The following is a 72,089-nucleotide window of genomic DNA, read 5'->3' as shown; positions in this document are numbered from 1 at the left end:
CGCTTAGAGAGATCCCCCCGTAATATCCGCATTTTGTCTTCCGTCTCAAGGCAGGTCGTTCTAACAACACATGAAATCCTCAAACTATAACGACTGTAAATTCTTTAGATTTTCATCGGACTAACGACAATCTCTTAGAACATTTAAAATGTAAAACTAAGGCGGTTTTGTTCTTAGAATCCAAAAGCATTAGGAGATTACCTGCAGCTAATCAAACAAAGCATTCATAGTTTAAACTTGATTAAAGATTACGAAAGGAAAATCGGAAACATCAAGTACAGCATTCTAAACACACAAGTAGCACTTGGTCTTTTGACATTGACTAAAGACATGGAAGATATCAGATCCGTAAGTATATCTTTACATATAGTTGGATTTTAAAAATGTGTATAACCGTCATTTTTCATTTGTATAATTCACTTTAGAACCTGTTAAGAAGGTGTTTTCAAACTAAAAACACCATTTTGCCAAAATTTCCAAAGATATTTCGCGATTATGATGATAAGGAGTTGGTAAAAGTCAGAGGAAAAGAGCCACGTCAACATGCAAAACGTGCATTCGTTGTATACAATCAAATCGTAATTATTATGGGTACAATGAGATATGACTTTTGGGAGAGACGCCAATGCATGTCCTAGCATATTATTAAAAAGATGACTTTCCTGTCAGTTTTATTTATATTTAGATGTCCAGTATGACAGTTTAAATGATTTAAGTTGTTGTTTTTGTCTTCAGTAATCATAAACTCTACACTGCTATTAGTTCAACTTTCCTCTAAGTCACAAAAGTCGGAAATCAGCAGCCGTTTCGTAGCCCCTTTAAATTATATATCTCAAAAAATACATATCTAAAAAAAATCGGTTGTTTTTATTTTCAGACTAATGTGTGTCCGGAAGTTTATTTATTAACTTATATTGTCAAACCTGTATTCTTTTGGTCACGATTCTTAACACACAGGTGATTTTTAAGATGCTTTTTTAATTTGTGACAGTTACGATTTCTTTATTCTCACCCCTCATCGCCATTTAAAAATTAATCAGACTAAACACGCACTTTATGAGAGATTTTATTCTAAAGATATGAGACACAGGTAGCTTCTTGATAAATGTTTATGTTTTGATTGTATTTTTTTAGAAATATATGTCGTTGTTAAATGTAAGACTTTGGGCAAAAAATAGAGCTTTTCTTCAGGTGACTAATTCGTGATCTTGATTTCCCTCATATCACATGAAAATAATTTCGGTCTGATATGAACATGTGTATGCTTAAAAGTTTTTGAAGCATGAAGTTTATAAACTTCATACGACATTCACGCACTGTACACAACATAATTATAGTTATGGCAACGCTAGCCCTAAATTACACAACAAAATGTTGTTGGAGATAATAAAAATCAATTTCGCGACAAAACAAGAAAAAAACATTGGCTTCCGGCTAGACAAGAAAATTTTAAAATCTTCTGTGTGGAGAAATATTTTTAGCCAACTAGGAGAACCAATGAACCAACTTATTTATTATCTAACGTTCTTAATTCTTAAACGATGTGTTAAAGCATTTTTTTCAACCAACAGACAATTTTAAGTGATGTTAAACAAGTAACTCCAAGGAATCAGTAACACTTAGTTAGCTACCGTTAACTACGCTAAATAAAGCAATTCACACCTTGATGGATTTGACAATTTCTTTCTTCCGTAATTCTAGTGACATAAGATAGACATGTTCGCACAAGATACTAATTCTGTGCTTGTCACGCTCTACGCTGCAGAAACTTTGAAAAGCACAATAATGTAGTTACAAGAGACTAAAAAAATAAAATGAAATACAAAAAATGTAACACGTTGCTGTTACTATCCGAAATTCTGTTGTTTATTTTATATAGGCGGGAAGAAAAAATATGAATTTGGTAATATCTTTAAAAAAGCGTTAATAAATAGACCAGAGTAACAATTTCTTCTTTGCATGTACTTTTCCTAGTAGAAATTATTCAAGCAGAAATTAATCAACCAATATTTTAGTCGACGAATTAGCCTTTTATTTTGTTTGCGCAATTTAAGACTTACCAAAAAATATCCTTGTTTATTTTGCCTTCCCTTGAGGGATATTAGGAGTAGAATGTTTACTATTTAACCTCTCATGGCAAGTATTTAAATGTAATCTGACGCTAATAATAATCCAATGACGTAATTTATTTCTAACTACTGAGAGAATAAATTTAACGTGAAATTTTTGGTCAGAAAACGTATTTTTATAATTTGAATATGTCAATAGTATACCCTAAGATTTATTTGCAATCGGCGATGCAGAACCTTTAAATAGATAAGGAGCAAAAAAGCCATTGTTTTTTTTTAAGTTGCAACAAATGTGTTATTCTCATTCGCTTTCTCGATGAATTGCAATTATCGAAACTCGGGTGTAACGTTAATTTTTTGTTCCTTCTGCTCTTACAACTGTTAAAAGTGAACATCGTTACGTCCTCCAATGTTCTAATTTTTATTCACAAACCTGGAATTATGGAACGTCCTCGTTTATGTTGAGTGTACAATTGAACAGTCAATAAGTGGACTGTTGCGTTTGTTTTTTGTTAAAAATTTAACTTCGTTATTTGTGTTCGGTTTATACAAGTTAAAAATCTGACTTGGCTATTAGATATTTGTTGTATAAGTTATTGTATAAGTTAGGTAAGTTTGGAATTGCGTAATACTGCTCACTAGATTGTCAGTCAATTACAGCAGTTTAGTGCTTAAACAACAGTCATTTAAAGATGCTTGGCTGATAAACAGACTACTAACGTTAGTTAATATTGTAGGAAAGTTGGAATAAAAGACTTGGATGACGTAAGTCTGTGCAAAATTACGTCATCAAATATTGTTGAATCTGATAAAAGAGAGCGTGTTACTCGATAAAATCATGAAAAGGGAAAAAGCACTTTTTTCACACCACTGACTAACTGATGAGTCAGGATGGCAAAAGCCGTCACGTCATATCGAAAAATTTTGAATGTTCATAAGCGAACTAAAAATGAAGAAATGGCGCTAAATTTCAACCCAAAAAACGGTACCCTTACCCAAAAAAACATGTTACGCTCAGTAGCATAGTGAAAGGAACACTCAAAAAGTTATTTTTATTATTAAAGAAATGTAAGCTGTGTTTAGCGAAATAAAAATTTTAGTTTACGTGTTATACAGTCAGAAGTGAAAGCACTTCAGCACTTCACGAAACACACTTCTAAAAGATAATCATTTTTGTCTGGATACAGTAACTGCACTCTAATGGGAAAAATTGAGGGCTCGTCAATGTGGTATCTTATACAGTAATTTCTTCGGAAAATATTCCTATATAGAGTGGTCTGGACATTCTTGAGATTAAATCAAAGCAATAATACTACTTGATGGCAACAGCAACAAGAATCAAAACAAAACAAAGTTTTCTGATGCGTTTCGGGTGTCAACGCCCATTTCTAAGTTACAACAGAATTCCAAAAAAATTACAGCGCTAGACTATAAACATAAGTTAATAAAACATAACGAGTAATTAATAACGCCAGTTATTATTAGGGGTATCACGCTTAATCAGTAAGCTCTCATTTAATTTGAGGTCGAAGGTACTGTCATAAGACAAAACAGTAAAGTCTTTAACCGTATTCACCACATGTGGGCGCTCAATAAGTGCCCACCACATTTTAACCGGCTGGTATTTTTGAAACACACGCTGTCCCTAAATCTTTTTTGGGAAAATCTCAACCGGTCGGACTTAGTGAGAGGTCTGTCACGACTGGTCAAAAATCTGAAAATTTCTGATGTCCAATCCATGTTCTTATAAATGTATATTTACGATATAAATGCAGTTTAAGATAAAAAAATGTATAAATAAATAAATAAAAAAAATAAAAAAGTTCAAAATGGTAGACATTATGATTTTTTTTAAAATAATTTTTCTTTTACTGATTATATATCATATGAAAAATGATTCAATGTCAATTTTTTTGGATATGTTGAATCAATTTACATTTATTTAGATGGAGATGACACAAATGTAGAAGCAATTGAAGGTGTAGACGAAGCGGAAGATGAAGATCATGAGTAAGATGAAGATCACGAGAAAGAAGACGAGGAAGAAGTGGTAGGTGATGTTAGGCGAGATCCACTACAGGGGCGTCAACTGACACCACAGCGATTGGTCCGCAGTATTGATACAGCCTTGGACATAAATAATTATGATAAATTTAGCATACCAGAAGAACAAAAGTCCACTGAAGGCGTGTTCAAAGTCACATAAAAGAAAACAACATCACGTTCCGATACACCAATAAACCAAGTGTAAACCTTGGCTGTCGTAATAGAGCCAATGTTATGATCGCCCCACATGGCGTGAGAGAAGAAGCGATAAATACCGAATCTCCTCGAAGAGCATTTGAACTATTTTTTAACCTTGATATGATTCAAAATATTGTAATGAATACTAATTACAACACAAATCAGACAGTACACACCATTACACTTGAGGTTATTGCGCAAAAGAAGTTAGGGACAATCATGAAGGAGTGTACGGTCGTTGAAATGAGTGCGTTCATTGGTTTGTTTTTGCACAGGGGACTGTGGAAACAAAACACAATCAATATAAAGAAACTATTTTCTTAAAAGTATGGGCCACCCATTTATGCTGCAACAATGTCACGGAATAGATTTACGTTTTTATTGAAACATTTACATTTTGACGATGAGAGAACACGCGATGAAAGGTGGAACGAGGATAGATTTGCAGCGATGCGTGAATTGTTTAAAAGTTTCAACAATGAATGCATGAGTTGTCTAGCCCCTGGTGATTATTTGTCGCTAGATGAAACATTGTACCCACCGCGAACACAAATCAGCTTCAAACAGTACAATCCGAGCAAGCCCGCAAAATATGGGTTATTATATAAGTCAGTGAATGCTACTCGGTACCCGTACACTTTCATTGCGGCTCCCTACTGTGGGAAACCTGTTTCTGGTGAAGGTCCATATTATGTGCAGGGCACAGAAAATATTGTAAAGTACCTGGTTGAGCGATTGAGTCAAACGTGTTCTTTGAGTGGACGTAATATATCATTCGATCGGCTTTACACATCTATTTCATGTATCCTACCACAAATAAAGGATATTCAAGGAAGAGAAGCCTTTTCGACTGAAATATATTGGCAGGACAACGGACCGCTGACCTTATCTTCCTATGTTGTATCAACATAAACCGGGAAAAAAAATGTTCTGACGCTGGCAACCGTAATACCTCTTTTGGGGAAAACCAAGGACGACACACGACAGAAGACAGCATTATATAAGCTGTACGAGTTTACAAAAGGTGGGACCGACATAGTTGACCAGCGAATGGGGTTTCACACCGTAAAAACCAAGTCAAGAAAATGGACTATAGTTGCATTTGCGTACATCCTGCATATGGCCCGTGTGAATTCCTCTACAATTTACGCACTGAATAAAGATACGAACCCATGTAAACTGAGTTCATTCGAGTTTGAATTTGATTTGGTAATGGCACTAGTGAAACCAGAGATAGATATGCGAAGAAAAACATTCCTCATGTGATGACGCAATACAAAATCCAAATGATAATTGGCAAAGCAGCTCCGCCACCCCCGGACAATGACCTCGGTCCACTGATTAGCGAAAAAAGAATGCGGTGCCATGCATGCATGTTCGAGATAGCTGGTAAAGGCAAAAGAGCAATTAAAGACCATGTGAACAGTATAAAATCCCTATGTCAACAGTTCGGTAAACGTACATGTCGAAACCATCAGGTTCAAATATGCAACAAATGTCAGTAATCGATCGGACATTGTCGTAGCTATGGAAAAATGGAAAAAGTGAACATTTTAGGTGCTTGTTTGTATTTCATTTGCTTGTAAAGAATTAAAAAATGGAATATAGGTAAAAAAATGGACTCAGGAGTACATTTTCGATCAAATTTATAAAGGAAAAAAAAAATCCGGACCGCCTCTACTAAATCTCTACATATAAGTTGAAATTTAATGATGGAATTGGGTAAAAGTAAGGTTGAATTTCAAATGTAGAAAGTTTCAACAAGATTGGATGTACCAGTCAGAAATTATTAGATGGGCGCCCTTTCAGCGCCCACGCGTGGCAACCGGGCGACCAAAAAGCATGTGTTGAATAGGGTTAAACTATAATTTACGGCTTTCACACACTTGTACGTGATAAGACAAAGCACAGTTAGTGAACAACACAGATGTACTTGTAAGTGGACAGCATCCGGTATGCTCTGCTGCTTTAATTTTCAGGTTGGGTAAAGCTTTAACGTAGTATGTGGCAATGTAGTTACTACACGTAAATATACATAGCACACCCGAAACGAGACGGAGGTATTGGCGGGCGTTGTAAGCCCTTAAGAAAGGTCAGATATTATCGCTATTTTGCTATTAGGAATAACTAAAAATTGTCTTTCAATTCTTTAAATTATCATGCAAATTAACGAGAAATTATTTAAAATAAGAATTTATAGCTCGTGTACTTTTATAAGAACAGAATTAATTATAAGGCAAGTGTTTAATACGACTTTTATTGTGATTGACTTGCTAAAAAAACACAAGCCACTGGTTTAGCAGAATAAAAAGAGAAGAATTATGTAGGGCCGGTAGACCGTAAAAAATAGCGTCAACTTTTGATACATACAGAAGTGAAATCTATTCTTTTTGTGACCCTTTAATTCCGCTAAAAGCTACCTGCTAAATAAAATACATTTCATTATCAAACGTGTAGAAAAACTTTTCGTAGTCTTATTGTTTTAACTGAAAAGTCGACTGTTTTATAAGTTGACTTTTCAGTACCTTATGACTAATTTTACCAGTGGCGTCATCTTTAACGCCAGTCTCTTTGTCGTTATCCGCAGTGAGGACAATCACGATTGGTGTTGTGGGCCTTAGCTAGCTTTCTTGTAAGCAATTCTACACATTTTCAAAATAAAACCTTTGACTTTGCCTAAATCATATCTATAAGGCCCATTAAAAGTTACAGAGGAGTAATCCCGTTGATATCATTCAGAATAGCTCTTTTGAAAAGATGTTTTGGAAACTGGTACATTTTACTTGAAAATTCAGGATGATGGTCTTTTGCATTGACTGCATCAGAAAAACTCTTTTAATTTATTAGTTTTTCTACGTGTGTGTTATTGCCATCCAATTCCAACTGTTTTCCGCTCAAGGAAACTGTTGTATCCTGTAAAAAAAATTCTTAGAATAGAACAGTAATAAATTTTACACAGATTTGCTAGTCACAGAAGAATCTGACAAAGACACAGTTTGTTATATGACCAAGTATTAACTTCTTAAGCGCATTCCCAGTTCCGTCGTTAAACTAAATATTCTGGAAAGCCACTTACGATTTTAATTTCTCCAATCTTACGCTCTCTGACAAGGTCATGGTAAAAGAGAAGCGAGCAAAGAATTATTTTGTGGCAAATAGAAAAATTAATTTTAAGTGAGAGAAAAAATTGAATAGATTTCTAAATCCTAAAATCCACTAAGATTACTATATTAACAAAAAAGGAGCTGTATTTCACAACTTAGTATTTATATATCTTCGTGGAAACCTGTTAGACATAATTTATGACTTAATGAGGAGAATTAAGTTGATTAAGATGTACTTACCAGTAAAAATCAGAAACAAGTTTTCTTAGTCCAATAAACGAAGAATATTTTACGTACTATAGCATTTTATAACCTTTGCTTCAACTTATTTAAACTTACTAAAATCTTTCATGACAAAACTTTCTAGTTTAATTATTTTCTGTATATTGGACCGTGACCATCACAATAAAGAGAAATATATTCCATTGTTTTTTAATTCAGTCATCGATTAGGCAAATTTTTAAAAATACTCAGTTATATATAATTCAGTGCTCACAGAAATGTAAACAAAACTGATTTATAGTGGGAATTTCTAATGGAGCAGACAACCAAGCCAGTTGCAGCGCAGTTCGCCTCTCCTTTTAACGCCTGTTAAGAACAAAATTAAGTAGCGCGTATTAATTGAATTGTGCGTATATTTAACTTTCATATCTATCTACAACAATTTATTATCAATATCGATGTATAGCATAACCGTTAATCACATACGGTTTATACTGTAAGTTTCTTGTTCGATTTTGCGCAATTTCGCTACAGACCTTGTGTAAATACTATCCTCAGTCTTTCATTCTAGTACAGGACTTATCGACTGGAAAAAGTTATCTGACGATAGCCAGCAGTGATCACGCTAGTGGGCGATCGTTACAATACGTTTCGATGTGACTCTCTTGGTCATTGGAATATCCCTGATTCGACAAGAGAGAGTGAGTTTGTTTTCTTTACATCCCAGTTGGTTCCATAGCATGGCTTTGGGCGATCTTTCAGTTTCAGTTATAAATTACAGAACCATCCAGTGTTGCTAAAGAATTAAGATTTCGATAGTTGAAGGTGTGAGCCATCATTGCCTGAGCATATTTGCGTAGGTCGACAGGCAGCCAGTCAGGCGAAAAGAGCGGAAGGATAGAGCAGGAGGAAGAGGTGGTAGGAAAGGAGAGTAAGAAAGAATGGTTAGTAAAATTTAACAATCACACATTTTACATCAATGATAAGATACAAGTTCATGCATTGTTTTTTGCTTATTCCATTTACGATGCTAGAAATATTTCAAGATGAGCATACTTTTAAGATATTCTTAAGTTTTTGTCTAAATTCAGAGTATAAGTATGTAACTTATTTGGTAAAAACATTGTGCAATTTTTGTCAACATAGTATGCAAGACAACAATGTAATATATTTATTTTAGCAATATATTATATTTATATCGAAATATATTGCTAAAATAAGTATATTACATTGTTGTCTTGCATATAAGTATGTAGTTTTAAAGATATGAAAAAACTTTTTATAACAGAAATGAGATAGCTTAATGAAGATCGTGCGACTTCAGAACACTACACATAGCTACTAGATCTTATATAATGCTGAAAATACATTTTCATACTTTATCAAAGTTTCGAAACATTATTGATACACCTGAAAGAATGCAATTTTTGTGCATTTGACGAATCTAGTAAATCCGCTCACATAAAGAATCATCGAAATGCCCAAGGATTGACTTCTCCCTATCATTTCACGAGACTAATTACAAATGTAACGCTTAAATGTACAATCAATATAATCTGTGATCCTTAATACAAAGAAACTCTTTCAAGAAAAAACATCTCTGGAAATTGATACATGATACAAGCTATAAAACAGTGTCCTTCCTCAACAATCTTCTTTATTTTATGGTGTAGGTTTAGTACTTCCTCACAAAATAATGACAAAGTTCCAAGATAACATCTTGGAAATTGTGGTTTCAGTAAGTCAATGCTATTATCCCTCTTATAATTGACACGTTTGAACACAAGGTTCCTTTGAAAAGAGAGAAATAATGCACTGAAGACTATATGTCCCTGATAAGATAAACAAATAAATTAAAAGCACAAGTAGTGCAAGAGCTAATCAACTTCTATAGGAATAAATCAACATTATGACATTACTAAAAGATTTAGAAGGAAACGCTGTTTTCAGAACTGACCTTCGGCTACTTCGCCAACATGAAGGATAAAACATCAACAGATATTTGCTTGAGTAAAGTCAATCAGTTCATCCTCCAGCTTGTCATGCCAGCTCTGTCGGTACAATATAACGAAAAGTCTTTCAATGTTGTTTTGGTAAAGCCAACTCGTTCATGCTCATATTAACAATTGTCAACCCATACCACAGGGCTGCCAGTCTCTGCCAGAGTCGAAGTTGTTAGCGCTGCCTAAGGCACACAACTGGCGATGAATCTATTCACAATATAACTACATAAGATTAATTCCCAAAAAATTGTTGTACACTTTGTTAATAAGAACATCAAAATAATTGACACGCATAGTGAGTGGTCAATTATAGTAATAGGAGAAGCTTTTTATATCAAAAACTTGAAACTCTTTCTAAATAAGGATCTTAAAAACCCCCGAAGAATTTAAATCACTTCTACATCAATATTCAGGTTGAAAATATAAGTTGGAAATAGATATATAAGTTGGAAATTCGTTTCTTTTTAAGTTTAAGAAACATTATATTATTTTGGTAGAAAATAATATCCATATTGTTATAGATATACTTTATATATATTCTATAAGATGTTCTTCATCTGTTAGCTTTTACAGTAGCTGCTTAAACAAAGCATGGCGATCCTATTCTGACCGGGCTTTCCAAAATTTCTTACGACAGGACATGGAAAAACACTTGCTTGGGATATAAAAAGGATGCTTGACGTCATACATTTCACTATGACACCATTATGCATCTGAAAAAGTAAAAGTGTAAAACAGTGAAATATAATTGCTAAAAATATTAAAAATAAAGCGATTCTCTCCTAAAAAATAATAAAAAAATTTCCTTATGAAGTTATTAGTGATGTTTTTATTCTTAGAGGTAAAAATCTTGTTTGAATATTTCTCAACCTTTTGTTTAAAAACAGTTCAACATGGCGAACAAAAAATATTTGCTGGTCTTAAAATGAACAAGATTAATTTCCTGCTGGTTACCTTCCCCCCGGTTACTTTTCTTCATGTCTTGAGTTAAATAGGGTTTTTGATACTGTTTGTGTAACATTGCAATGCAGTGACATTGAAAATATAATTAACGTTAATAATAAAAATAGACTAATTTGTTTAGGGAAAGTTTTTTCTATTTTTTGTGGTACAAACTATTTTTTTTCACATTAATCAGGTAATTTTTAAAACAGTTACACTGAAACCTTGAAATATTTTATCGTCGCGATTAAGCAGTTAAAACCAAACCGCTACGTAAACTTCTAAATTTTTTAAAAAATCTAGAACTTTGTCCTTAAATCGCGAATAATTAGATAATAATTGTAATTAAAAGACTTCCTTATTCGCGACAACTTTTACATTCTGAGTCAATAGTAGCTCCTTATGTTTGTATATGAAAGAGCACATCATTTCAAGAACAGAAACACCGCAATATTTGCGTACAGTGTGATTACTTTAGAGCAAAATTTGATCAGATTTGTTGCTTACGTATGGACTAAAACTCAGTTTTTACTACAAGCGAAACTTTTTGAAAACAATAGTTCTTTTAGCACAATAAAGTCATTCTGTTGCATGCACGCAAAGAATTCCTGAACGTCATATATTTGGAAAATGAAAGAGATCTAAGAACTTTTATTTTCATCCAAATGACGCATTTCTTGAAAATAATGTAAAGAACTTAATATATGTTTTATCACAAAACGATTTTTTGATGTAATGTAACTGAGTGTTATGAAGTTTTGATTCTTTTTTCTTAATACACTTTGCGTAATACATTGTAGCGGCACATCTAACTTAAAATTACAAGACTTATCTATAACTTCGCAAATCCAATACAGTCTAGCATGCTATTCTATTACATTCTGCCCATTGAACTGAAGAATGAATCATTTACTTACTCAGTTTAAAACAGAGTATGGTTATACCTTTATTCTAAGAAGTAGGGCATGTGACAAATCTATCAATCCTGACACACGCCTTATGTTACCAACCTGACTTTGCTACTCAAACCAAGATGTCAGGGATTTACCTGCTACGTTCCAGTTGCCTACAGCGCAAAGTAACTCGTACGCTATGAAAACTCTACATAGACGTCTATCAAACCACATTTTGCCACCTTTAATTTAACACTTTCACAAAACGCAACTTTCTGCAAAAGTTACTATCTGCATTTACTACCTCTCTTACTAGCCCTGGTAGAGGAACATTAAAAAAATTAAGGTTTCAATTTAATCGGTTAATTTTCAAAAAAAAATCGCAAAAAATTTGGGGAAATAAATAAATAATTTACTCATTCGGAAAAATAAGAAAGGAAAATGAAAAAAAAAATTGGAGCAGGCAAAAAGTTAAATACTTTCCAAGAATTATCAAAATGGCTTGTTGTGTATGTGATACAAAAACAAATATAAAAGGATACTCTAAGTAAGGACATAAGAACTGGTCATAACAAAAGATGCATAAACTGATTTCGCTACAAAAAGAAACAATAGGGAAGTTGAATAACTCTTCCTCCGTGTAGAAATTTTCATGCATGTATGATTATGTCATTACTACATGGTCTTCGAATAACTATTTGCAGGTGCACGTCAACATTCAGATTGTAATGCAAATAAACACTAGTTTCGTTTCTGCAAAACAAAACATTTCAATAAATTTCGCAAATTTATAGGAATTACCTCAAAAATTAAACCGCCTTGGGATTTTTACTCTATTTTTTTTTACATTCTTCCTAGTTTGCTTATGTCCTTACAATTTAGAAGAATGAGTTGCCATGTGACATAAGTTTGAACAATAATATTGTTTTTGCGTTATGCTATACGACTTATAATGGTAAGGTCAAAACAACAAAGTTCGACACAAGAAGAGCGGTTGCTTTCAGCAAAACAATGTCTTCTAATGCTGATACGGTAAGACAATATAGTGCAAGAAGCACTATGTCTTTCCTTACAAACTTTCCCCATATTTTTGAAGACAAATTAGTGAAGATAAAAGTTGATATTGCTTAATACTGTTAGTTAAAATAACAAAATGAATGTAAAATGTAATTTCAATACCGAGCATGAAGAACTTATTTCACAACGAAAGTTTATTACTTTACTTTAGAATTTTAGGTTTTTTTTCTCCAGGTTATATATTGGCATTGTTTTTCGCAATCTCAGTGGTAGTGATTACCAGTGTAACAACATTTCTCGTCACAAAACATGCTGATGAACCTTCAATCCATCAGAACGTGAAGACCACAGGAAATGATGGAAATCATCCTATCAGAAAAATGAGAACCGTATCTGCTCCATGTGCTGAAGCTCAAGTCCAACTCTATAATTTAACCAACAGATTAATTGGCCACGATGTCGTAACTAAATATATTGAAGACATGGAATGCCATTATGTAAGTTCATCATAATTAACTTCAAGTGGTAACTAAATAATAGAACTGATGTCTTTGTCAAAATTGAATGTTAAATGAACGTGCGCATTTCATGACTTTTATTCAATAATTTAGGGGATAAAAGCATCAGCAAATAACACACATTTAAAACTCTGTGAAGGAACATACCAAGAAGATACGTTTTCGTTTCTTAATGTAAACGGTTACGGTACGGTTTGTATATTTTTATAACTATATTGAAGGTGGCGTCAAGAAAATCGGTTTCTTTCAAGTTGGTTTCAATTGTTATTGATAGTCCTTTATCTTTAAATACTTTAATGATACTTTTTCTTAACATCCATTTTTGGGCCATTAGCATCTAAAACTACAGCTAAGCCATCATTTCGATATAAGCCAATATGTTCTTTTGGTATGAGTGTTGTTAATTTATTTAATAGCTAAAGTCCAACTAGTTCACAAGTCTCTGCTCCATCGTAGGAGCCCATTGTTAGATCGAATAGAACATTACCAGTTTTTACATGGTATAAACGTTCGCTTAAATTGCAACTGTGAATGTTTTTAGGCCTGTCATTTTCATCATGTTCAGGTCAAATCACTTTTCTTGTAGCCTGGATGTGTCGTGTTACTGATTTGCGTGAAGTTGAAAAAGTGGTTAATTGAGTGGGTGGATCATACAGAACAAGCCGTGGAGGAAGATTACCTAAAGGTGAAGCACAATTACCAAATCTCGACCTATCACTGAAGTTGTAATCATTTACGTGCAGCTTAATTTGTAGTTTTTGGACGGGTTAATGAGAAAACCTATTTTCTAGGACTTGAAGTTATGGTTTTAAGGATTTAGAATTTCACAGAAATTACGATTAAATTAGTTGGTATAATGCGCCAAAAGCAAATATAAGAAACATTCAATCCGACTAAGTCAATTATATTGCTTGCACGTACATAACAGTACGAAACATAACAAAACATAACAGAATCATAAGAAATTGATGAAATTGATGAAAAGTCATTAAGTTATAATACCAAATGTGTACTATTATGTGTTTCTGTTACCAATAATTGTATTCTTAATTTTTATAACCACGTTAAACATTTAAGCGCCAAAATAATCAAAATTATAGATGTTTTGAACATTTATTGTACGGAGTTCGCCTAAATAGCCCTGTTTGTCAAGTGAATTTTGCAACAGAAGTTTATACCACAAATATAGTGTCAAGGTTATACATTATCCAATTATTAAATTATTAACAGCTGACATTTTTAACCGTTTTTTGTGCCACAATGTAAATCATAGTGAATAAAAAAAATTTTTTAGGGGTTTGACTTAATACTGTGATGTTTTCAGGCATTTTCAGAAAGTCTGTGGCGTCTTAAACTGTCTAAATGGACTTACAAATGTTTTGTGAAGTAATCCATAAACCAAAACTAGCGATTTAAAACGAAATGATAAAGACATTAAAACAGCAAAGCGCCTTATTGATAGACAGTGTCTACATTACACTTTTTAACCAGTTTTACTATTGTATACGTACTAACAAGACCTTTGACAAAGATCTTGTGAGTTAACAACACGAAAGATGTAATTTTAAGTGAATATTTGAAAATAATAATTTGTGATATTATCTTGCAACTGGAAGAAGTTTAATTATTTAGTTTCAAGTTTTTCTTCTTTTAGTTCGTGGTTTAATAGTACAATTAAAAAAAACAGAAACCTGCTTACGGTTTAAAGCATTTTTTTGACGTTGACGTTGTGAATTTAAAGATGAAGATTTATGTGTTATTTTTGACAGCGCTGTTTCTCTGTCTTTGTAAGTAGATATTTATTATTTCCTTTAAAGCGTTTCTCGCATTAACGCACAGCGTTTAGCATCAGGGCATGCTCATAAAAATCCTTTCGCTACTACGACCCTCTATTCTGGCATTATTGAAGTCAGGACGAGTGAACTCCCCAGGGATAGAGAGCGTTTTAAAACACCCACAAAAAATTCAGATAACGCCGCCATCTTTAATAAATTGGATAATGAACAGATTGAACACCGACGTTTAAACACGTGACGCAGCGACCATTAAAGCCGCAATCATATGATCGTAATTTTTTACGTAAGCTCTTACGAAATATTTTACGTAACAAATGTCAGCTTACGGGTGGTTTTGTTCACATGTACGAATACTTTTGTTCACATGAACGGAAAATGTTACGTAAAATGTTGCGTAAAGTCAAAAGAAATGTTTCATTTATTTTGACTGGCAAAGTAATTTTCAAATATGGCGGCATTCAACAAGCACCACATGTTGGCAACTGTTCTTATTATTTTATGAAGAAGGCGTTGCCGTCGTCAAAAGAGGGCTGATGAAGCTGGTCGCTTCCCATGCATTTTTCTTTATGTCTTTTCGATGAAAATCTGCATGACTCTTGTCATACAATCCTCCATACTTGTACACAATCGTGGACAGTTCTTCGTCGTTGCACGCCATTTTGATGTTTGTGATTTTGTCAAACCAAACATGTTGAACAACTAATTTCGAATGTTTTCTAGTTCGAAATGCTGTTCGAACGCGATTGCATAATTTTTTTCCTTCTTTTTTCCTTCTTTTTGCTTAAGTACGGTTTCTTACGTGCAAAAAGTTTTGCACGCAAGGAAATCTACGTAAGCGCTTACGGAATTCCGGAAGGGTTTACGTAATTTTCGTAAGATATGTCACATGTACGTAAATTTTTTACGTAACGTAAGAGAATGAATGAACACAATCTTCTTACGTAAAAAATTATGTTCATGTGAATGCGGCTTAACCCTTTAATAAAAAAACGACTTTACGTATATCTTTTTTATTATTATCGTGTTTCCATTAAAAACTTAAATATCATTAGAAACATTCTCTTTCTTAAATGAAATAAAAATATACCCTTATTAAGCCAAGTGCTATGACAAGTATTGAAAGTTGCACCTGATGGGATCTTTAGTTTTTTACTTCCTTAAAAATTTTTATCTTGGTTAGTAAACCAATTGTAAGGTGACATCTACTGTCAGAGTTGGTATAATGAAACGATGCTTCACGTTTTATTGTAAAATTTTAGGCTGAAGAAAGTAAGTTCATTTTGGAATAAAAAATGTTTAATAAATTTTTTTGTCGAAAATGGGGTTGCGTGGGACAAACATTTTGATGGGACATAATTAGCAGCCGGAAACGGTTTTCGTTAACTAGAGAAAGCAATTGTCACGTTTTTAAAAATAGTTTAAAGCGGCAAAAAATGCTACCCTAGACAAAAGCATAATTCTTCAGAAACATTTTTGTCATTGTCGTTTTTGCCGACAACGTTTTTGCCCAATAAAGTACCTTAGACTTATATATTGTGGGTTTTTTAAGCTTAAAAATTTGGAGATGTTTTGGAATCCTCCCACAAAATTATTGGCCTCAACTACACAAATTCTGATAGGCGTTTCCTAAGGCTATTTTTGAGTGAAGGAAATTTTCCGCAGAACATGACATATAATTTACTACATACGTATTACCCTCGATGATTGAAAAAAGGTTAAGAACATTCTGAATTTTTTTTATATAGTCCAATATAATAACACACTGGTGGAAGAACTAATATTTTGCATTTTTTATCAGTGCCCGAAGATGTAGTCGGATCACTTCCCAGATGTCTGGCACAATGCGCACGAGGTATTTAGTATTAATTTGTCCGAGTTACGTTTTTGACAATATTAGGCGTATTGTGCAGCCATAATTTCAAAAATGCACGAGGTTAAAAAACTTTGTTGCCTTTTAAGTACTTTATTACCATTTTGTCGTGTTTTTGATGTGTTCACATTTGTCTTTACAATGTAAAGAGAATATGTGCAATTCCTAGCATTTTTATCTAGGTACTAGAGCCATTCGTGTTCAATAAGCGGGTGGTGCGTGTAGGGCTGATAATTCGCTGGACCAGTTGCGTTTACAGGTTTCTGCTACCTTTACTTTTAGTGAAACATTGTTATTGTTTTGTTTTGTTATTTTTTAAATTTTTAAATTTTTAAATTTTTTTTGCACCATCGTAATAACATTGCTGTACAGGGTCAAAACAGAAGAATAATACAATCACTGATACAACAAAATAGTAATTTAAAAAGTTTCATAAAATTAGAAAAACCATGTGATAGAATCATGTGATAGAATAAGGCTTCTGTGCACCCTGCATGTTATGACCTTGTTTAAAAAAGTCTTACGGGACACTTGTCTGCTTAAATTATGAAATTATGACTTTGTTATGATTATGAAAAACGTTGTATTTCAAACATTGTTGTACATTTCCTACCCTCCCATTTTTCTGATAAACTCGTCTTCCTTTACTTTACTGTGATTTGTTTTGATCAATATCAAACAAATAAAGTTTCTTTATATATAATTTTTCTTGGAATCAATAGAATACAAAATAGACCTAAAATAGCCATATTAAGCTTAATGCAGAGATTGACAGTTCTAAAATGTGAAAAGACGAGAAATTTTTATCACAATTTAGTTGTTCACTATTGAATCAAAATCATGTAGTTTATATATGATATTTTTTCATGTATATCTCATTACTTCCTAGTCAAGTCTAAGTAAAGGTTTATTAAATAGTCTCTTTATTATTAGCGCCCTGTTAGTTTCAAAAGTTTTTCGTCGCAGCTTTATTTTGGAAAATCTTTGCGGAAGCTGATTTTTATAGACTTTGTTTTTGTTGTACGCAACTTAGTTTTAAAATCACAGTAGAACACGAGAAATCTCAGAAACATTCTACGAAGGCTGGTGTGGGCTTTGTAGGTCTCCATTTGACTATTTTTTATTCTAAATATTTGCTAGATAGGAATATTTATTTTCCATAAGTTCATAACACTCTGACTATGTGTTATTCAATAGAAATAGACAAATAGGATTACACTGTGTATACTCAAACGTATCTCTCGTGACTTTATAAAATTCTCTTTAAATAAGAAAATTGATTCCCGACTGCCAGGATATCATTGATACACAACTGGGACAGAAAAACATTATTGTTTTGTTTTGTTATTTTTTAAATTTTTAAATTTTTAAATTTTTTTTGCACCATCGTAATAACATTGCTGTACAGGGTCAAAACAGAAGAATAATACAATCACTGATACAACAAAATAGTAATTTAAAAAGTTTCATAAAATTAGAAAAACCATGTGATAGAATCATGTGATAGAATAAGGCTTCTGTGCACCCTGCATGTTATGACCTTGTTTAAAAAAGTCTTACGGGACACTTGTCTGCTTAAATTATGAAATTATGACTTTGTTATGATTATGAAAAACGTTGTATTTCAAACATTGTTGTACATTTCCTACCCTCCCATTTTTCTGATAAACTCGTCTTCCTTTACTTTACTGTGATTTGTTTTGATCAATATCAAACAAATAAAGTTTCTTTATATATAATTTTTCTTGGAATCAATAGAATACAAAATAGACCTAAAATAGCCATATTAAGCTTAATGCAGAGATTGACAGTTCTAAAATGTGAAAAGACGAGAAATTTTTATCACAATTTAGTTGTTCACTATTGAATCAAAATCATGTAGTTTATATATGATATTTTTTCATGTATATCTCATTACTTCCTAGTCAAGTCTAAGTAAAGGTTTATTAAATAGTCTCTTTATTATTAGCGCCCTGTTAGTTTCAAAAGTTTTTCGTCGCAGCTTTATTTTGGAAAATCTTTGCGGAAGCTGATTTTTATAGACTTTGTTTTTGTTGTACGCAACTTAGTTTTAAAATCACAGTAGAACACGAGAAATCTCAGAAACATTCTACGAAGGCTGGTGTGGGCTTTGTAGGTCTCCATTTGACTATTTTTTATTCTAAATATTTGCTAGATAGGAATATTTATTTTCCATAAGTTCATAACACTCTGACTATGTGTTATTCAATAGAAATAGACAAATAGGATTACACTGTGTATACTCAAACGTATCTCTCGTGACTTTATAAAATTCTCTTTAAATAAGAAAATTGATTCCCGACTGCCAGGATATCATTGATACACAACTGGGACAGAAAAACAAATAACGTCAAGCATTCGTATTTTTCAATTTCCTCGATAAGCCATTGCGCATTGTTATAACTATTTTCCAGGTTTTGCTCCTGAAAACTTCAAAAACTGTAAGATAATGAAATTTACAGAAACGAAATCTTTGAAGACAAGTTTCAGATGATTAGAGGAATGCAGAGATAGTGATCAAGAATAATTGAGCTATCAGTAGGATATAACAGGTTAATTGCAACTAGAAGAAAACGGTGATAAAAACAACATCCTATACTTCGTGGTAGCATCGATGCTTTCTATATTTTAACCCTCCGCTTTTGAATCGGCCCCCAAACCTCCGATTGATTAAATTTCAATATATATATTTTGTCATCTCAATTATTAAAATGTCATACACTAAAAATCAATTTTATACCTTTTGATTTTTTTAAGCAAGTTACCAATCGTATTTGTTTTCAACAGTATTGATTATTTCTATGCAAACATATAAAATTTTATAAATAAGTTTTTCTCACGCCACAACTTAAAACCAGCTGAAAATGTAAATAGAGTCAATGCTCTTAACGACGAAAAGCACATTTTACATGCTTATAATTTATCAATATAATATAATATTGTTTTTGTTTTCCAAAAATATGCTTCTTTTGAACTTTTAGTTTAGATACGTCGCAAAGCAAAAGTGTTGTACATCACATTAAATAACATAGAAAGTAACGTACCGTAATTAATTGTAGTACATGAAAACACACGAGTTACGATAAAAAAATACTTTGATACTCTTTCTTCTGTTGTAGAAAAACGAGTATCAAATCGAAAACGATCAAATAATTACATCGATGGATCAGCGCAGAAGAGGTATTAGTATTACTTTAATTCAATATAAACTGATTTGTGTACCTATCTCTTATAATAATACGCTAAGTGTGTCCGTCTGTCTGTGACAGGCAAAGTGGATGTGTTCATTTTCCTTTGATGTAGCCAAAATTTCTTTTCAAGTCTCCGAAAAAGTTATATCCATTTTGCTAGCAGGTTTAAAATGGATCAACTTGATTTGCTGAAATAAATTTAACGGCTTTCTGTACAAAAATGGTGTCCCTCGACACCGAAAACAACAACAAAAAAAGAACGGTCCCTTCGTCTTGAAAAAAGTGCAAAAAGTAATTCAGAGAAAGAAAAGTCCAAGAAGTGAATTAAGAAGTGGTAGCTAGAGCTAGATGTAAAGTAGTAAAGTTAGAATTAGAAAATAAAGGCTAGAGTTTGAAGTGGATTTAAAATCAATAATAGTAAGAACTTTGATGTTTTTAGACGTTTAGTTTTTATGTCACTGGAGCAAGCAGACTCGCATTTTCCAAGAAAAGCCTCAAATTCTTGAAGTTTTATATTTTAGCGCTTTTTTAAAAACAAACCTAGCCACCATATTTGTTTATGTTTTTGTTGCATAATTAATGTAACCCCTGGTGCGTAACTAATGTGTTTGTCCTAAAATTCAAAATGCTATATAAAGCTGTTAGCTGACTAACAAACGGAAAACTTTGGTTTGTTGAACTTACTGCTCACTGTTATGTTATTATTTTTACATTACTATTGTTTCTCTTTATATGTGTTTTACTAAGAATAAATAGCTAGCTTTAGTTTTAGCTAAGTGTTCCCAGGTTAAGTATATTTAACTGGGGGTCTTAGCTACTGTTAGCTAGCTAATGTTGGCCTCCAATGCCTGCTCCTCTCATCCCATGGCTAGCTCTAACCTATGACTTATATTATTATTCCTTTTTTTTAATTATCTATAGCTAGCTACCTTGGTCTCCTTAACTTCTTTTCTTTTATGAGCACGATACGAAATCTTTAATGTATTTTATATTTCTTTTCGAATTTCCTGTAAACTTTACAAAGGGACCACGTGCAATATGACAAGTGGAATTTTTTTTTCCAGAATTTAAAGCGTGCGTGTTTATTTTTTTTTATTGTTTTTTTTCTGACATCCTGTTTAACTTTCGTCAGCCTACATGTAAAATGCCAGGTTATTTTTACAGGGGGGTGTAGACATTTGATTGGAAATTTACATGGGTTTTTGACTTTACTTTAATTTATGAGAGGATGGTCGTTCGGTTCGGGAAGGTTGTTCGTGTTTTTGTTTGTGTTGCAAACTGCTGTTTTTTAAAATTTTCTTTTTTTGGGGGGAAAAAGACCACATGCAAATATACTGAAAGCACAAATTTTGTAGAATTGGCCTCCACTGAAGGCTGTTGTGTAAGCTAATGGCTTTTTCATAGTTCGTATTATAAACTTTTGTTGGGGAGAATTAAACTGTATGTGATGTCATTTTTGCTGAAAGAAAATTCCATGGTTTCACGTTTTTGTTAAGATTTTTATAACTGTGGTAATATATAACTGTGTTTGGTGATGATGAAAAAACTTTTTTGTTTTTTATATTTTATGAAATGCCTGATTTTTCTATAATTTGATGTGTTTCATAACCTTTTTGTAGAAGATTTATGGACAATAGCAATATAGAACATGCTAAATGAACTGATTTTTGTTGATTTGGATGTGCTCCTCAAAAACCGATCTGTTTTACATTTTGTGTTAACCTTTGTGAGGACGGACCGTACTTTGTTTTCCAAAAATAATATCTTTGTTGATTCAAATTTACTCCTTATTTATTTTTGACATTCACGTTTAAAATGGTTGGTAAAGGTAACTACAGATCATCATACTAAGGAAAATTTTTTTGTGTTCTGAACCTGTTAATTTTTACAATTTGTGTATATATTTTTTTGGGAAACATGATAGTATGTAATCGAATAAATGATTTTCCAGATATAAATTTGATGTTTTTTGACACTTCTGATTGAAATATTAAAGGTTTTCAACGAAGTAAATATTTGAGAGTCTTATTTCTGACTTTATTACTGTATTATTGTAAGTGTTGTACTTGATTCTATACATTATTTTGATTAGTGTTTCAAGCTCTACACATAATCTTTGTTGATTCAAGTTTATTCTTTGCTCATTGATTTTTTGACATTTATGTTTAAAATTGTTGGTAAAGGGCAGTACGGAACTAAAAGAGAAAATTTTTGTGTTCTTAACTGGTTGATTTTTACATTTTGTGTAAATTTTTGTGGGAGAGGATGGTATGCAACTGAAATGACTGACTTTTCTAGATTTAAATTTGATGTTTTCCAAACTATGGCTTTTTCATATTTTTGTATAAGTGTAAGGGAAAAACAATATTTAAACTGTGTAAAAAACTTATTTTTGTTGATTTGTGCTAACTCTTGGAGGCCTCCTTTTTGACACTTCAGAATAAAATACTGAGGGTTTTCAACATAATCACTTATAAGATGTATATACATATTTGAGATGCGTTATTTCTGACATTGTTATTATCCGTGTTGTGACTGTTGGTGTTGTAACTGTCGGTCTTCTTACTGTCGGTTTTGTGAGTTTAGTGTTGTGAGTGTCGATGTTTGAGTGTCGTTGTTGTAACTTTTTATCAACTAGATTTTACACCTTGCAAGCTGTTCTTTTTTATTTTGTGTAAGATTTGTGTGGAGGATTTAATGCGATTTGATATTTGACATTTTGTGTAAGATTTAAGAACATTTTTTTGTATATGCACTGCTGACGTCAGAAAAACATCTAAAAGAACCTATTTTCCCATTGTCCTTCTGCCTAAGTGGATTTCTCCTCGGGCCTTATTGACTAGTCTCTTATAATAATACAGAGCTTCTGTCTGTCGGTCTGTCTGTGTGTGACTTTTACAAAGACAATATTTTTTACAACCCAAATGTGCGAGTTTTTCGAGTTTTTTTGTCAATATATTTTAACGTCAATATCTTATATTAAATTAATGAAGCCATTACAGTGCACTTAAAACTTTGAGGCCAAATAACTTGGAAACGAGGTGGTGACGTCAATGATTTTTCACCGCGTGGGTAACTAGGGACCACCTACGACCAATTTGGGTAATCTTCCCAAGCCTGGGTCCCCGAATCCGTTTCGGAATGGACGGGTTGATGACGTCATCAAAAAACCTTTAAACCCTAATATCTCTGCAATCGTTTGTCAAAAGTACATGATCCTATACATTTTCTTGATCAGCGTTTCAAGATCTATACGATGAAGGCAAAGTGTATACAAATTTCTAAAAAAATTTTTTTGAGTTTTGACGGGCCATTGTTGACGTGAGCAAAATTTTTAAACCCTTATATTTCATTAATCGCTCATCAAAACCACACGATTATATACATTTTCTTGATCAGCAGTGTAAGCTCTACACAATGGAGGAAACATGAAAGCAAGTTTCTCAATTAATTTATTGTGTATTTGCACTGCTGACGTCAGCAAAAAATCTAAAACAACCTATTTTTCCATTGTCCTTCTGCCTAAGTGGATTACTCCACGGGCTTTATCGACTAGTACAATATAAGTATAGGCCGAGATTGCGAGGTCGATATGCTGAAGGAAACGCTGACCAGGATTATTTTCTCAATATTTCCTTGTAACAAGGTTGTAAAAACCAGGTCTTATTAAAAGAAAAGCGATCAATTTATTTTGATTTGTTTTGTTTTTTAAATACATGTGGAAAGAGAAAACAAAACATTCGACTAACAATATACAGGAATTTAAAAAAAATTTTGACCAAAAGTTTATTGTTCGTCTATCACACAATTTCGCAGCCGTTTCGCTTGTTGCTCTTTGTGCGGAAGAATGCTTATATGAAAAACGCAGAAATTTATGTTGGTTTTTGATATTTTGCAAATAAATTTTTTCACCACATTTGTTAAAACTGTAAACGTTTGACATCTGCTGTTACTGCTTACTGGTGATCACTCTCACTGTTACCCTTGTCGTTGCTGTGAGGCTAAATGTTATACCGTGCAGGTATAGCCTGACATTAATGCGTTTTGACCAATCAACAAGGTATTATGACTTGCGATGGTTGCGAAAACTGCCTATAATATTTTTATTTTTTTCGTTCTGCTTTACTCCACATTGCATTTAAATTTGAAAATAAGAAGTCCTCAATATTTGTTGTAATTCTAACGACGTATTTATTCCGTTCTTTACATAGTTTGGCGAATAAAATTCTAAAAATTGGCCAAAAAACCTTTTTACGCGACTTTCTGGGGAAATCCGGAAAAATCGGGAAATCGAAATAATCACGTGTCAGAATTGTCGCCCATTAACGTACGTCTATTATAAAGTCCTTGTACCACTCTTCTTTCAAACGGTTGAGGAAATACCTGTTAAAAACTGCTTGCAGCTCTTGAAAGTTTGAAATGTTAGCAAATTTTTTAACACAACAGAAATGCATTTTTTCACGGGTCTTATTATCTGGTATAATTATACGCTGTGTCTGTGACTATCATTAGTGGATGTGTTCATTTTTCTTTAAAGTTGCAAAAAATCGTGTCTCAATTGTAAATCGAGAAGAAGAAATCATTACGAAGTCAATAACATTTATTTAACATCAATGGCTTAATTTAAATTAAAAAACGCACTTTCAAGTTCCACGCCACTAACCTTGCAAGCTGGTAAAATTACTGCGCTAGTAATAGTTACTAACACTTTGGACCAAAATGGGACTAATTATTTAACGCTGAGTAAACTCCATCTTATGCATCATTTTCTTCAGAGTTTCATGCTATACATAACGCTGGTAATGGTTATAAAAATATGAAAAACTTTGTGCACCGACGTCATTGACTGTTAACGTTATCAAAGTTTAAATGACGTATCTTTTCTATTTTTCTTTTGCTTAAGTGGACTTTCCTTAAGTGTAGTGCAGAATCCAACCGTCTATCCGTCCCTCTGTGCCTGTGTCACCTCGTCACTTCGTCCCTTTTCCCCAGCCAGCAAGCCAGGGTGCACGGGAATTTTATTACACTCAAGTTCAAATTATAAATCCATTGTGTTCGAAACCATTTTTTTTCTGGTTAAAATTTCATACCCTTTTTTCAAACAGAGAAAAAGTAAATAGTTCTAGCAAATTGTATATTTGCAAATTTATCAACTCTGATAGGAGGGTTTATCTATGTTTTCATTCACTTTACGCATACATATCATAGATTTTGGTTCAAGAAATAAATATTGTATTAATTACAAATGTCCTTTTAACGCAATATTGACTACCAAATGGTTAGGGATTCTGTCATCGTAAACCAAGCTAAGAAAATATGAAAGACGGGAGAAATTTGCGTAGGCTTATTTGGCATTATCGTCTAATAGGCGTAGAATACATTAAATTATCTAATTCAATACGCTTATATGGAAATAATAATAATTCTTTACACACAGTTATTGGATGAAGTGTCTATGTCTGCAGTTTTGTTACTTTCAGGTCGTGATATTGGCGTATATGTTTGTTTGCATTGTATTTAACTCAATTTCATAATACTGCTTGGAAAGGTCAGCTGTCGTTGTCAAATCTGCATATGTACTTTGTTTCACAGCTTTGCTGTTGACATCTGCGTAATGAGATATCTTTGCCCCTGTTCCCTGATAATCATTAGTAGTTTGATTTTTAATACTGTGTGCTGATTTCGTCCGGCTCATGCTTACAATGATGAAACCTGAATAACAATAATATTAAAAAATATCAGATTTTAATGCCCATATTTTTTTCTTTTTCTATTTCAAGATTATTTCTTGAAATGTTTGGACTGACCAGGAGAAGAAGGAAAAATATAATTAATTGAAATAACTGTAAAAACGAAAATAATAACAATATTACTATAGTATACTCTCCTCTGATAAATCACAAAAACTTAGCGCCTCTTTTGTATTTACACTAGTCGATAATGGAAAATCTACTCAGGAAGGATAATAATAGAAAAAAATATAGGTTGTTTTAGGAGTTTTGCTGACGTCAGCAGTGCATATACAAAATATATTTTAAAGAAATTTTTTAACTCGTTGCCTGTAATATGTAGAGCTTAAAACGGCGATGAAAAAATATATAGGATTATGTGCTTTTGAAGAACTTATAAGGAGATAGATATTGAAACGGTGATCAAGAAAATGACCATTTTGTTCCGAAAGAGACAGGTTGACCAAGTTTCAAGAAATTGGTCCTAATTTTGTCCCTGGGAGTTCCTAGTTACCCGTGTGGGACATGACGTCAGTCTATTTTGTGCCTTAAAATAAAAGTGCAATGCAACGATTTTACCAATCTTAATATACTTTTCTTTGACGTTACTATTGTTTTAGCGTCAAAGCTTAGGCTTACAAAGCAATATATAGGCGATGTTTTATAGAATTTGTTAAGAAAATCACAGACTGACAGCCGGAAGCTTCGAATTCTTATAAGAGAGTAGTCAATAAGAGCCGTGAAAAAATCCAATTATGCAAAAAAAACAATGGAAAAATATATATCAGTTAAATTTTGATGGCGTCTGCAGAGAACCGTCAATACCCAAAAATGTTTTTTGACAAACACCTAAACAGGTGTAGCTAAGTGCTCAAAAAATTGTGAGATTTAAAATGTTGAGTGAAAAGTAGAAATACTTTGAGTTTATAATTTTATGTTTTGTGGTCAACATTTGTTTAAGAAGACAATATGTAAGATTATCATGCACCTCAAGCGGGAGCGTCTGATAGAATATTTTTGAACATTCGTGCAGTTGTTAGCCGAGAGTCGAATATCTCAGCGGATATCCGATATCGAATATCTGCTCGAGATATTCGATAGTCTCTCCGGCACTTATATGTCTTTTATAAAAATAGTTCCTTTAAAAAATTACATGCATGTCAATCAGATGAGAGTTAAAACTAATTAAAAATAAAAAAGTTATCAAACAAAGGATGTATTATATAGCACTCCATCTTTTATTTGTCTCGATATTATTATTATTATTATTATTATTATTATTATTATTATTATTATTATTATTATTATTATTATTATTATTATTATTATTATTATTATTATTATTATTATTATTATTATTATTATTATTATTATTATTATTATTATTATTATTATTATTATTATTATTATTATTATTATTATTATTATTATTATTATTATTATTATTATTATTATTATTATTATTATTATTATTATTATTATTATTATTATTATTATTATTATTATTATTATTATTATTATTATTATTATTATTATTATTATTATTATTATGAATATTTTAAAAGGATATACAAATCAGTTAAAAACTGCTATCAATCTGTGTCCTTTAAATAAAAATAAAAACCTAAAAATATATAGATATAGTTAAAATATTAAATGTACACATTATAAAAATATTAATAAATAAAAAGATGTTTAGACTTCAAAATATTTAAGTTTCTTGTTGAAGTCCTTTTCGGCTAATCGGATCTCTCTAGGTAACAAGTTATAAAGCTTTGCTCCCATGGCGAAAAATCCTGACTTTGCAAACTCCAGCCTGACCTTAGGCAAAACAAGCAGAATATCTTTGTTTCTTGTCGTTTTTCTGTGACGGCTTATTTTAAAATAATCTTGAAAATTCGAACATACGTTTCCTTCAATGCATTTTCTTACAATTTTGATTGCATACCTATATAAGTCATTTTGTATAGAAACCGTTTTTGGGAAATTGCATCGTACTTCCAAGCAAACAAACAATACAATAAATTGAACAATACAGTTATATCTTAATGCTGATAAAATTATGCTCGTGTAGATTGCAACAGTAGCTTCTGGTGTTAATAACTGTCTCAACCTTTTCAGAAGGTAAAGTTTAGATGTGGCTTTTTTCAGTTTAACATCAAAGTTCGTTCCAAGGTTAAGGTATTGGTCGATACAAGTATTGAGATATTTGTATGAATTTGTGCAGTTAATTTTATTTCTGTTGTAATAAATATCAAGTTTCTTAGGCCCACTAGCGATACGTTTTGCAGTTCCAAGGAGCATGCATTCTGTTTTATTCTTCTTTAAATTTATAACTAATTCGTTTGCTTGGAAGTACGATGCAATTCCTTCTAGATCTTCGTTTAACAATTTCTGCACTTCTTCTGTCGTTTTTGCAGAAACAAAAACTACAGTATCGTCAGCAAATTCAATAACGTTGCAATTGATCAGGCAGTCTTCAAAGTCATTAAAAAATATAAGGAGAAAAATAGGTCCCAGTATTGATCCTTGCGGAACGCCGCATAACACTGGTCTGATGTTTCATTTTGAATTTTTACTACTTGATGAAGTTCAAACAGGTAGTTAGCGAACCGTTTTAGAGCATGTCCTTTTATTCCATGATTTTCTAATTTCCATAATAAGTTGTCATGACCCAACGTATCGAACGCCTTGGATAAATCAATAAGAAAGCACCTGATAAAAGTCCTTTGTCGCCTGCTTTTCTGATGGTGTCAATAAATAAAGTAGTCGCTAGCTCCGTTGAACGCTTTCTTCTAAAACCGAACTGTTTATCTGTAAGGAGGTTATTCTCTTCCAGGTAGTTCATAAGTTGGTGTTGAACAGCCTTTTCTAGTATTTTAGAAACAACGGGGAGTATAGATATAGGTCTATAATCATTTGCATCAGTAACGTTTCCACTTTTGTGTACTGGAGTTATTTGCGCAGTTTTTCAATCTTTTGGTACAGTTGCTGTTTTGAGGGAAAGGTTGATGATGTATGTTAAAGGTTTTGCTATTTCTTCCCTACAATCCTTTAACATCCCATTCGGCAAATCATCTATGCCGGTAGCTTTTTTACGTTTCAGGTTTTTTAACTCTTTCTGTACAAATAAATTCGAAACATACCCAAAGGCAAAAATAGTTTTTTTTTTAATATTACTGGGACGCGGAACAGTCCATACAAATTCTTTCAACGGAAACGCGATTTTCTTTAGTTTGCCTGCTACTGTGGCAAAAAACTTGCAAAAAGTGTTCGAGTTCAAAGCAGTATTTTCTTTGACGTGTTCTCCTGTTATAAAAGGAATAGATGAATCAGGTATACAGGTACTCTTTCCCGGAAATATTTTTTTGATAGTTTTCCAAAATTTCTGTGGGTTGTTCCTGTTTTCAATTAAAAGATTTTGATGGTAATCATTTCTCACTTTTCGTATTTGGTATGTACAAGTGTTTCTTAGCTGTTTGTAAGAATCCCAATCAGTAGAACTTTTCGATCTCCGGAATTTACGAAGAAGTTGATCAAGTACATTCATATTCTTCTTAATATCAGCTGACAACCAGCGGTATAAAGAACCCTTGACTCACTTTGTTATAATGGGTGCGTGTTTGTTGAATAGCGTTGTCAAAATGGTTCTCAAATATTTCCAAGCGTTATTTACATCGTTCGTTTGATACAAAGGTTCGAAATCGCATGACGAAAGATATGTTTTTAGTGCATTTGGATCATACAGTCAATAATTTCTGCATAATTATGGTTCTAGGGCTGAAACGATTGTGATTTAGTTTTCGTATACAACCAATAAGATCATGATCACTCATGCTTAAAGCAGCTGTTATAGTTTTTGAAATGTTTTTATCGTTACTAGATAACACTACATCTATCAAAGTACTTGAGTTATTCGTAACCCTTGAAGGACTCGTTATTAATTGTTTTAAACCATTTCTAGCAATGATATTTTTTAGTTCTTTGTTGTCTGATTTAACAAGAAAGTTAACGTTTATATCCCCAAGGAGAATTATCTGTGATTAGAACCTTCTCAAAAGTTTCATTAAAATCTTTGGGTAGATATTTTGAGGTATCCGGGGGTCTATACACAGTGCTTACAATGAAGTTTTTCGAGTTTTTGATACAAATTTCGATCCAAATTGTTTCCAGTTTGTCACTGTCGATTTCTAAATGTTTCTATTTCAAGTTGTTTGAAGTATACATTCCTACGCCACCACCCATTCCGTTTTTGCGACATCTTTGAACAAATGTATAACCCGGAATATGATAAAGTTTACAATTATCATTTCATCCGTCTAGAGTTATGTGCGTTTCTAATAACGTAACAATGTCGATATGCTTATATTTTTCCAAAAATAGCGATAAACTTCCAATGTTGTTTAATAACCCTCTTATATTTTGGTGGATGATCTTAATACCATTCATGTTACTAAATCCTGCCATAGCATCTGGTGCAGGACATGTTTCCACATCTCCACACATAATAAGCAGCATAAAAACTAAACATTTCCGAGACATGTAAGGTATTTTTAATCTAAAACCTCTGTTTCCATTTCTCAGCAACAGCAACATTAAACTATTTTCTCTCTTTAACGAACTAGAATATTTCGTTGTAACACTTGAATTATTTAAACCACTAACAGATTGATATAGAATAAAAATAAACACAAGAGAAACACATAACACGTCCGTCTTGTGTACCGCCATCTAGTAGTACACAAAGGATAAAGCAATCAGATGGAGAGCTTAAAATAACTGAAGCGCGAACGTTTTAAAACAACAAGTAACAAGAACAACAAGACAAAAACAAAACAAAATAAAATAAAATATGGAGAGGTTTGCCACTTTAGATAATGATTCCTTTCCAATGGTGCATGATAAAACAGATATTCAGCGCGGTAAAATCAGATATCGTAATTATTAAGTCCCGCTTTGTTTATATTCGACTCCGCTGAATAATAAGTAGATACAGAAGAGTTTCCATAACTCGAACAGCCAGGGGGAAAAGGAAACCGTTCGAGTTAAGGAGACGTTCGAGTAGTAGAGGTTTTCAAGTTTTTTCAAAATTTTTCCCTTATTTGCCTACCAGATGAACAAAAACAGTATATTAAGTACCTAGTCTTACTTATTGGGGGTTCTGGGTTGGTGAAATACAAAAACAGAGCGTTTTAGTTGCTTTTTGCTCAAATTTTTTGAAAAAAATCAGTTATAATTGATTGTTTACAAGTATCATTATAATCTCGTTTGATGTTTTTATTTAAGTCCTTTAGGGAAGCCAACATTTCTTCCCCAAATTTCGAGAAAACGCTTTGAAGCAGTTCCTTTTTCAAGCTCTTTGAGGGTACTGTATTTTATTTTACAGGACTTGTTATCGGCTCTACTTCTTTTTGACCCTGCCACAGAGGCCATTGTCAGATTGCTATGAAATTTTGTTTTTGAAAATTGGTTGAGAAAGCGTTGTCGTTCGAAACACAAACAAAACATTCAAATCATGCATTTGAACAATATAAGGCCCACAACACACGTAAACATTAAAATATGAAAATGATAAAGAGTTAATGATCAGGAAAACTTATCAATTTTTTTGAAAATGCCACAAAATTCGAGTTATGGAGTCAAAAACCTTCAAGGGACAAAATAATCTGTTCGACTTAAGGGAACATTCGAGTTATGTAGGTTCGAGTAGTACAGGTTTTTTTATAAGAGTTTATTAGGAAACTTTTACGGTGCCAACGATTTCGTTCGAGTTAAGGAGACGTTCGAGTAATAGAGGTTCGAGTTATGGAGACTCTACTGTATACAATAGGTAAACATAGGTTATTGAGATTTATTAACCCGAGGTGATTTATATTCAACGACGCGCAGCGGAGTTGAATATAATATCACCGAGGGTTAATAAATCCAATAACCTATGTTTACCTATTGTATATATGTTTTATTATATACCCAAAAGAGAGTGTTTCGATTTCTTTGTTTTGATGTTTTTGTAAAAAGAATTTTCTCGACAAAAAAGTTCCCGCCATTTCACGTGTTTGGAAATCGACCAATCAGAAAACGGACCACTAAGAAACAACCAATCACAGTTAATTACGATAAAAATTAATGAGGCGGAAAGGATAAAATCAAAACATGCGTTTACGAATGTTTTTGTCAAAACTATTGTTACGTCACAAGCATTGAATAATACGGGTGGAATACGATTATTTATTCAATGGCTGTTTTTGCTTACGGGTATATAATAATTACGGATATTCGATTTTACCTTGCTGAATATCTGCTTATTATCACGAAAAAACACATCTTTTGTATAACTAGATCTTAACCTTGTAGGATGTCGTTTTTTATATTCTTTTTAAACTTTTATGGGAGAGTATAATTTATGACCGAAATGATTAATTCTTCCACTTTTGACATTTTCGCTAAAGACCGACATGCACAGAAGAATAATTACAAGAATATCTTGAGTATATTAATATTTTTCCTTTGTTTCCCCGTGTATCTTGTAGAAGAATAAAAATTCTTGAATATTATTCCGTTATTCTTCGAATAAAAAAACAGCTGAATCAGCGAGAAAAGAATATTCAAACAATGAGTTGTGTACAGCATTAGCATACTTCTATTGAAATATGACGTAATTGACACTTTATTTTTCGAAACTGCGCTCTTACTCATATGAAATGAAAAGATGTGAAAGAAACTTCAGTTATTGTTGAGTTGAGCCGTAGTAAACACAGCGTTTTTTACAAAACATGACGAGCTATGGTAATCCAAATTCTTTTTAAAATTATTACGTGGAATAATATATTGTTTTATGGATCCAAAATTGATAGATTAGCCTTTCATGCGACTCGCCAGTGGCCAAGAAACGAAGAGTAATAACTAATTTTTCAGGGTAAATTGGCGTTTTATCATTGTTGTTTGCTTGACCAACTTCGGCCCACCAATTCAAAAAGTTTCTAGAGAGGGTAAAAATGTCTGTTAGTTATAGCATAGCGGGTTTATCTTATTATACCTCCCTGCCGGAATGTACACCCTTGAAACCCACGATGTAACCTCGTTCCCAGGGTCCTTTATAAGCCATACAGCCCTGGGTCAGAAGTTGCCCAACGACACGTATACCCACAATGCAACATAGAGGAACATGTATTTAAGTTTGCAGGCAGAAATTACTATGCGTCTGATATATGCTTACCTCAAACCTTACCTTAAATAACGTCAAAAACTTTCAAAATCTCTGAGTCTGAGTTCAGCAATTAAGCCATGATAAGCGCCACTATATTCATTAACCCAAATTGTGCGCTTTTTACGAGGCTTTTTTCTTTTACTATTTTTAATAACGCTATTGCAAGAAGCAATGATAGTAATGAAAAGAGCAGCTTCTTCCTCGAAGTCATCCATAGTTGCACTCTGACTGTAATAATCTTCCGTGTATATGTTTGAGAAATAACGAAAGAATATGAAATTAGTAGCCAGGTGTTACAATATTCTTTTAATATTTTTACGTGTATTTACCAAAAAAATATTAGAAGAATATTAAAAGAATATTCTTCTGTGTATATCAGCCTTAAGATTCAAATTAAATTATTGAAGTGGGAGTAAATTTCAAATAAATATAAATTTTAATGATATACCCTGCAATAAATCATTATACTTGTATCAGCATGTTAATTAATCTTTTATGCATTATAAACATTTACAACAATTTCTAATTTTGACCCCCTGTCAATGCATTGCTCGCTAATTGAAAAAAAAATTGATTGCTTGATTGATCGATATTTTTGCCTGGTCAGTTTATTATAACATTATCAATGATGTTATTGTCACAAACATTTGTACGTGGGTGCATGCCGCCTAGTATTCAGCTTTTGGCGCGTTCTCAGATGGGATTCAGTTTTATTCAAAAAACGATGATGGAAACTGAGACCTTTGCGTTCAGTGAATCTTTTACGGGAAAAAGTAAGTATGAGCTTGTTTATTTTTAACTTTCATTGCATATAGTACACAGTATAGTTGTTTTATAAAATTCATGTTTCTTAACTTGCAAGGAGCCTGACCCTGTGTAGCAAGTAAACAGTAAAAATTTGGTAAAAATATAAACAGATCCATTAGCTGCGTCCCCTCTTCTTCTAATTTTTTCGACTTATACAGTTTGTACCAAAATACTGATTTTACAGCTTGTCTGTCGTAAATTATTACAGCTGTGTAATAGAAACTTGCAATCACAATTTAAGTCATGAACAGAAAAAATGACATACTAACCTTTGTGCTTGAGAATAACAAAGATAATTGTGTTTAAAATCAGTGTGGCAGCTAATGTGACGATTGCAGTAATAATGTTACTTGTAAATGGATCATCACCTGAAATTGAAATATTTATTGATAACACAAAAATGCTTAGATGCTTGTGTTAGCAAATCTTAGTAAACATTGTAACTGTTTTAAACGACATAACAAGAAAATACTATTCTTGATTTAAAATTTTTAAAATTTTTAAACTTCATTCAATAAACGTTTCGTAAAACAAAATTGTAATTAAATTTGGGCAAGGTTGCCAAAAATCAATTGTTTTGTAAGACATTCATTTATGTTTTAGAAAAACTGATCCGGAATGCACAAAAGTTACAAAATTTTAAAATACAGCCTGTTTAAAAAGGTTTACCAATATTACATATCCTGTGTGCCACTAGTAATTAAAGATTTGAGGTGCTTAATTTTAATATGATTTTAAATCTTTTCATCCTATAAAATTTGTCATTCAGCATTTAATTAAAGCAGTTAATTCCTGTGGGTTACATCCAATTATTACATTACATGCTAATTTTAGTATTTTGAGGAACTTAAAGTGTGATTACCAGCAAACATCATATTATTATAGGCATTGGGAAACTTTATAACGAATTTCATTTCATAGACTTTTAAAATTTCCAATCTTATTCGGAAGTTCTCAAATACTTGCTTATTATTACCCTATCCCTAGGTAAATATGTTATTAATAGGGTCTAAACACCGGAAAATCAATGTAAAATGTGCATTTACATGTTGCCTGTACATTTTGTCCTGCATTGTTCGTTAGGCTATCTGGTAACGAGGTTGTAGCATTAATTCTACTGGCAAGTTTTCCACCAATGTTCCTCTTGTTTGATGCCCAAATGAAAACGACATCAACATATGAAGAATTGCAGAGTGTAAAATTTGTGCTGGAAATGTTATACACAGCTTTTGTACCAGCAAACTGCAAATGATAGCTGATATTACATTTCCCAGTATCTTCCGCATCCCAAGTGACACGAACACAACTTGCATTGTGTCTGTAATATAATACTTTCGAAACCAATGAAGGTACAACTATGAAATAAAACACGCAAAGAAAATTAGGCCCAAAATAGGGCACTCAAAAAACTGAAAAAAATAAAAAAGCATATATTAATATTTGTGCTCACATTTAACATCAATTTTGAAATTTCTTTCCATACTTCCTAATGTATTAGAAGTAACAAATGTGAAGTTTTTTCCACAATCTTTGCGAGTGATAGGTCGAGTCCTAAAACTGTGTTTGTATTTCCTGGTTGCTTTATTAATGACAGAAGGAGTAGATAAGGTGCTGAAGTTGTCTTCTCCTATTTTCCATTTAACATCAGGTATCGGATATCCACATACCTCAGGTCCTTCTGTAAAAACACCACTTTCGATTGCAGTATAATGATATGGATATTTATTGTCGCAAAAGTTTGGTCTACCTGTAAAAATAACGAAACAACGCTTGTCATTCGTTGCTAAATTCTAGAGAGAAAATGAATGCTGTACTTTGCTAAATAATTAGGTTATTAACCCTAAAGCAGATAAAAGAAAGCAAAACTAGAAATTGATACATGGGATATATGAAATATTTATTTTAAAATAACTTTTACTTCATCTTTCCTCGTTACGTTTGCATACTTCTTTTAGAGTTGATAAATCTATTATTTATTAACTACAATTCTTCCAGACACACTCTTTTTTCCTTGTGGGTAAGTTTTTAAACCTCAAAGTTTCATTGTTAGTATTCACAGTTAATTTCAACTTCATAAAGTGTGGTAATTCTTCTGGCAACAGAACGCACAGATTTCACGCTTTTTAGAATCTTTTTAAGGTGTTGCAACGTTTTGTTCCATAATATGGATTTTGATGGAAGTGCTTTTAATATAAACCAACATTTTCAATTTCATGAAAATGTCCTGTATTGATGCAGAAATTTACGTTTAGCCAGGATGTTCATTAACCGTATATCACCATTGTGAAAACAGTTTGATTTGATTTTCAAATCTTGTCCTGATATTCTTATAAAGCATATTTTTATAAATCATGTTCTTATAGAAAATATAGCCAGTTCTTTTTCGGGAAATCGCGAATATTTTTAGTGAAAATCGCAAAAAATAACTCACAGAGATGTGCAACATTAACTTAGTAGTGAAAAAGACTAAAAACTTAAAGACTGTTTTTAAATTTACAAAAAGGGTAATATGTTAAGCGGTGACGGGGAAATAGATTTTGTCGCTGTTGACAGTATTGAACAGTTGGGCCACTAAAAGATTGTCTCAAGGCGGAGGAATCCGTGAAGAACACGAGATATGCTTCATTACTTGTAATGTCGTAAATTATCAATAGAATTAGAATTTCATAGTTTATTATCTTATATTATCTTTTTTTCCATTTTCAAAAATGTTTTTTAAACCTATCGATGTCCTGTTACTAGTTACTCAAATAATTTTAACGCTATTTGGTCCGGGTTTTTTTAAACATATTAAGACATGAGTTGACCATGGCGTTGCGTCGGACCCCTTCTCCGCCACAAAAAAATTCGATAGGTTTGTCTAATATAAATCAAACTTGGCACACTTACAGTACGTCATAAAGGAAACAAAATAGTAAAAATAAATTTCTGCTAATGTCCGCACTATTTGTTTAAATTTATCGAAACTTTGAAAATTGTTCAAAATACCACTATTTGCTTATTTCTAGAACGATTTTTTTATATTCTGTTTAATATCTGTGAGAGACAAATAAAAGTTATTTAATCCCGCTTGTCCTGATTCTTGGGTAAAATCTGATGAATTTAATACGTCTCTAAAATTTTCTAAGAGATTTCACTAAGTGAAACAAAATTTTGTTGCAAGATTTGAATTTAAGGAAAATCCCAACGAAAGTTATTATAACTTCCTGATTATGCGGACAATGTTGTTTAATCCTATCGGGAGTGCGGGTGGGCAAAAAATTGTGAGGTGGTTGGTTGTTTCGTTGATTTAAGATTCCTGTTTTTTGAAATAATTTTTAAAACAATAACGTTTCTGTAGTAAATCTTAATCATTTGTGCACAGAATTTTTGTTTTTCGGTTTTCAGAAAAACAATATAATTGGCAAATTAGGTTTAAAAATGACAAATTTATGTTTTCATCTGCAATTAATTGTCATGTAAGTAATTTGGCATGATTTACCAGACCCGCAAAATGTTAAGAAAAGTATCTGGTGAAATATCAGGGACAAAGAAAATTTTGTCGTCATAAAAGGTCAATGACATAAAAATTTCTATCACATTGTACTTGTCCTATTAATTTAAAGAATCCACTGAATCTCTCATTACACCGACGTGAGGGATACCAAACAAAAACCTACAACACAGTAATTTGAATTTTCAAAACCCACATTTCAACCTCGACCCCGGGCTCTTTGTCTCTTTTATAACGGGATGTCAAAAAGAGAAAAAAGCCCTGGGATCGAGGTTGCTCACAATCTGCATTACTCTATGTTTATAACCGCCGAAACAAAACGTCTGGAAACATAAACATGTGCAACAACAACAAAAAAATTATAAAATAACAATGGAATATGTCCAAAAAAATCAAAGGTGTCTAACAACCGCTATGTAAAAAGCGAAATACGCTAAAACGATATACTTGCTTTGTCATTCCAGAAGAACACCAGGGAAAAAAGGATATCAAACATTAAAAAAATCCAACATTTATGTTAAGTCATACAAAATCAGCTATTCAGTTTATTGTATACGGCAAACCTTCCAAAGTTGTACTCAAAATATAAGAAATTATTAGTTGAAAATCCATAAAAGAGAAATATAAAAACTGGGATCATTTGGTATATTGTATATCTACCGAAATATTTCAATCCAAAATAAAAAAAGAACAGACCCAAATTTATAATAAAAAAAATCACGCATAAAATCAAAGATGATAACAGTGCAGCGTTTTCGAATTTAGAATCGAATATAATTCAAACGATCGTAACGTAATGTAAACATTGACTTAAGTTTAGGTTTTAGGTTTATCACACAATCTGTAGTGTTAAAAACAGTAACAACGGAAAAATTACTTTTTATAGTTTATGTAAATTTTTCTCTAGGATATACACGCTGTTTTTATAAGAATAGTGTGTTTTAGTTTCAGCCTGGATGTTCTTCACTTTTTTGACAAATGCTATCCTTATTGTTCTCAATATGTTCTTAGCATGACTATGGCCTTAAATATATAATGACTTAATAAAATAAAGCATGCTATAAGCTACTATAGCTAGCTAATGGCAATTTCTACTACGTGTAACCAAGGAGGTTTATTGCTTGGACACAAAAAAGTTGAGTTCGTTGGATATACAATAAAAAAAGTAAACTTCTAATCAATTTTGTGCGTCATACAAATGTATTTAAAACAAACTATCAAGCTTAGATATATTCTTAGGATATTCTAAACTTCTGACCCATTTTTCACAGTATATTCTGGCAAAATAAGTGCTTAAAAAATATTTTCCGGCTCAACACGCAACAATAACTTAATATTTAAGTAAAATTTAGCTCTGAAAGAAACGGCTAAGAAATCGTTATACACCCAAATTCATTTCTCTATCAAATAATTTAAACAACACACCTGCTTTACTTTCGCTTTCTCCGTAGGTCGCTAGCTAGGGTTCTCTGAATAAATATCCAATCAGCTTTTCACTTCGATTACTAAATTTAGTTTCATCCCAAAGTAAACGAATTGAAAATGTATAGCTACAATTGTCTGATGCATTTTCAACCAATTCTTTCTGTGACGTTACATCATCGTACGTTTTTCTTCGTTTTAAAAAATATTTCTGACAGCAACATAACTTTTTGTTTGTTTTTTACATTGCAGATTCGAATTACATTCATATACGAATTCGACACAACCTCGGTCTCAGAATACAAAAATGGACAATATAGAAGAACATATAAGCTTTAAGCTAACCTCATGATGAGTAAACATTGGCATGCTTTGTTTGAAATAACTTTGTCCAGGATTAATTTGAAAAAGAGACGACTTTCTTCGCTTCGGTTTTCTTTTTTTAGTTGATAAACAACTTGTTTCCGTGAGATTCGGCGCGCACATGGTAAACCGGGGGTAAAATTAATTTATTTTAACTGTATCGACCCAGAACGGCGTTGTAGCCTAAATGACAAATGGACCCCCTGTTTTCTTATTTGGCGGCTTAAACATTTCTTTATTAAATTTTAGCGTACGGCCACGTCATAAGAAGGTCACCCGTGATTTGCGTGTCCTGGACTCACATAGTTACTCACGCAAGGGAATTAATATATAAGACTAACAGTTTGCCCGTGGAAGAATCCACTGTATTTCTCATTTAATTCACCTAACAGATACACGTCCATCAAATGACCCAAAAAATGAAGGTGTCCAGCAACGGCGACATGTATATGTGACATTTAAAATCTAAATCTACTAAAATTACTTGCTCTGACCCTCTGACAATGCAAAAAATTATTCGGAAAGAAGTTTACCAAAGCATTCTAAAATAACTTGCATGCTGTTTTACCATCAATAAAGTCTTACACAAAATTTCAAATCTGACATAATATTCTGTCACAAATGTTTACATAAAATATATATAAAAAATAACAGCTTGCATGGTCCAAAACTAATTGGCAAAAAATTTTTTTGGCTAATTAGTCAAATTAGAAATGAAAAAAAAAATTGAGTCATAATGAGTCATGTTAAAACAACAGCAATCAATCTAACAGTTTATTTTATGTCAATTTTTGCACCAAATTTTCAACACAAAAGACAAATTCTAAATAATACTAAATTCTCTTATTCTGGCCCATTGCATACCAATGGTCTCCCAAAAAAAGTTCAATCAAAATGTAAAAGATGAGAGGTTAACAACAAAATTAAAGTTTGCAAAATTTAATTCTTTTGGTATATATATCTATTGCATATGCCCTAAAAACAATATTTTAATCCAAAATGCCAAAGAAAAACAGTTTGCAACAAAAATCAGTTATTTTGATGTTATTGCATACACTTTTTCCCCACAAAACCTTCACATAGTGTAAAAAAAAGAATAGTCGTAGGGAGTACTTCTGATTCAACAAAAATCAGTTTTTTGACATTTTGCATGTTGTCCTTACCCATTAAATCTTACACAAAATTCCAAAAAACTACGATTTGGAACGCATCAAATTTAAATCGGGAAAAATCAGTCATTTCGGTATGTTGCACAGAGTCCTCCCACGTAAGAATTTATACAAAATATAGAAAAACACAGATTTCAAGGTGTAAAACCTAATTATTATTCTGCGTATGGTCCTTCCTCACAAAATTAACATAAAATGTCAAATGTCAAAAAAAAATTTTATATGCATATATGCCTTCGACAACAATAAGTTAATCCAAAATGTCAAAAAGAAGAAAAAAATAGCTTACAGTACAAAGAGTATAAAATCGAAATCAACAAAGTAGCTCTTTTGTTGTATTGAATATGGCCATACGCACAAAAGTTTACATTAAATGTAAAAAAATGGTTGTGTTTAGTAATTCTAAATCAACAAAAGTCAGTTCTTTTAGCATGCTTATTTATATCTTTGCCCACAAATTCTTACATGAAAAAGTTAAAATCACAATTTGGAACAAATTAAATTTACATTTTAAAAATAACTGTACTTTAAGAATTTAGAAATAGGAAAAGAACTCTGCAAACCAAAAAAAGAATCAGGAAAAAGTTTAAAATTTTGAGGGTTAATAACGTTTGATGGCTTTTTTGGGCACTTTACTTTTTGTAGAAATAATTTCAGAGTTGAATTTCTCAAAGTCAAATTCTATAAAAATTAGTTCTTTCGGTATATTGCATGATCTTTTTGCCACAAAAGTTAACACAAAATTTTAAAAGAAAAGCATAATAAAAATAAGTACGATATCTAAGATTATGGAAAATAATGATAACGAGAATCCTGATGAAGAAAACGAGAAAGAAGAGTCTGAAGAGAAGATGATTTTAATTCAATATCGTGGGCGAGTTTCGGAGAAATTTAAAACTTCTATGAGAAAGTTGAATATTCCGTGTAAAATTATTTTCACATTGAAAAAGTTGAAAAGTTCTCTGCCTCCATTGAAACCTGTAATTGAAAAATGTTTCAAAAGTTGTTTGGTATACAAAATAGAATGTCCACGATGCAACTCGTGCTATGTCGGACAGACGAGCCGACATTTAATCAAACGACTTAAGGAACATAAAAGAACTGGTCCGGTGGGAAAGCATTTCGACGATTGCAATAATCTTTTAACAATGGAAAATGTATCAATTTTATGTTCATCAACACGGAACGTTTATCATTTAATGACTCTTGAGGCGTTAATGATCAATTACATCAAACCGGTTTTAAATACAAAAGACGAATATAGAAGCAGAGCATTGGTAATAAAAATTTAATTACCTTACTCTCTTCTAAACTCGTTTTGTTTTTAGATTTTCTTGTAAATTTGATTTGTTGTAGTGTGAGGTGTAGTTTATGCATGATATGTTGAAAAATTTTATACTTGTTTTTAACTGTTTTTAACATTATTTATTTGCTTTTAGACCTGATGATGGATAATGTTTATCCGAAATATATTGTCAATAAAAAATAATAAACATACTCATTGTTGGTCCTAATATTGGTATTTTATCGTGAAGCCACAATGTTTTCATCTTAAAAGCAAAACAGTTTGTATTTATTATATACATTATGTATATAAATGGAAAGTCACCCCGGCCTTCCCTGTATACATATTTTACTCTAAATGTGAAAAACCATGTAAATCCTTCCCCGCCTTCACCAAAAAATAAAATAAATAAATACATAATCAAAAACCCCCGTAAATACTGTAATAAAATCAAATGTGAAAATTACGTAAATTTTCCTCATAATGTCAAAAATCTCTGTCACATAAGAATTTTAAACAAGACAGGTTTTTTCCGTGTTAACATGTAGTACTCCCTCAAAAAGGTTTAAACTTTTCTTAAATAACACGAAATGTCATAAACAAAAACATTTGAGTCAGAACTTCTAGAACAACAAAAATCACCACACTTAAGCTACAAGTATTACTATGTTAAATAAAAATCATTTTGTCATATTGCATGCAAGCGATGTAAGTTTAGTTATATACATAAAATGTGAAAAATACATTATATATATATATATATATGTATATATTTGCATAAAAAAGAGTCCTTAACCATCCTTAAATATATCTTAAAAGGTGTTATGGCTTGTTATATTTTCCAATTTAAGCTCAAAAGGTCTAGTTAATAACTTACACCCATATTCCTAAGAAAGACCACTAAGATAACTAGCTAAATGTAATAGCAACATAAAACTCACAGGTTAGCTAGGTACTGGGGAGCTTTAGTTTAAAGACAACATTAGCTAGCTACAGCAGGTAATAGCTGGTCAGTTAAATATAAACTGGAGACTTAGCTAGGTATAAAGTAGATAGCAATTCTACTTCCTAGCTAGCTAGTTGTTGTTAGTTGATGGCTTTATGGTGCTAGCTAAAAAACCTGTCTCGCATCAATATTATCATCAAAACTGAAAAAAACATGAACAAACCTCACAGAAACCTTGCTTTGACTAATTTATATAACCATGCTCTTCTTCAAATGTTTTCTTCGATATTTATTTCGAAGGGAAGAGTACAAAATACTCAAAAAGAACAGCCATCTTCTTTGTAAACACAATTTCCGTTCCTTTATGCTAGGAACTTCATTTAACAGTCCGTGTGTAGTCTGTAGATAGATAGATAGATAGATAGATGTGCATATTTTGCATCGCTAGCCTCGCAAATATCGAAGGATATACCCTGTCTATTATTTCCAGGAGGGGCCATGGCGTAGATGGAGAGTCCTAGAGTATTTAATGCTCATTTTGAGCTACGCAGACCCAATATGAGCCCGCGCTCTACTAGACAACTCCCGGCAACATCCAACGGCCCACACAGTGCCATCTTCCCAATTTCCCTCACATGGCTTGGGTTAACCCGGGGCTATGGTAACATTCACTCGCCTATGTTGAATCGCCGTCAAGAGGAATCGAACCCCGGTCTCCCGCACAGAGTACGAGAGCTATAACCACTAATCTGCGGCGCCACAAAATGTGAATATCGAATCCCGTTAATTCATATGTAGCATATACCTATATATGTATTCCTATATAGGTATTTTGTCATATGGTATATATATTTATATCGTATATTGTGGCGCTTATATAGTTATAACTTATATGTGATTTCTATGAAGTAACAGTATAACTATTATGGTAAAATATTAACGTAACGCCACGCTTTGGCAGGCGCATGCATGATCCGTAAGAAAGTGACTGGTAATTGTTTGTCCTTGGCCTTACCATGCGCACACACACACACACACACACACAAACAAGGCATATTAATATATAGATATGATGTTCATGGCTCTTTCTGTTGATTAAGTTCTGTAAGAGGGCTTAGAGAACCTCTCCCTCAGGCTTATTTCGTTACCACTCAACGAAAACAGCATATACCATTTATTGCTCCTATTTTAAAATCTCTTGAAAGGGAAATCTTCTGCATAAACGCGCGTCCTTAATAATTACTCAGTCACGGATTATTAAATGCAATTTTTTTATCAACGAATCACAATCTGTTATTGGTTTATAGCTGCTTTTCAGGATTTGTGGAGTGTGAGTGTGAATATCGAATATTTGGAGGAAAATATTATATGTGTTATCAACGTTTTGATAAAAAAAAGTGAAAGACGCTAGAAAATAAACAGACTAGTTTTACAGCCTACCTCTAACAATGACATGAATGTCAGATTGGGTCGTTATTAAACCATCATTTTCAATAGCTACATCAAGTTGAAATGTTCCACTTTCATTATATTTCACATCCATTAAAGACATTGTGTACTTCCCGGTACCAAATGTAGCAGATAATCTGTTTTCACCAAATAATTTTAGACCCTTTTTCTTGATACTCCTGTCAACAAGTATTGGATTAGTGAAATCAGGTGACAAGTAGACACTTCTCGAAACAATAGTATCACCGGGAGATACGTTTACAGTCCATACTAATTTCACGTTAGTGCCATTAAGTACAGTGACTCCATTAGCTAAAATTAAAAATAAAGATATGACTAAATAAAAAGGAAGCAACACTAAAAACGTTTATGTTAAATCCATTAGCTCTGCCGGGAGGGCGAGTGGTGGAAAGTGCCTGCGGCTTTTTTGACTTTTGTTCGGCACGTAAGTTATATAATTATTTAATACATGTATGTTACCAGATGGCAACTACGGTGTTGTTAAGGACACATATGTGTCTTAGGGTTAAAATAGAGGCCAGTTTTAAAGAATATAAGGAACTAGCGAGCGTTATCTTGAGCGTCCATAAATGCTATATACAAAGCATGTAGCGAGTTAATGATCATTTTTAGCTTTATAGTTAAAAAATGAAGTCATTATTGGCAGTTTTGTTCCAGAAATTCAAATTTACTGCAAAATTGTCGAAATGTCTCCCTAGGCATATGTGATTTGCGATACCAATAACATCTTTAACTATTTCTTTCCTTAAATCTGTTTATTACCTAAGTATTTTCAGATTTTTTCACACCGTGGGCACTTTATGCCCTCACCAACCGCTGCTATACTAGACAAAAAATCCCCAGTTTTAATATGGGTAAATTTATGAAGTTTGCCCTGGCTTTAAAAGCTTTGATGGGCCTAATTATAAAACTCACCATAACGGGAATTCATCAAAACAAACTTCTCAAACCATATCGAAGAATAAACACTACAAAATTTTAAACTCCATTTTCGTTTCCTGCGTGTATTTTCTTCGTACAACCATGGAATGAGAATATTCAGAATTAGGATTTACAACACCGTAGTGTTGGATTTTAATAACATAAAACATTCAAAAGTTTCTCAATCAAAATGAAGGGCAACAACGTTCGCAGTGCTTCTGCCTTGTTGTTGAAATTGATAGGCCCTGGAACAGGCTGGTCACATGATCTCTTTTAATTTATGATAATTATACCCGAAAAATAATTTATGAACAAATATTGCCCTGCGAAAAATTATTTCTAGCCTGCGCGGGAGTTTTATGTAAACAAAAATACAACAAATATGGTGGTTGATTTATTTTGTGAAGTGGAAAAAAAGACCAGCTAAAGTTTTGCATCAACTTTACGGAGGCTCGTCTGAGAAATATGTTATAAGATACCATTCTTAGTTCTACATGATATAAAGCAAATTTATCTTGATAATTAAATCAAATCTCAATTAATTGCTAGTAGTCATCTATATTATAATACCCGTATACGAATGTCTGTCTGTCACGCAAAATAGCACCGCGAGTTGAGGTATTAAAAGGACGGAATAAACCGCGATTTTTTCACGTGCCACCGGCTACTATATATCAATTTTGGTAAATTCATTACCCTACGTGGATACAAAAGTCAATGTTGTTTGTGAATGTTTGAGTCTAATTTTATAAACATTTTGATGACAAACTAGCTGCATTCTCTTTAAATTTTCTGTGCGCAAATTATGAGTTAAATTATCTGTTACATTTCTAAAAAACATTTTGTTGACTAAAAACTATTTCATCGTGACGTGCATTGCTTATAATCACTAAACCTTTTATGCAAATCGACAGGCAAAATAATGTAGGCGGTAAGCCGTATACCAGTCCATTCCAAACTTTTTTTTCAGGTATTGGCACCCTTTCAAATTAATATATATATATTATAACATGCATGTAGTTTATATTTAAAACACCAGTAAAAAGATGCTAGTTGCGACAGTACAAAAGTTTTCAACCATAATTTGACTTTTTCACCTAAAATCTGCATTTTTTCGCCTGTCCATTTTTCTGATTTTTTCAAGGCACGCGCAAGAATCTCGTAAAAACGTGAACTTTGGAACACGTATATATAAGTAGGTCAATATAATAAGCTTATTTGATATACTAACCAGGCCCATGGAATGTACATTAAGTGAGACACTAAATGTAAACCGTATTGCACTTTTATTAACATTGCCTAATAAATGCAGAAATCTCTCACGAATTTGTAATATCACTAATTTGATTCCTATCTAGAGTTGTATTATATTATTTTTTGAAAAATTTTATCCGCTTACTTTATGTTAACTAATTTACCTTCACTGTGTAAAAAACTATAGATAAATATAAATCGGTAGGGATGGTATTGTTTGGGTACGTTCAGTGTTTTTTTTTTATAAAAAAACAATTTTTCAATGTTATCTTGAATAAGACACGTTGCATTACAAGCATTTTTTCCACTAATAAAAGCGTTTCCAATGTTGTCTAAGAAGGTAAAAACCTATATTCCTGTCAAAATCGAGCGCAAATAGCACTTATTTTCGTCCAGTGTCTGTAAAAACAACTAATTGACCGGTACCGTATAATAAATATCCCCCAAGAGTTGCGGTACCTATATGTTTAATTAGCTAAATAGCATATTGCGCGTTTCAACTCTGGTGAAACGTTGCCGGTATGTATATTTATTAAATTTAGCGCCATCTCATCACCACAAACTTTCTGATAGTATGTTGTGAAAAAGGGACTCGAAAGATGAAAAATTGTTAGTCCTGGTCATCCTTAATATTTCTTAAGTTTTAGGAAATATGAAATATTGTTACTATTACTGATAGGTAAAGTATTTTTGGTTCGTTTCCGTCTTATTTCTCATGTTAACTGGTACATACCATCCAAATAGGAACGCATCACACTGTCTAAATTAAGAAAGGATAAAGGTATTACGATCTTGCCAGCTGACAATGGTCGAACGACGGTCATTTTTGACAAAAAGGATTACCTTGATAAATGTTATGACCACATTAACAACGGTCCATACGCACGCCTCAAACGAGATCCAACAGAAACTATCAAGCGTGACACAAGGAATATCTTGATACGTTTAAATAAAGACGATAGCATTGATGATAGGTTGTATTATAAACCTAGACTTTCAGAGACTATGGTCTTCCTAAAATCATAAACCTTGAATTCCTATACGCCCAATCATGTCGTGTACAGGATCCCCTTGTATAATTTAACGAAATATCTAGCTTCCATTCTTAGCAATTACACAAAGAGTGATCACTGTAAAAACTCGAAAGAGTTTTCGGGATTTTTTAGAAACATACAGATCGAGGCGACGAGTGTATCGTATCATTTGACGTTACTTCACTGTACACAAATGTACCGACAAAGGACACATTATATATCATCAGGGAATTACAGCTAAATGATGATGTGTATGAGAATAAAACACGCATCCCTATAGACAAACTGATGTCCTTGGTCCAAGTTGTACTTACAAAAACATGGTATTTATTTGACGGTAACTTCTTTACGAAAACTGACGGTGTGGCTATGGGTGGCCCAACTTCCTCTGTGGTAGCTGAAATATATATGTAGGCTCATGAGACTACAGCCTTAACAACTGTAGATCACGCTCCAAGAGTTTGGAAAATATTTGTGGATGACGTCTTTTTAATAATTTAAAGAGCACATCTAGACACATTTCATGAACATATCAATAATTTTCACTCAAAGATTCAATTTACAATTGAACACGAGAAGAATGGTACGCTTCCTTTCTTAGACACTCTAGTGTCTTGCAACGGTGGTAACTTATCAGTATCAGTATACCGCAAACCAACTCATACTGATCATTATCTGAACTACACATCTAATCATCAAATGTCCTGGAAAAGAAAGTGTAGTGTCCTCATTACTGCACAGAGCAGTCAATGTAGTTAGTGAAGAGAATGACCGAAAGAAAGAGTTATCTCATATGAACAACGCCTTACTTGCAAATGGGTACTCGAGACAAACCGTTAAAAAGGTTGAGAGGAAAATCAGGAACAGAAATGATAAGAACAGTGACGGGGAGGATGCAGAAAATGAACCAGTAGCTACAGTGTGTATGCCGTATATACCATAGACAAGTAACATACTTCGTCGGGTATTGAAAGATCATAAAATAAAGTCAGTGTTTCAATCTAAAAACACGCTACGTAGTATACTGTCGCATCCGAAAGACAAAATATGTCTGAAGAGTTAATGTAATATTGTCTACGAAATCCCGTGTAAGGATTGTGATGATGTTTATGTCGGTGAAACGAAACGAATGTTCAACCAACGTGTGCAAGAGCACAAAAGAGCCGTACGCAACGCAGATACAGACAAAAATGAGATTGGGGACCATAGCTGGAAGAAGGATCATGTTATTGACTGGGACAATAAAAAGATCATAGACAGAGAGACTGGTTGGACAACAAAAAAAAGTGAAAGAAACCATAAATAGTATAGGCAAAAATACTCACATCAATAGTATTTCCTATCAACTTCCAGAAATATGGTTACCCACACTTCGGAAAGCGAATATTTAGAAAAAAGTGCAAAATGGTTCGGGACAAACGTAACAAAAAGCGAACTTTTAGAAAAAGAAACGTAACATAAAGAGAACGTTTAGAAAAAAAGAAAAGATTTTAATCAATCTATTGCTTCCATCTGGGTCCGTAAAAAAGTTAATTACTTTAATTGCTGTGATCTAATTATCTCTTCAAATAATAAATAGCCAAAGATGATTACGATCATTGCCCGTCGATGACAGCTGTAGCTGTCGAAACGTAGCTTAAAATAAACTCGCTTGTTCATGACATGATAATATCTATATTATTCAAGGAAAATAAGAGTGTGACAAATTTTAGTTTGGTATAAATTTAGTACATTAATAATTTAGGAAAACTTTGGAACGAGTGGATGTATCAGGATATAAAATTTGTATGATTGCATGTTTTTGTTTACTTTGCATTTCATTTAATTTTGTAACGCTGGTGTTGCACCACACAATGTTTGCATAATTTACAGAGCAGTGTATTGCAAAAATATGCTATTAAAACAAGTTTTAACTAGTACAAATTTTGCTTTAAAAACTATTCAAATATTCCTTGCAAACTTTTCGTCTAAGACAATTTCTCTACAAGTAAAATTATTATCACGAATAACTCCTAAGAATTTTATGGAATGTGCTCTTCCTAAATTTATTAAAGTACAGTTTTTTTTTTGCAATGCCCATTCGGTCACTTTGAAGAGTTTATTATTCACCATGTGAAAGAGTGTTCTTATATTTTATATTCATAAACCTTGAGCATTTTGGAACTCAATAAAAAATTGCTTTGTGATTTGTTTATCCTCCATTATAATAAATGCATGATTTCCTGTTAGATAAATATTCTTGTTGCAAAGAAATGCTATATCTACATTAGAATTGAATTTTCAGTGCTTTTTTTTTGACTGCTAACGACATCACTATGAACGTTATTAAAACCTAGACTTTAATTTAATTGCACTTAGCTAATAGCTTCAAATAATTCTTTTTTATTTAGATCATAATACCCAATTTGTGTGTTCTAATCATTAAGAAAAGTTTACAGAGTTTTATTCTGTTTAATTTTGTTTCATGCATTACTTCATTGATTATAATTCATGTTATCTTCGCATCTTGCTTATGATCACTTATCCAGTCGCTGTTGTAAGCATGTTTAGAGCGTTTCTTTATCAACTCGAACCGATGTTTATAGCTAATCTTTTTATGTTTGTTTTTTTTTAATTTCAGGAGTTCCTTGCTTTAAAATCTTTGCATACAAGAGTTGTTCTTTTGGGAGGATTTTACCTTACAATGACATACAATGTTTTGGTTTTAACAATTTCTGTTGTTGGAAGAAATTTATTATAATCCTGATCAGCTCTATTGTTCCTAAAACGCAAGTCCCTAATCAACACAAAATAATAGACAATTATTAAAAACAAATAATTTTGTTATATATTGCACACAGATGTAGGTATATGTCACGAGAACTAGCAAAACACGATTTGATTGTACTGTGTGTTATCGTGAAGAGTGGGTTAATGGCACGAATTTTTGAGAATTTACGTAGAAGGCACCTTTATTGCACTGACATGAGCGTCAGTAGGAAAGACTAAACACATAGTAAAAACAATGTTTAAACTAAATTTAAATTAAGTATTTGTATAAAATAAACCGTTTCCATTTTGTGATTTACATATAATTTTTTAAATTCTGCGTTTAGAAAATTTTGAGGTTTAAAACAAATATCCTAAACAGATGCTGGTTTTTTCAACCCTATAGTCTTAAACAAGCTATGCAACAGTTTTTTGTTTCCTTACAGATAACGTTTGCATGTAAACTAATTATTCATAAGCGTAACAGGGCCTTGAGTTTTTATTTTGTTTATACAATTTCTATGCCTTTGCAATACCTATACCTTTACCACGACAACCAAAATACGACATTTTGGCCGATTTATAGTCTAAGTTACGAGTAGACATTAATAGTAATAACATAATAATGAGATAAGAGCCAATTTTTAGAAAATACTAACAAAATAGAAAAATTTTCGTACCTGCTTGGCTTTTAAACATTACAATATATAGTAATGGTAAAATATCGATACATCTTCTACATTTCTGCCAACATTTAGCCATGATCAGAATTAAATACCAAAAGTTGTAGCACATCTATATCAAACAACCCTTTCATTAAATTCACAAATTAAACAATCCGTAGTTATCTCTTAATTACATGTCGTTATTGTTTCATTTGAGTGGGCTAACTCATTAAGAATGACCTTGACTTTGACTTTTACTTCCGTGCGATTGAACTAAATGACACGACGTCATTTACTGTCTATAATACGTATTTTATAAACTTTCCAGGCTATTAATATATCACTTTTGATTTTAAAAAGCGCTTTTGTACTTCAAATAAATACTCTATCGCCAGTATTTTTCGATGAACTGTAAAATAATGAAGACATGTAAGTGTATTACAAATTTAAGACGCCTGTCGTCTAATGAGGCGGGAAATAAGGGACAGGGTGAAATTCGTTTTATAAAAACTTGCCCGGATCACGTATCTCTAAGTTTATAAACAATTTTTTGCGCTTTATAACGATGATGAAATGGCATTAGATGGAATGGCATTAGAAAGTTTGAGCAGATGATAATCATAAATATACGTGCTTTTTTATGCTTATAAATTTGGGCGGGATAGGGGTTGGGGAATTCCGCAATCACCTTCACATGTTATCAAACTTTTCATATTTATAGTGTATCTTAAAAGGAACAAAATGACTGCATTATATAGTGCAAGTAGCACCAAAGGTGCTTTTATAAGAACTTTCCTTGGAAATCTATTACAAAGTTTAAATTTGCCTAATATGCCAACTTAAAAGTCAAATCTTTAGCTCTAAGCATTCTGTTTAAAGTTCCTTGTAGCCATATAAAATTTATTCAGCAAATTTTCCAGTTTTATATAATTCGCATGAAAACAGGCCAAAACTTGGCCGGAAATGCAAAAATCTTATTACACACATTAGCTGACGTAATTCTTGTAAATTTCATTTGCGCTTGAATAGAGCACAATTGCAATAGATTTCTCTCACAGATTGTGAAACAAGCAGCAAATAGAAATGGAGCAGTAAATGGGCTTAAAAGGCTTGTCGTGACTTCGAGAGATTACATTGTGTGGCTGCGAGTTTTAAAACGTTCGCTTGATGAGGATTGTACAAAAAAATAGACGGTTATATAAAAAAAGTTAATCATACTTACCTTTATTCTTCAAAATCACAAATATAACTATGTTTAAAATCAACTCAATAACTATGCTGGTAACAACGGCGATAGTAATTTTACTAGCATACTGACAGTCATCTATAATAAAAAGGTTGCATTGTCAGAAAAATATTCGTCATTTTCGCAGCTCCAATAGGTGTCAATAAGAACTTTAACTGTACGATGTTGTTAACGCGATCTTCGAAGGTTTGACTATAAAAAAATAATTAGAACTACAACATGAACGTATGTGGCGGAAAATTACACTGGGCTTTTTGCAAGAACCAATTTATGAGAACAATGACGCTGAAAATGGCTAAAATATAAGATCAAATAAGAAAGGTGATAAGGTTGCTCTAATTATGTCTTTTTCTTATCTAATAACAAAAAGCGAGAGAAATACATTTTAAGGCAAAATTTTTAGAGGAATAAGTTGCTGCAAATTCAAAACTTGTAGCAATCACAAAATCAGCACAGTTAGAGGCTGGATAATTGAAACAAAAAATGAATAAATGGGTAAAATTAAAACAAGTAGGACAATTTACTCCATCGAAACAATTTTCGGGAAGATTTGCTTATTCCAAATGACTTTTAGGCGGATTTGCCTATCGTGATATACAGCTGTAGCTCTAAAAATTATGTCTTTTAGGATGCGTCTATTATCGAAAACACATACTACAATTATACCATATTAACTCATAGACGGCTTATAAGGAAAACCTCTCTAAAGCAGACGTCGTTTTATGGTTTTAGTTTTTGTTCTTCATAAAACTGACTTCTCTATTGCAGAATATTAAGTTGCCTGACCTAAGATGAAGCAGAATCTGAAAGTTTTTGGCGAAGTCTAATTTTGTTTTAGGTTTTTGCATACACAATATATTTTGTCTTTAGGCGTTTTATTATCCTAAACGCAGTCACGGAGTTTACGGTCATTTTACTATACCCTAACACACCACAGCAAGTTTTTGAAACAATATAAACTAATTTAGAGAGTTTTAGACAGTTTTTATTTCGTCAGTTTCAATATTTATCTATTAGACGCCTGCATGCATGTCCCATACCTTTTAGAGGCTTCGATATTGGTAATTACTCGAAACTACCCCTAAAAAGCTCTATGAAATCCGTATAATATGAAAAATACAATAACTATTGGTAGGATTAACCTTAGAACTTTAAACTTACAACACACATTTGCTTTATCAAGAAGACTTAATTTGCATAATTTGGACGCGTAACTAATCCGATTTCCTGATTGTTTCGGGTTTTATCCGAAAATCGGAAAAACCCGAGCTTTCGGCCAATATGTGGCAAATTTTCTTTTGATCTATATAAAAACCGGAAAATATATTAAATAAATTTTATTTAGCTTTTACAAACTTCAAACAGAATTTAAAAATTCGCTCTAGAACTCAAGTAATTAAATTTTATACAGATAATGGTGTTTTTAACAAATTTCAAGCTTCTGATGACGTCACAGAAAACGTTCTGACGCAAGCAAAAAGTTATAGCAGCCATTTTGTTCCATTTGTAACGTACTATAAGTGTGCCAAGTTTGATTCATATTGAACAACCCTATGAAAAGTTATTGACGGGGAGGGGGCGGAATCGCCAACACCCACCCGCGGTCATAATATGTTCGAAAAACCCCGGACCGAATAGGGTTAAATAAATTACACGAAAATCATGAACAATGGATAAATGTGAAGAAACAAAAAATGTTATATTATGATTAGGTCGGAAAGGAGACGCAGAGCAACTTTTAGCATCTTGCTTAAGGACTAAGAGAATCACGTTTTTTACAAGCAACTAAATGATAGTCGTTATTAGCCAGGAAGCTACAACACATTTATTTAAATGAATGCAAAAGAACAACTCTTTAGAATTATTGCGCATCAAATATAACGCCCTATGCTCACATTGTTCAAAAGAAATAGGTAGGGCCAAATCGCAAACAAATTGTGAAAACCATACATAGCTTTCTTATTGCATATTTTTAATTGCCGTACATGTATCACGCAAGATAAGAGTGTGGTATGGAGCATGTAAATATGTCATCGAAAACAGATTCCAGATTAAAAAAGCTATATTTGCGAAAATTCTATGTCGGTGAAGCAATTACGCAGCTGTGCCAGTAGTAAAGATTTGTATTCCTGTTAAATGGGTTCGTGCTGTGTTTGAGAATGTTAATACTTTCTATATTTGAATTTATGGGTACCAAACTTCATGGCAGTTGTGGGGAAGTATATAACTAACTCGAATAACCTTTAAATTTCTTTTTTAGCTCTGTAACTTCTTATTGCCTCATAGAATTTTGTTTAACCTCACAGTAACTGTGCTTGATCTATATGGCGTCATCAACAGAAAAATTAAAGTTCCGTTCAGCCTTTGTTAATTAGTTTTTAAAAATGTAAATCGTGTACCTTCCTTCTTCTTGATTTTAATGGCCCTCTTTACAATTAGCCATATTCTGTTCAAAATGGTTGCGCGCAGATATATTTCAGGCTACTGCAGAGTAGTTTAATTTACTTATGCCAACAGGCTGACAAATATGCACAAACTATCAATGTGTGAAAGATAAAGCATGGATGAAAGTCCGAGGAACGACAAATCCAAGCATTCTTCCACAAACTAACAACAGTTCCTTATATATTATGTATTTTTCTTGCTCTATTTATTTACATCCATTTACTTTTAAAGACATAATATTCCTAGGATGTTAAAAAAATGCGCTCACGCAACATTTTCAAATTCATATTTTAACGTTCCCTAATGTTATTACAGCTTTAAAGTCTATAATACGATGTTTGAGTGTGATTGAGAATACACATTGAAAAATACATTTGCTTTATTTTGGTGTGCAATAATTGTAATGAATTATTTCATAAAACAAAATCGTGTATATAAAGACAACTTAGGTGACAAAATTGTGTAATAAAGCTAGAGAGGCTATTACGAAATAGGTGACATAGTACGTCAAAGTGAAAAAATGATAACAAGTCAAATTTGTAATATAAAAGTGACAATTTAAATCGATAACATTGGTAATGTCCACCCCACACGTCCATACAACACCATGAAAATAGAAACTTTTTTCGGAATTTTAGGCAATGCCAATTAGACAGGTATTAAAAAAAAATTTGAATATCTTCAGTGTGCAAATTAGTACAAAACCAAATAATAATTTTGAAATCTTTAGTCGTTGTGATAGAATATATATTTAAATAAGTCTTGAAAAATTGCGTTTTTCTATCTCTCCATCCGACACCAAGAAAGAAATGTCAATAAATTTTGGACTGTTCATTAAAAACCCCTAAAATTCAGGAAAAAAACAGTCCTCCATAAGGTATTTCTCATGTAAAAAAACAGCATGGCTGCTGTAAATTAATATTGATATATCAAGCAAAAACATATCAATCCATCCAACACCAATTTTTTAATTTCGTTTCTACAGTTTGGGAGACCTGTCGGGTGGTCATCCACCCATTATCAAGCTACTTACAAGATTACAATTTCTGGTTGATATACCACGAGTCAAATAAATTTAATAGCGCTGATTTAACCCTTTTTATTATGAACAAACTTTTGTTTATCTCCGTCCTAGGTGATCGCTTATCGCTCATCGTGTGCACACTAACATGTATTTTGGGGTGGCCGTTAGGTTTCTCTGTAAAATAATCTTGAGGTGCCTGTTGACATTTTTGAAATTCCAATATTTTCTGTTAAACCTTTGTTTTTTTTCCACTCAGTACCGAGACCCCTAAAAATTTTGCGCGGTCATATTTTACATGTAAAATAAAAGATTTTATATTTATGTATCTCCTTCTAGCCAATCAGGTTAAAGATATTTTCCACGCTAATGATAGGAATAGTTAAATAAGTTGTAAGTTTTGTTTTAGACACCGGCGGAATAACCATTTAATATCTTTTGTAATTATTTTCGAATTTTTATCTCTTTTTCTATGAGATTGCATGTATGTTTCTACAATTCCGTGAATGTAAAATCTATCAACACTAAATAACGTGATTACATGAGGTTGCACAACAGGAATGGCTCTACCACTTAATATTGTCAAATTAGTGTTTGGTAACACAAACTATTGACAATTTCACCAGTTCTTTGAATTACTTACTATTTTAATTCTAAGGTATCGCCATTTATTACAGTTACATTCGATGCATCAGGTTGAATTGACAATCCAAAATCTACTGTTGATTTATAAAATAAAGAAAACTAAATTAATAATTTATTCTACCGTACACACTTCTTTCCAATTATTTCCTTTTTTTTGCGGCATATCTTTCGAGTCAATATCCGCTACATATTGCATTAATTTATCACGATTCCTTATTCGTAAAGTTTATGCTTTTAGAGGTAAGTGATTAAAAATAATTGTATATTGCAAACACCGTCGTGTAACTACGAGTTAGCTAAGAATACATAGAGACTTCAAAAACATTTTGCAACTGCACAAATGTTTGTAATACATGGATATTTACAGCTCCAATTCACTAATATACACTTGCCATTACTAAAACGATGTGCATGGACCTAGCTAGATTATTTACCCATACTTTCAGGAGAAAGGGTTGCACTTACGCTTACTACAGCAGGTAAATTTAGACACGAAAGAAGTAAGACTCTAGATAATTCCTAGATTCCTAAATAATTCACAAAATCGATTACCAAGGGCATTGTAAAGGCGTTGGGACTTTCAAGGCATTCAAAATATGCGTATCACAAAGAGTTTTTTTAACAAAAATCCGTATTTCCAGATTTGGAAATGAAATGTAATACATATTTGTTTAAGTTTTCAAAACTGTTTCTTGTATAAGTTTGTGTTGCTGAAGCATAAAATATCCGATGCTGTTTCAGGAAAATTAAAATAAATATGTCAAGAAAGAAAATTCGATCAAAATAAAAAAGTAATTTACACTATTCAGATGATTCTTCTTCTCTAACATATGTGTTATTTTCCAAATACATTCCTTGACATACTTGAGAATTTTTAGAGCACTTTAATGACCTTTCATAATGCTGCAACGCCGTAGCAGCATTTAATTGGTGCAGTTGAATTTCTTTGCCGCTGTAAGTTGATGCTGATCTTGAATTCTCACAACGCGGCTGCGTTACAATGATTCGTATTCGCAACCTTTCTCAAACATTGAAAGCGACTGTTGTTCCCCCACAGGAGTGAAAACCATTTTTTGACAAGTTATAAACTTATACCACCGAAAAAAAATGAATTTACACATAGCTCCGGATATTTAAATAGAATAAATAAATTTTTAAATATAACACAGTGTAACTTTAAATACATTATATTAACGCGAACCTAGTTCTCTATTTGAACATAAGTTCTTAATGCCTAAAAGAATCTCATACGTCTAGAAGCAACTAGATTTATAAAGTTGTAAAAAAACTACGAAGTCGTCAACATGTCTTACAATAACAATAAAGCTACCGTATACAAATAATTATAAAGTGTATACTCCATGCGGTAACAAAAAAAAATGTAAATGATTTCGTTTGATAAAAAAGTGTAAAGGCAAAATCACAAATCAATTTTACAACAATAATTTACAGAATATTGGAAGATAAACCTTATGTCTTGATGTTAGCATACATGTTCGGTTTCGTTTCGCTTGACTCAATTTCGGCATATTCTTTCGACGAACCTGATGTTTTCGTTAAGCCGGCATAAATACTCGATTTCACTGATTTGACGTTCAGGTCGGTATAATGAGATGATGTTGTTTCTGTTACTTCATAGTTATCATCATATCTTCGTTCCGTATGCTGCAGTGTTTTCTTATGATTTTTAGTGAATATTATAAAACCTACACGAAAGAAAAAATTTGTAAATTACTTGTAGAAGATCTAGTTGTTTAGTTCATCGTTAAACTAAAGCAACAATTCATGTTTCATAAATTATCCCTGCAGATAAATAAACAGTTTTCACGCAGCACTTTTTTTCTAATGCTTTAGGAACACTTACTGCTGGCAAATTTCAACACTCGTAGTTGAAACTTCAAATATTAACCATTTGTCATACCACCTTATAGACATAATAGAAGTGTTTAACTTGTCAAATTATTCCCGTCAATGAAATTATCGATATTATGCCTCAATCTATTATTTTAATTGGCAATGGCCAGCAGTGACACAGCATGAAGTGAACCCTAAATATCTTTCGCCATAACACAAAAAGGCCAAGAACGTTATAGTTAACGCATGCACAATTAAAGTTGCAGCTAGTTAATTGTTGTTTTGCGCCCAAAGCTGTTCTTAAATCAGCAAAAGTTAAACTCATTTTAATTTAGACGACGTTCATTGTCTCTTTAGTACGAAATAGTCAATGATATCTGAGTTATTTGAGTTACTACATATTTTAACCAATTATCTGAAAATAATACAAATATTAATATGGAATTTAAATCTAAGAACATGGCAAACAACAAGGACGTTCACTTCATCCATAATAAATCCCTATCCATGCCGTGGAAGGGGGAGGCAAAATGCCTACTCCGGGATACTTTCCCTAATAACATTGGAACCGTTAACTCAATGAAACTGAAACTTTCTGTAGGTGAGTCGTGAGGCAGATGGTTACGACGGCCATTTTTAAAACGTCAATTTCATATTTTTCGATTTCTTTGAGGTATTCGTTATTTTCTTTATTGAAGTTCCTTATATGAGTTTTCGAGTCCCTTGCAGCACACTTTCCTTTACGCAAAAGAGTTTTAATACTTTACCAAAAGTTACGCTTTACCACATTTTCAGGCCATTTAAACAAAATTTTCAATAATGGATTATAGATAAAAAGTTACAACGTTACTCAAAGTATCAAATAATACACAATGTCACTATTTATGAGAAAATATAGCCCAAAATATATCCCAAATAATAGATTTTTTGAAACTGAAATTCGGCCAAGGAATTCTGACGGCAACAAAAATTATTGCTGGCAGTCGACATTTTATGTATAACTTATAATTTTATGTTAAAGACATGGTGTGTATCAACTTATACGACTTACAAGCTAATATGAGGTAGGGCCATTTTAGCCTCTCCCCCCCCTCCGCCCCTTCCAACTGTCCCTTCACCCAGACACTACAGTCATTCCGTATACCCCGGCAAGAGCAGGGCTAAATGCCTTAAAAAGAATCCCTGCTGATTAAGCAGCATCAGATTATTTTTAAATATGTGTTGTTTTTATTAATATAAACATTCTTTCTTTTTCATGGATACGAATTACTTGAATTTAGATCTATTGTTTACAGAATTTACCACACTTCTTTCCAATTTTGTTTCACGTGGAGGAAAACGCAATAGAAATTGATTTTTTCGTAAGTGTTTTGCTTTGTGACTTTTTGTGCTCTAGCGACAAATGCAGCAAATCAGAATCAAGGCTTAAATGTGCTTAAAAAATAAATAGAAAAAATAATCATATTCACCTTTGTTTTTCAAAATTACAAATATAACGATGTTTATAGTCAACCCAATTACGATAGTGCTAATAATGCCAATTGCAAACTTACTAGCATATTGACAGTCATCTATAATGAATTAGTTGCATTGTAAGAACAGCACTTCAAAAACTACAACTAGGGCAGTGTCCACACTGGTGCGACCGCTGCGTGCATCAATTTTTCAGTTCAAATAAATAAGTTTTCTTGCGAATGGTCATATATATCATCACTTTTGTTGAAGGCCAATTTATATGTATATATATTACAGATATTTATTATTGACTGCCTTTCAACCTATTTGTATATCTGAATCAGTTGAATATGCTGCTGGTTCCATACTTTCTATGCAAGAACTTATCCTATTTTCTGCGAAGCTTACATATGCGCAGCAGTTGGAAAAGTGGTACGCTACGATAGGTGACCAATTTGCAATACCGCGAAATTCATTTTTCCATCGTTCAGTACGGCTAGGGCAGGTTAACTTTTCATTGGAAAATTTTTGGCCATGAAAAAAAAGTTGTGAAGATTTCTGTTTGCCTACTCAAATCATCTATATACATCCATGAATTCTGAAAAGTAACACATGTCGTAAAATGCATATTTTTATTTTTCACTGCACCTGAAAGTTTATACTGCAAACCACCCACTTCAATGATGGTCTGTATTTTTTAACTGATTCTGCATTTCATTGGAAAACTCAATGAACAAAACTGTTGCTGGGGTGGTCAAAGCATTTGGACAGTAGTACGTTCTCCACACAGAGGACAAACAATCTTAGTGACAAAAAAATTATGTGCAAATAAATACATATGCCAATTGTCTTTGAAATGAGCAAGTGGAAGAGATCTATAATTGGACACGTATTGTACGAAACTGCACATCGAACCGCATATAATTCTCCCACAACACTCGCAACAATCATTATATTGAAAAGATGTGATAAATAATGCTTTTTCAGAATCATTCAAAGATCCAAACACTGATTCCTGAAAAATTTCTGAGAACTGAGCATTGCAGTCCCTCCTACGAAATGAGGGACATCTTGATTGTATCAAAGTCCAAATGGGATCCCTAACATTATAGGCGATCAAGTCGTAAATTAGTGAAAGATCAGTGACATTAGAAGATAGATGTTGGTCATATTTGACACATGCGTCATATATTTTGTGACAGAAATGTGTCATATCTGGATGAATATTTTTCAGATATGGATAAAAAACATAGTAACACAACTCTAAAAATGTGTCTATTGCACAGCTGTATATACCTGGACTTTTAAGGACCGCATTCAAGAGATGGTAGCGCTGAGAAATGAACATTTTTTATACGAGTTTCACTTTACTGAACAATCAAATATGAGTGAAGCTTTCATGCTTGTTCGAGCCTTCACGCTCATCCGTTGAAATAAAAATTCTATAATAATTCTACTTACTTGTGAAAATACCGCCACCAAAAACACGTGCTTAGAGTAAAGTTCGTTTCGAAAGAGAGAGAATTAGTAAAGTTCGTTTCGAAAGAGAGAGAATTGAACAGCAGCGTGCACACTTGTTCTTTCAAGGGCAGTCTGCTGCTCATCATATGATGGCGAAGCCAGCAAATCTTCAACTGTTTTCAGCTGTATCTCCATCATTCCGCGACCTTTACATTCAACATGGGACCACAGCTACGAACGCAGAAATTTTTTGCAAGAAAGACTACGCACCCAGGGCCTCCGGGAGTGACCGCCTTCAGGCGGTCGATAATAATCAATAAAATGTTCTAAGTTATAGCCAGCTTTTAATAATTATAACATCATTTCTGTAGCCGTTTTAAAGTTGCATTTTTTAAAAGTACCAATCTAAAATAACACACATTTTGAAGGAAAACTGCGAATGACGATAAAATTTGATTTAAAGCGCCTTAACTTAACCAACCACCATTAAGCTGTACAATTGAACAAGTAATAGAAGAATGTTTTGTATTATACCTGTTCTAGAGCTTGGCATGTTGGAAATAACGGGTCGTGATGATATTGAGCGGAGGTAATGTTATTTTTATAACCAGCATTTCCTCTGTATGATGCCCAAAGAGACAGAATTGAAGCACAAGGTGAATGACAGAGACAAAAATTTGTGTTAAAGGTGCTGTAAACATCATCTGTAAACGTCTTTATCATCAAATTTCAAATGATATGCAAATAAGCAATTTCCGGTATCTTCTCTATACCAAGTCAAATAAACACAGCTTGCGTTATGTCTGTGCGGTGATGTTAACGTGATCTTCAAAGGTTTGACTAAAAAAAAACATTAGAGCACGAACCTTAGTAGGTGAAAATTACACTGATTTTTTGCACGAACCAATTTATAAGAACAATGAGGCTGCAGATGGTTAAGATAAAGAAACAAAATAAAAACAGTGGTAAAGTTGGCATTTTTCTAGTTTTTGAAGCCAAAATTTCTTTAGGTCAGTACTTCGAATTTACGAAATTTTTACTTGATCATAAATACACTGTAAAAAAAGTAAAAAAAAGCGAATATTAAAAATAATAACCAAAAAAATAACAAAATAAAATAATAACAAAATAAGAACAATTTTAAGCTGATAAATGAAACAAAAAATAAATAAAACGACAAAATTAAATAAATATAATTTCTTACAGGAAATATAAATTAGTGTGTTTCCGTCGACTTTTCCAAATATATTTCTGGCAGTATACATAATTCTTTCCCCACACTGTGAACGTATCATATTTCGTGTTGCAAATCTATATCTGTATTTTCTTCATGCATTATTTATTAACATACAGCCCAACGCACAACTAAAAGTGACGTCTTCTTCTAAATTCCATTTAACAATAGGTTTGGGATTTCCACATATGTCTTGTGTGACTGTCAAGCTGACATTTGCAATTATTTTGTAAGGAGGTTTTAAACTTTCACCACATATTTCTAGAATACCTATAACATTAAAATACAAACTACATAAGCATTTAGCTTATTTCAAGCGACTATAGAGCGGATTTACTCCATTCACACTATTTTTGGGCAGACTTGCTTATTCGGAAAGCATTTACTAATCGAGTTTTCTTATCTTCATATACAGCCATAGCTCTGAAAATTGTATATTTTTCAAGATATTACATATTACCACACTGCCATACTAAATATTCTTATGTACCCATATCAAGAAAAACACCGGACAAAAATTTGTCTTGACAGTTCACCATACTGACTGTAAATAACATTTCTTTGATGGATCGATATATTTTTGTTTTTTAAGAAAATGTATTTAAGCTTTATTTTGCCTAATTTATTTATTTCGAGGATAATAATATTTTATTATCTTTATTATTCCTTCTTTGTGAAAGCAATTTGTCCTCGATAAATACTTTTTTTCAGGAACAAATCCAATGACGGTCAAACTCTCATCCCAAAACCTCTATGTAGCGAACAGTTTATACCGGAATGGGTCAAACAATATTATGATAAAGTTTTAAATATTCCGTTGTCTGCGCTAATATAAATTTTTTGTAAAGTCTAATTCTGTTATACATTTTTGCATTTTTGCAGCACATTATTGTCTTGTTGTTCCAAATCCAGCTTCTTGGCAAAGTTTACGGACATTTCACTATACCCTAACAACCCAGAGCAAGTTTTTGAATCAATATGTGACAATTTGTGACGAATCTATATGTAGCGAATACCTCTCTATAGCGGACACCTTTCTGACGTCCCAATGTTGTCCGCTATAGAGATGTTTTACTGTAATTCTTTTAATAAAATTTGCAAAATTCCAAACTAATAAAAAAACAACTCTTTAAAACCTCGCGCCCCAATTGTAGTGCCTTATGCTCAAATAACCCTATTCGGTCCAGGAGGGGACAGATTCCGCACTCCATGCTGCGTTTTTTTTAATATCTTTTTTTTGCTCGCCTGCGTTGTTAGCACCATCTTGAGTGTTAATAATAATCCATAAGACACCTGCGTACTAAATTGTTTGACCCCATACCTGTCAGAGCCGTCGATATTGGTTATTACTCGAAACTGAGACTAAACATTTCTCTAAAATCCTTATGATTAGAAAACTAAGAAAACTTTTGATAGGATTACACTTATAGATTAAAACTTACAACGCAACTTTATTTCCATAAAAGCATGATAATAGAAATCCTTCTATAACATTGTCGACTTGTGTAGCTGGAAAAAAACTAAAGAAACCGTGCTGCTAAAGCAATTAGACAGCTGTGCAAGTAATAACAATTCGTAGGAGACTTTTATCTTTGGTGGGTGTAAGGTAGTAGTTCTGCAATTATCGGGGAAGGGCTATTACTTCTCTCACCATGACACTTTGAACGAAAATTGTAAGGAATGTAGTATAGAATAATTAGGAAGGCTTGAAAATAGTATAAATTTGCTTACATAAGTGCGTTCTTAATTTTAACTAATATAGGTTGGTTTAGGCCAAATTTTCGTTTACTAGATAGTTTTTACGTTATTACCCTTTATATTATTATTTAGCTGGACAACACTAAGCGTTACTAAAAACAATACTAAGATAAGGGATTTGTTCTTCTAGAACCATACCTAGAACACTGTAAAAATTATAGAAATAAGAATTTGAATGTTTTGTTGAAAAGATTTTAAATAGAAAAGCCTTTTGGAACAGAATTAATTCAGATTTGTTTTAAAAAAGAAAATTGCTGAAAGGATCTCACTCAATGACAAGTATAAATAGGTTTGAACAAGCTTCATACATCAAAAAATGTTTTTATAGTAATAAGTCCATGAAAAGAAATTAGCATGTAAAAATCGTAAATAAAGCGTTAGAGAGATTTGTTGAAGATAATTGACGCTTATAGAAAGTAAACTTAGGACCGAGGCGAAATTTATATAAAATCCTTATTTATATGCGGTTGACAAGAAAAGAAATACACCTAAATAGCGTAATTATATTTACATTTTATATTTATAATTACATTTCTTCTTTTAACGCTTGATAGCTTCTTGGACGTCTTGTTGGCGAATGCTTATCTCAAACTTTATGCACATATTATTATTCTTAATCTTAGATTTAAAAATTATTTTTTTCTGTTCCATAAGAGGCGAGTATCAGAAAGCTATTTTGTTGCAACTATTTTCAATACTTTGGATCAAACTTAATGATTTAACGAGGCGACTAACCCACAAAAAATAGAACTGGAGTTAGGGCATAAGTTTGTGTAACAACATACTTTAAAAATAAGAGAATACAAAATGTTGGTTAATTTTGCTTCATATTGAGTTAATTGCTAAATTCTTGATGTACATGTGAGATTTCCATTAAAGAAATTTTTTTACTACCATCTTTCTTGAAAATTTTAGAAAGTTTGTCCACCACAATACTTTTATCATTGAGAAATTTTCCCCTCAATTTTGCTGTTGTCATTTCTACTGCTTTAAACGTAAAGATATTTAATTTAGGTACCTTGTTTTGAACAAAATATGGCAAAGCAGTAACTATAAGAAACCTAAGACAACTTACCATTAACAGTTACCTGAATATTGGATCTTTTGTGATCATCTTTCATACCTTTTATGAACAATGCCAGAAGTTGAAATGTTACTGTGTCATTGTAAGTTACTTTCTTTAAAATTAGTTTGTATGTTGAGCCAGCAAATGTAACAGACAATCTACCAACACCAAATAATCTAATTGCATAAGATGTCACAGTTAGACTGCGACCAAATAATATTTCAAAAGTAGTGTTTGGCAACACAAATACAATTAAAGTATGGACATGTTCACCAGTTGATGGCAGTTGATGGCTTTACTGTCCATTTTAATACTAAGGTATCGCCATTTGTTACTGTTACATTCGATGATTCAAGTTCAATGGTTCCTCCAAAACCTTCAATAAATTTATAAGGAAAAAGAAAACTACAATTTGCTTAACCGTACACACTTTTTTGTCTTTTTTTTACGGCATATTTTTGGAACAAATTTTTAGACACCATTGCATTAATTTCTTACAATTTTTGACTCTTAACTTAATTCCTTAAAGAAGAAATATCTTATAAAAAATAAATGTAAATTACAAACAGCGTCGTGTAACTACGACTTAACTAAGAATAGTTATATACTTCAAGTCAAAATACAAATGTTTAATGTCCATACTGTTTGTATAATGACTGAAGTTTCCATCCTGCATAAATATTATCAAGTAGAACTTCTTTCTCTTTAGCATTTTTTTTCAAAGAAACTATTGGTGCAGTTGCATCATCAAAAAATAGGTGTTTTATCGTTTCATCCAATGAATTAAAATATAATAAAATAAAATAAAGTACAGTGTCAACAAATGCAACTAACTAACTAACTAAAATTAAGTTATTTCGATTGATTAAACCACTCTCCTATTTAACAAATGTTTATGAAAAATGTAAGCAGTTAACCACAATTATGGAAGTGTGATAAATTCTGTTATTTTATTCTATATCATATTCTCTAATTCATAAATAAGGTAGAAGTCAAATTTAATAAATAAACCGAAAATGAAAAAAAGATTCGTAGTACCTGCCTGGCTGTTAAGTATAACAAGATATACTGCCCAGTAAACACGAGACGTCTTAAACACGTCTTTAAAACGTCTTTTAAAGACCAGATGAGACGTCTCTAAGACGTCTCTGACCCGTCTAAAAGCGTAACGCCTAAAGACGTCTTTAAGAAACGTAAAAAAGACGTCTTTTGCGACGTGTTAAAGACGTTTTAAAGACGTTTAAGAGACGTTCCCGTAGGTACCAAAACGTCTTAAGGACGTCCTTATTTAGTCTGTTTCAAACGTTATGCTGCCAAGGCAGGCCTGCTTCAAATAAGTTTAGCCTATGCGTATTAGGATTTTAGTAATTTTAATTCTGATGGAGGTGTGACAAACCAAAACAAGAAAAAGGGTTAAGAAAACGATGATGAAGTATTTAATAGAAAATTTATATTTATATCATTTATATAAAATAAACAGTTTAATAAGAATAAAATAATATCACATACAAGCTTTTATAAGCAACAACAACGAAAACAAATTCATTATATACTTTCGGAAACTTTTCTTGTTCTAAAAGATGAATGTTCAATGAGCAACAGATAAGCAACAATCAAGCATTTAAAACAGAAAAACCTAAGCTGCATTAAGCTAAACTGCTGTTTTGCTTATAAAAAAGCGTGCATTATACAAAATATACAGTGTAGCTAATATAGCTAATATAGCTTAATTAAAATTGTTGACCATAAACAATAACAGTTAGTATCTTTGAAGGCTGTCTTGAACAACAGCGTCATTTTATTTCACCAATCAGTAACACTTTGGCCTGAGCCCTGCTTGCAAAATATGTCTGTCATATTGTGCACGTTGGATGATGTGTTTATTCTTTGAAGTTATATCCAAACAACCCTTTAATAAAATGCATTTCAGTCATTACACCAATATATAGTAGCTACTGCTTTTTTTTCAAGAACAAACTTTATAGGTCTCAAGCTTTAGAACATGTGTGACGTGCAATTGAAGCGAAATAAATAGCTAAAACTAAGCATTTAAAGTATCATTTACCCAAGTATTAATGAAAGCTCCCCTTGAAAGACCAAAAATCACGAATGTTCCTGGCCGAGAAAGTACAAAAAAGAATATCTAAGATACTTACTTTTAATAATCACCAAAATATTTTCTTCATTGTCCATTCATATCTCGGGTAAAAACAGCCTTTTGCTTTGCTATTCACTTGTTGTTTATGGAGCACATTATTCTTTTCTCTTCAAAAGTAAACGTCAAATGCAACATTTGTTGAAATAGAACGATGTTCTTTACAAGTTTATTCTATGCGGTCTTTCGAACGCTGTTTTCATTGTAAAATGTATCCTTTTTTAGACAAATTTAATTCAAATTTTTGGCTACCTCTGTATAAGAAATTCTGAAATATCAAAAACGTTTATTTCTACGCCAATTATTGCGAATGGGCAAAGAAATAACGTAGTTATTTGTTTCTTGTGAAATTATCTTTAAAACGAAAAGAAATGATGACATTCATTTCAAACGAGATTATACTTGTCTTACAGAGACCAAACAAAGACGTCTTTGAGACGTTTATTTCCAACGAGATTTTACTGGTCTTACAGGGACCAAATGAAGACGTCTTTGAGACGTTTCTTTCAAACGAGATTTTACTGGTCTTGCGGAGACCAAATAAAAACGTCTTTGAGACGTTTCTTTAGAACGAGATATAACTGGTCTAACGGAGACCAAATAAAGACGTCTTTAAGACGTTTCTTTTGAACGAGATTTGACTCGTCTTATAAAGACGTCTTTAAGACGTCTTTTTCTGGTCGAGAGACGTCCGAACGAGCTAGAGACGAGAAAGGACGTCTTTAAGACGTCTTTCTGTTTACTGGGTGATGCTAAGATATAAATACAACTTTCATATTTCTGCAAACATTCGATCGTTTTATTTTGCACTATCATAATGAAACATTTTTAACTTTTAATTTTTAACAAATAAAAACTTTTAACTTGTATCAGAAAGTTTTTTCATTAAATTCTCAAATTTATTGTATAAGTTATTTCTTAATTACATATCGTTAATGTTTAATTTAAGCGGGCTACCTCATTAAGAATGACCTTATTGACTTTCACTTCTGTACCATTCAATTAATTAATACGAAGCCACTTGTGGAAAATACGTAAAAAATCACACTTTTTAGTTATCACTCTTTATTTGGAAAATGTGCTTATGTACTCCACCCAATTGTAGACATTTTTTAGCGGTATACAAAGCAGGCATTTTATTATTACATTTTAAATTTAGAGAACATGATACACAGTTAATAGAAAAAGAAATAATAAAGGCGTCCTTTTCTATGTGATCTACACAATTTCTTTAATAGTCAGAAAACACTGAGGAAAAGTTTGAATTGATTTTTTTTCCAAAAACTTTCTGTACTAAATTACTAAATTAATGAATTATACCTTTATTAACGAAGGTCGATTTTATACACTTTAGAGGCATAAAGATTTAATAAAATAAAATTCTGCATGCGATCTCCATCTATAGGAATTATGTTTTATAACAATACGAGGCTGGAAATAACAGTTGCAACAATTGCTATTGTTAGGAACTATAAAAAGAAAAACAGCTAAGCAACAGCGTAGTTAACGTTTTGGTATTGTTATAAAAAATAGGGTGATAGATTGGCATTGCAAGGCGCGCAAGGTACTAAAAATGTTTTTTTCACAAACACAGAAATGGTATTTAATTGAATTTCCGCGCCCGAAGGCGTAGGAAATTCTTTAAAACCGTCGTTTTTTTCTTTCGGAGCATTTTTTGAGAAAAAATCGACCATGGGATTTCACTTTGCTCAGTCACAGATGTAAACTTCGTACCCAAGCTCCTTAACTACTGGGAAGTCTCGTATTGACGTTTCAGGCCAAAATTGGTATTTGTTTTCGACAAAATTTGGCACAGTTAACAAAAAGAGTATGCTGAACATAATGGTGACATAATAATTTTGATTTTAGTCACCTAAATGTCATTTTAGGCCAAAATTGGTCCAAAAATTAAAACTACTTTATTTTCAACAAAAATTGGCAAAGTTAACAAAAAAAGTATGCTGAACATAATGGTGACATCAAAATTTTGATTTTTGTCACCTAAATGCTATTTTAGGCCAAAATTGGTCCAAAAATTAAAAACACTTCATTTTCGGCTAAATTTGGCACAGTTAACAAATAAAGTATGCTGAAAATGATGATGGTACAAAAGTTTGATTTTTTGTCACCTAAATGTCATTTCAGGCCAAAATTTATCCAAAAATTAAAACTGCTTTATTTTCGACAAAAATTGACACAGTTAATAAAAAAAGTATGCTGAAAATGATGGTCACATCAAAATTTTGATTTTTTGTCAACTAATGCCGTTTAAGACCATAAACGTTTCAATCGCAAGACTTTCAACCATGAATGATAGGCTGTATTTTTTGTTAGCAATTTCTTTTAAAATGTGAGTTTAATGACACGTTTCGATTTGTTTGCGTTTGTTGTAAGATATAATGTCAGTGGTGTGCTTTATCTTCAGAGGTTCATGCACCGAACCCCTTCGAATGTTTGGCACAATAACACAACGAATTAGCAGGTTTTCATCAAATATTTTGGTAGCGCGCGGAAATTCTTAGAGCCCCCAGGGCTTCTTGTTTTAATTTAAAATCTACAAAATCAGAACCTGAATCTCTTTTTCAGGGCATTTTTTAGCTTTTGGATATGTGGATAACAACTTCATTTACGCTTTTACCCATATCATATAACAAATATTAGGCTTTCAGGACGTGATTGATCAGCAGCTATGCTTGACCAACACTTTCGTGTGGTTGTTGTGGAATAATCGATATAAAAAAGAATGGTAAAATATATGACAGAGTGAACAGAATAAAGGACATGAATAGAAAAAATTACGTACTAGCCTTTATGTTTGAAATACAAAAACTATTGCATTTACAATCAGTGTTATAACTAATGCCACGATAATTACAATGATAAATTATTTGAAAATTAATAGTCACCTATAATGAGATTATGCCAGTTAAAGCATGTTTTAATTAAAAAAATCCTTTCAAAAAGGGCTTTCCATTATCACATAACGCTAAAAGTGACAATATCATAAGTAAAATTTATATGCAAATTTTATTGATCGTAAAAACACCTGGGGAACATAACGTTTACTTAGTAAAATAAGTCCGGGCTTAATAGGGTTGTAGTACAAGTACTTTCTCTTCGTACTTTCGCTTATGTATTAAAGATAAGTAACGTGAATTTATGATCGTGTTCTTAAAAAGACGAATTTTTTATGTGCAAAATAAATTAATTCGATTCGAATTCAGGATGACCAAATACAACGCCGTGCTCATTATAGTCAAAACCTTTCATTTTCCTGTTTACATCTCATACCACTATTTCAAAATTACGTTCGGATTCAGAATGTAAATAAATGGTTCAAGCAGAGTGTGTGATTTTTACTTTACAAAAAGAAAAAATTTCCAATTCAAATGTCTATCGCAATCAATACAAATTTTCTTATAATACAATATAAAGCTTTTTTTTTTTTATAATGCATATAAACTGATCGGAAATTACGGCTTTTTAATGTAGCGGTATGGTAAATTCACCGTTCCCATAAATAGTGAGATGCGCAATGCATTGTGGTACTTAAAGTCAAGAAAAAAAAGCCGAAATTAAAAAAAATTGCTTGCGTATAACAATTAAATAACCGTAGCAATATATTGTGGAGAATAATCATGTTTTGTTACAAAATAATTATCTCCATGATCATAGCTCTTTGTAAAAACTTTATCTCTGTAATAGATTAATCAAGTGTTTAACAAAACAAAGTAGAAAAAGGCTTATTTGAGGGAAGGATAGTGAAACGACAACTTATAATGGATATTAATGAAGATTTAAGTATATTTTTTTACGGATAATGATACTGCCCTTGAGCCTAGCTTTTCTCAAAGCTCTAACACGGTATCAAGGCCAGTTTTCAGAGAAATTTAAAATCAGGAAATTGAAAGAGACGAAGAAGAGGAACTGACCTGTAGTATAAAAGAATGGTCCAAAGACTTATCTCTTTTGCCTGCCATTTCTCATAAAAAACTACAAAAGTATATGGTAGAAGATACTTTAGAAGTGGATAATAAATCTAGAGGTGCAATTAAGCACAAAATTCTGGGATACAGGTTATTTAAAGAGCATTTCGTGAAGAAGGTCAGAGTAAAACCAAATATTGTTGCAAATACAAGTTTGTTTATTGTTAAATGCCTGGTAACAGCCTCCATGAAGAAAATTCAATGCAGCGTGTACATTCACCTTTGTCAAAAATCTGGAGATGTTTTATATGCTAAATGCAACTGCAAAGCTGGAGCGGGGGGTTGTTGTAAGCATGTCGCTGCAGTCCTTTACCAGCTTGTAGATTACAGGGAACTAGAACTGAAAAGTGTTCCTGATTATAAAGTATGTACAGATGTTTTGCAACAGTGGCATGTACCTGGTGAAGCTGCGAGCTCTGAGGCTATTTTATTTTCAAACTTGCAGTTTGAAAAGGCTGATTTTGAAAAGGACAAAAATAAAAGTCACAAAAGACCAATAGTTACTGGTGACCGAAAGCACTGTTCGACACCGTTATTTGCAAGAGAACCGTCAAGTGAAAAAATGAAGCAGCTTAGTGGGAACTTATTAAAACTTAAACAAGGAGTAACAATGGCTACTTTGCTACAAGGAAATGACCTATGAGCCTTGCTCTTTTTTCACAACATCTGTGACAAACTGTGAGATGGAAGCAGAGGAAACTGCACCGGTTAGAAAACATATTAATGAACTCATCGAAAACTTTAATTTTGATATTGAAAGTACCCTGCTGACAGAGCTTAATCTTAATTTCGTGAAAAATCATTTGAGTGTAACATGCAAAGAAATTAAGACTATTGAAGAGAAAACGATAAAGCAATCTAATAGCAAAGCGTGGTTTGCAGAACAAAAAAAAAGGTTAACTGCATCTAATTTTGGAAGTGTAATAAACAGGCGTAAAGGGGTCTTTCCAACTTCATTGTTAAAAAAGATTTTGTGTCAAAATAAGTCTTTTTTTTCAGAAGCCTGTAATTATGGAATTTCTACGGAAAGTATTGCAGTAAAAAATATGAATTAGCAAAAGAAGTTACTGTGGAAAAATGTGGTTTTTTTATAAATCCTAAATGGCCTTGGTTGGGTTGCAGTCCAGATGGAATTGTTAGCGAAACAAAAGCAATTGAAGTTAAATGCCCTTTTTCAAAAAAAGATTTGACGATCGAAGAAGCATGTGGCGACAAAAGTTTTTTTTTGCAAATGTGTGATGAAGAACCCAAACTTAAACGGAGTCACATATATTATTTTCAGTGCCAAGGTGTCATGGCAGTAACTGGAATTAGTGAATTGGATTTTATAGTTTATACTGAAAAATTTATGCACATTGAA

At 32.4% G+C, this 72,089-nt stretch overlaps 1 protein-coding gene across 1 annotated transcript; it reads right to left on the bottom strand.

Moving 5' to 3' along the window:
• Positions 1 to 25,321: 25,321 nt before the first annotated feature.
• On the bottom strand, positions 25,322 to 45,828 carry LOC130636868 (uncharacterized). The gene is made up of 9 exons (XM_057446717.1): positions 45,800 to 45,828; positions 45,404 to 45,532; positions 45,078 to 45,158; positions 44,697 to 44,749; positions 43,752 to 44,072; positions 35,084 to 35,380; positions 34,680 to 34,988; positions 33,903 to 34,001; positions 25,322 to 25,602 (listed from the first exon to the last, which is right to left on the bottom strand). Exons 1-9 carry the CDS (start codon positions 45,826 to 45,828, stop codon positions 25,367 to 25,369), a joined length of 1,554 nt encoding a protein of 517 aa, XP_057302700.1. The 3' UTR covers positions 25,322 to 25,366.
• Between the last annotated feature and the right edge of the window lie 26,261 nt (positions 45,829 to 72,089).

Source organism: Hydractinia symbiolongicarpus, chromosome 3, assembly GCF_029227915.1.
Source record: "Hydractinia symbiolongicarpus strain clone_291-10 chromosome 3, HSymV2.1, whole genome shotgun sequence".
In the NCBI taxonomy this organism is placed as follows: Eukaryota; Metazoa; Cnidaria; class Hydrozoa; order Anthoathecata; family Hydractiniidae; genus Hydractinia; species Hydractinia symbiolongicarpus.
The sequence above is the reverse complement of the archived record's forward strand: the minus strand, read 5'-3'. Positions and strand labels throughout refer to the sequence as shown.

Bases quoted from the DNA above. Each gene is read 5' to 3' on its own strand.
- LOC130636868 (XM_057446717.1), bottom strand. From the start codon at position 45,828: ATGGACAGGCGAAAAAATGCAGATTTTAG. The intron at 45,159-45,403 runs GTAGGGTAATGA...CATATTTCTCAG, and splicing joins ACATTGACTTTTGTATCCAC to ACGAGCCTCCGTAAAGTTGA. The intron at 44,750-45,077 runs GTATTTTTGTTT...AAAATTTTGTAG, and splicing joins AATCAACCACCATATTTGTT to TGTTTATTCTTCGATATGGT.